Source organism: Pan troglodytes, chromosome 19, assembly GCF_028858775.2.
Source record: "Pan troglodytes isolate AG18354 chromosome 19, NHGRI_mPanTro3-v2.0_pri, whole genome shotgun sequence".
NCBI classification, from domain to species: Eukaryota; Metazoa; Chordata; class Mammalia; order Primates; family Hominidae; genus Pan; species Pan troglodytes.
Window position 1 is genome coordinate 63,299,839 of NC_072417.2, and position 68,038 is coordinate 63,367,876.

General features: G+C 53.6%; 3 protein-coding genes and 3 long non-coding RNA genes across 8 annotated transcripts; 2 read left to right on the plus strand and 4 right to left on the minus strand.

The window, feature by feature from the left end:
- Positions 1-532: 532 nt before the first annotated feature.
- On the minus strand, positions 533-5,450 carry LOC134808968 (uncharacterized). The gene is made up of 2 exons (XR_010153292.1): positions 3,256-5,450; positions 533-824 (listed from the first exon to the last, which is right to left on the minus strand). It is a non-coding gene; the product is annotated as an uncharacterized LOC134808968 (long non-coding RNA).
- A 1,774-nt stretch (positions 5,451-7,224) lies between these two features.
- LOC134808967 (uncharacterized) lies at positions 7,225-8,759 on the minus strand. Its single transcript, XR_010153291.1, has 3 exons — positions 8,267-8,759; positions 7,620-7,720; positions 7,225-7,540 (listed from the first exon to the last, which is right to left on the minus strand). It is a non-coding gene; the product is annotated as an uncharacterized LOC134808967 (long non-coding RNA).
- On the plus strand, positions 8,091-18,155 carry SGCA (sarcoglycan alpha). Of its 2 annotated transcripts, XM_016932498.4 has the most exons (10): positions 8,247-8,326; positions 9,588-9,707; positions 9,802-9,956; positions 10,167-10,239; positions 10,594-10,792; positions 11,312-11,474; positions 12,370-12,578; positions 12,867-12,893; positions 17,482-17,674; positions 17,937-18,155. In XM_016932498.4, the coding sequence occupies exons 1-9, from the start codon at positions 8,290-8,292 to the stop codon at positions 17,660-17,662; spliced, it is 1,164 nt and encodes a 387-aa protein (XP_016787987.3). In that variant the 5' UTR covers positions 8,247-8,289; the 3' UTR covers positions 17,663-17,674; positions 17,937-18,155. The 2 variants fall into 2 exon arrangements, with proteins under 2 accessions (XP_054527127.1, XP_016787987.3); XM_054671152.2 differs by lacking the exons at positions 9,588-9,707; positions 9,802-9,956 and having other exon boundaries at positions 8,091-8,326.
- H1-9 (H1.9 linker histone) lies at positions 13,655-14,424 on the minus strand (the record flags this gene model as incomplete). Its single annotated transcript, XM_063799816.1, is given in 2 exon segments — positions 13,655-13,925; positions 13,927-14,424. Coding segments are annotated over 2 exon segments (684 nt in total), but the record flags the coding sequence as incomplete, so codon positions are not given.
- An 8,165-nt stretch (positions 18,156-26,320) lies between the features above and the next one.
- Positions 26,321-43,891, minus strand: COL1A1 (collagen type I alpha 1 chain). Its single transcript, XM_001169409.8, has 51 exons — positions 43,640-43,891; positions 41,981-42,175; positions 41,798-41,832; positions 41,660-41,695; positions 41,468-41,569; positions 40,673-40,744; positions 40,401-40,445; positions 40,189-40,242; positions 39,972-40,025; positions 39,420-39,473; positions 39,250-39,303; positions 38,857-38,910; positions 38,724-38,768; positions 38,554-38,607; positions 38,395-38,439; positions 38,163-38,216; positions 37,807-37,905; positions 37,674-37,718; positions 37,472-37,570; positions 37,287-37,340; positions 36,961-37,068; positions 36,813-36,866; positions 36,592-36,690; positions 36,373-36,426; positions 36,186-36,284; positions 35,217-35,270; positions 35,020-35,073; positions 34,863-34,916; positions 34,698-34,751; positions 34,203-34,247; positions 34,011-34,109; positions 33,606-33,713; positions 33,040-33,147; positions 32,766-32,819; positions 32,550-32,603; positions 32,224-32,331; positions 32,083-32,136; positions 31,903-31,956; positions 31,601-31,762; positions 31,392-31,499; positions 31,127-31,234; positions 30,966-31,019; positions 30,754-30,861; positions 30,320-30,373; positions 30,100-30,207; positions 29,709-29,762; positions 29,240-29,347; positions 28,865-29,147; positions 28,542-28,732; positions 28,003-28,245; positions 26,321-27,873 (listed from the first exon to the last, which is right to left on the minus strand). Exons 1-51 carry the CDS (start codon positions 43,740-43,742, stop codon positions 27,727-27,729), a joined length of 4,395 nt encoding a protein of 1,464 aa, XP_001169409.1. The 5' UTR covers positions 43,743-43,891; the 3' UTR covers positions 26,321-27,726.
- Positions 43,892-49,404: 5,513 nt separating this feature from the next.
- LOC104002928 (uncharacterized) lies at positions 49,405-58,005 on the plus strand. 2 transcript variants are annotated; one of them, XR_001710969.4, is made up of 7 exons: positions 49,405-49,586; positions 51,560-51,630; positions 52,692-52,989; positions 56,058-56,137; positions 56,832-56,997; positions 57,142-57,204; positions 57,333-58,005. It is a non-coding gene; the product is annotated as an uncharacterized LOC104002928 (long non-coding RNA). The 2 variants fall into 2 exon arrangements; XR_008540486.2 differs by lacking the exon at positions 52,692-52,989 and having other exon boundaries at positions 49,413-49,586; positions 57,333-58,004.
- The last annotated feature ends 10,033 nt before the right edge of the window (positions 58,006-68,038 follow it).

The following is a 68,038-nucleotide window of genomic DNA, read 5'->3' on the forward strand; positions in this document are numbered from 1 at the left end:
GTTTCACCATGTTGGCCAGACTGGTCTCAAACTCCTGAGCTCAAGTGATCTGCCTGCCTCAGCTTTCCAAAGTGCTGGGATTACAGGCATGAGCCATTGCACCGGGCCTGTTTTGCTGTTATATAAACAGGGCTTCAATGAACATGCTTGGACTTTTCTCTGAACCCATTATTAGGGCATATACTTAGAAAGCTAGGATTGTCGGGCAGGCACACTTTGAAGTTGACTAGTACTGCCAAACTGCTCTCTACAGCGTCTGAACCAATTGATCCTCTCACCACCAGCGTTTGTACAAGACATCCTGTTTTACCACATCCTTGCCAACTTTTGCTCTTGTTAGACTTATGTTTGCCAATCTGATAGGCATGAAGTGGCATCTCATTTGAAGCTGCATTCCCTGCCTATGAGGCTGAGCATCTTATTCTCATTAATCATGTGGGTTTCCTCTAGGCAAATCACTTATGTTCATATCCTTTGCTATCCTATTGTAGTTTTCGGTGCAAGTTACAACAGAAAGCCCAACTAGAAGGGGTTTAAGCAAAAAGGAACGTTTATTAGCTCACGTAACAAGAAGTCCTGGGGGTGGTTAATTCAGAGGCCTGGCTGTGACATCAAGGACCAGGTTCTTTTTGTCTTTTTCCAACACCCTCTCATTGTGTTGATTTGCCTCTTAGACTGGCTCCCTCATGGTCCCAAGATGGCTGCCTTAACTCTCTTGTGCAGACAACAACGTCAGAGACCGAAGAAACTGGATGCTTTCTTATTAGTCTCTTTCCCAGGGGTCCCCACCAGGAGACCTTCCAGAATTGCATAAACGTCCACACCTAAACCAATCATTGACCAGAGGAACTAAATTATCATGCTATATTTAGACCAATCATCATTCACCTGATGGGGTTGAGGAAGGCCGAGCCTCCCACAAAGCCCAAACCCCTGAATCAGAATGGGGTTCTGAATGTCAAGGAAGAAGGAAGGGATGCTATTTGGAGTGGCACAAAAAATGCCTGTCCTTACTACTTGATGAGTACCTTGAAAGAAAAAAATAGGCCAGGTTTGGTGGCTCACACCTATAATCTTGGCATTTTGGGAGGCCAAGGTGGGAAGACTGCTTGAGCCCAGGAGTTTCAGACAAGGCTGAGCAACATGGTGAGACCCCATCTCTACCAAATATATATATATGATATATATATATGATATATATATATGATATATGTTATATATATGTGATATATATAGATATATATGTTATATATATGTTATGTATATATGTCATATATATATGTTTTATATATATATTAGCCGGGCATAGTGGCATGTGCCTGTAGTCACAGCTACTTGGGAGGCTGATGTGGAAAGATCACTTGAGCCTGGAGGGGCAGAGGTTGCAGTGAGCCGAGGTTGTGTCACTGCATTCCAGCCTGAGCGACAGAGCGAGACCCTGTTTCAAAAAAAAAAAAAAAAAAAAGAAGAAATAAAAATAAAATGAAAGTTCTGTCTTTTCCATATTGATTCCTAGGAGGTTTTTTTTTTTTTTTTTTTTTTTTAGATGGAGTTTCGCTCTTGTTGCCCAGGCTAGAGTGGGATGGCGCAATCTTGGCTCACTGCAACGTCTGCCTCCCAGGTTCAAGCAATTCTCCTGCCTCAGCCTCCCAAGTAGCTGGGATTACAGGTGCGCACCACCATGCCCAGCTAATTTTGTAGATTCCTAGGAGGTCTGTATATTCTGAATGCTAACCCTTTATCTGTTGTGTATGCTGTCACCATTGCCACCTAGGCTGCTCCTTGTCTCTTAACTTTGTTCGTAATATCATTTTCATAGCAGAGGGCTTTTGGGGGGTAATGTAATAAAAATTGGCTGATCTTTTTTGAGTGTGTCTCTTGTCTAAGAAATGCTTTCCTACCCTTAGGTCTCCTACATTTTCTCCTAATTATTTTAAAGTTTTGTTTTTCACTTTTAGGTCTTTAATCCATCTGGAATTCATATTTATGGATGGTGTGAAGATTTTTCATAAGAAAAGCCAATTGTCACAACACATTTTACTGAAGTCTATTCTCTCTCACTGAGTTGCAGTGCCGCCACTATCATAAATCACATTCCCACATATACTTGGATCTGTTTCTGGGCACTCTATTCTATTGATTCCTTTGTCTAGCCCGGCACCGATACCACATTGTTTTAATTACTATCGCTTTCAAAAAAGTCTTGGTATTTGTTAGGGCCAGGTCTCTTTCCTTATTCTTTTTCAGAACTGTCTACTTTTTTCTTGGGTCTTTGCTCTTCTCTATGAATTTTAGAATCAGTTTGCCTAGCTCTGTGAAAAATCCTGTTGGAATATTTATTGGACCGGCAATGAATCAACAGATTAACGTGGAGAGACTCGTCTTCATAACATGGAGGCATCTCATACTTAACCTAATACTTCTCTATGGCTCTCCATTTATTACTATTGTAGCCTATGCTTTACTTCCTAAATATCTTGCAATGTGTTTTGTAATTTTTTTCTGGGTTTTGTACAATTTTAATTTTATTGTGAATGATTTCTTTTTGAAAGATACTATAATTTCTAATAAACTACTGCTAGTGCGTAGAAACACTGCTGAATTTTATATGGTTTTTTGTATTTGGATGTTGACATTTGTCCAGCATGACTTCACTTAATCACTCTAATAATATGCCCGTAGAATCTCTTGATTTTCCATATAAATAATCATGCTGTCTACAGATGTCAGAGACTTTTGCCTCTTATCTTCCTAACCCTTTTTTTAAAAATTTTTTTTTGAGACGGAGTCTCGCTCTGTCACCCAGGCTGGAGTGCAATGGCATGATCTCAACTCACTGCAACCTCTGCCTCCCGGGTTCAAGAGATTCTCCTGCCTCAGCCTCCTGATTAGCTGGGATTACAGGTGCCCACCACGACGCCCGGCTAATTATTTTTAGTAGAGATGGGGTTTCACCATGTTGGCCAGGCTGGTCTGGAACTCCTGATCTCGTGATCTACCCACCTCAGCCTCCCAAAGTGCTGGGATTACAGGTGTGAGCCCCCGTGCCTGGTCTTATTTTCCTAATCCTTCTATCAGTGAATGGTGGCTTCTAAATCTGACCTCTTCCAGCTCTTGGGCTGTGCCTGTGGGCTGGCCCTGGGCAGCTATTACCTTGCACTGTCAGTTATAAATAAATAAAACACCCTTACTTTCTCCAGAGCTTTACAGTTTGCAAAGCGCTTTCGCTTCCATTATCTCATTGATCCTTCTTACCCCCACTTGATGGAATGGGAGTGTCTGGATGGAAACGGTCCAGGGCTCCGTGTCCAGAGATCCAGCTGTGCAGGCATAGTGCCGAGGCACCTCGGACAGTCCCTCCTCTTCTCTCTTTCTCCTGTAAGCTAACGTTTGGCCGGGAATGGTCCCTGGCATTCCAACTCATGTGTGATGGATTTGGGCGGTCAGAGGCTCACGGAACGCTTTGAGGGCTGAAATCCACCGATAAAAAGGCGGGGGATTCTGGGTACATTTAGGTCTCCAGGCTGGTATCCCAAAATGTCTGGGGGGATATGGAAATGTCCTTGGAAGTCGGAGGCTTGATACAGATGGTGGGATGGGTGGAGGTGGGATGGGGAAGAGATCATTATGTCCAGCCCCCTGCCTCCGTGCGGGTTCTCCTCCCCCTGTAGATTAGAGCGTTTTCTGGGTCGGGAAGGGGAGGACGAGATGGAGCTCGTGGCCTTGGGTTCCCTCCTGCGTCGCCCCCTGTAACTGCGTCCCCCAGCACGCGCTGCTGACGCGCATCCCCAGCCCGGGGCGGTGCGCTCCGCAGGCATCCCGCCCCCGACTCCCGCTCCGTCCCAACATCGCGCAGGCGCAAGACCGGGCTGGCGCCAGCGAACGCGCCCTCTCGTGGCGGACTGGCCAGGTCGCAGTCTTTGTTGTTGCGCTGGAGGCGGCGTACGGGACAGCGGAGAAAGATGTGGGTGGAGTCTGGGAGGCAGATGCGAGAATCAGATCACAATGACGAGAAGCCCTTTCCTTTGTCCCTCACGGCAACGTATAGATGCAGATAAAGAAAACACGGCCTCAGACCTCAAGAGACTTAGAGACAGGTGCACAGAAACTGAAGCTGAATGAGACACACTGGACAGCAGTCATTCGTTCATTCAGCAAACATTCACTGGGATGGGGAGATACAGGGACAAAGGACCAGAGGGCTTACATTTAGGCACTGGTGGGCAGAGACGGGGCAGAAAGCTGGAGAGACGGATGCGGATGTCAAAAAGGCCAGGACAGAGAAGCGACTAGCTCAGGGCAGGGCTGGGCCGCAGGAGTGAGGCGGAGGCCGGGGAAGTCCCGGCGGAGCCTACGGCACGGCAAGGGCACCAGCTGTGCGAGGCGGGGTGCGAGCCCCGACCCCTCCAGCTCTCCTGACCGACGCCCCAACTGGGGATGACAAAACGGAGAGCTAAAGATAGGCAATGTGAGCACCAGAAGGGACCCTAGTTGCAATGGACCGAAGCAGTCAGATAGGTGTAAACCATGTATCATCATTCTATTACTACCAAAGAAGCTCGGACTGGCCAGAGTTTGGAGGATGCTAGGGAAACAGCTCTTTATTCAGAAACTGTTTAATACAGGAAGAGTCCAGCGTTTCTCCCGTCTTCCTTTTACGAACTTTCCCACTCAGTAACCAAATCGCAAGGGGCAGTTTCTGTCTATAATTATTCCAGCTAATAAAGGAAGGGGTGATCAGAGTGATCAAATCTGAATATCACTATTCTGCACACACACAAAAAATAAAACGCTAATGGCGGAGGCAAGACACTACTAAGACCACAGAAACGCATGATGTGCCTTCAAATGGAAGAACACTGTCACCACCTATGAAGTGGTCTCAACGAAGGAAATTGAACATAAACCTTATAAGGCCTCTAGATCCAACTACAAATTACAGTAACAATGTACAGGAAATACAACGTACAGGAAGTATGGAGGTGGGAGGAACATGTTAAAGATCACCATAGAGATGCAATCAGCAAAATCCAGAGGGCAAAAAACTACAGAAGAAATTTTCTGGCTCCTTCAAGGAACGAGAAAGAGAAGGGAGGGAAGGAAGGAAGGAAGGAAGGAGAGGGAGGGAGGGAAGGAAGGAAGAAAGGAGGGAGGGAGGGAAGGAAGGAAGAAAGGAGGGAGGGAGGGAGAGAAGGAAGAAGAAGGAGGGAGGGAGAGAAGGAAGAAGAAGGAGGGAGGGAGGGAAGGAAAGAAGGAGGGAGGAAAGGAAGGAAAATATGAAGGAAGGAAGGAAGGGAGGAAGGAAAAAAGAGAGAGAAAGGATGTATGGGAACCTATAGATTTGAAGAAATTTAAAAGAGCCTTGGCCAGGCACAGTGGCTCACGCCCGTAATCTCAGCACTTTGTGAGGCCAAGGTGGGTGGATCACTTGAGGTCAGGAGTTTAAGACCAGCCTGGCCAACATGGTGAAACCCCGTCTCTACTAAAAATAAAAAAAAATTAACTGGGCATGGTGGCACGTGCCTGTAGGCTGAGGCAGGAGAATTGCTTGAATCTGGGAGGCGGAGGTGGCAGTGAGCCGAGATCATGGCACTGCACTCCAACCCGGGTGACAGAGCGAGACTCTGTCTCAAAAAAAAAAAAAAAAGCCCTATAAATCATCAGTCAATTGCAATGTGTGTATCTTCTTTGTATCTTGAGTCAAACAAATACACTGTAAAAATATGTATGTTTATGAGAAATTGGTAATTTGAACACTAGAAGTTTGATATTAAGGAATTTTATTGATGATGTTAATAGCTGAACGTGTTATGTGATTAAGTTAAAAAGAGTCATTATCATTTAAAGATACACACTGAAATATTGATGGATGAAATTAATCAGGAGGGGTATAGATGAAACTAGACTGGCCATGAGTTGATAATTGTTGAAGCCAGGTGACAGATACACGGGGGCTTATTATAGTATGCTGCAAATTTTTCAAACTAAGAAGTTTAAAGACCCTGTGACCTCCATTCCCACCCCTAGGCCCAATAGACAGAAGGTGCTGTGTGTTACAAGCAGCAGGTTGCAATCCAGACAGCTCTGAGTGGGAAGGTCCTCTGATGGCTGAGGGGCCTGAGAAGGGTTTCTGGGGACTTTCTGGCTTGTGGGACAGTCCCTGGCTCCCTTGAATTGGGCAGGGAGGATCCGATGGGTAAGTAGCTGCAGCTTTTCATTAAGGAAGGCTGGCCTCCGTGGGCCTGGTGACACTGGGGCCAGGCACTGCTACCTTAAGACAGCTGAGTGGGTGGCTCCAAAAATAGCCAGGGGGACAGCAGGGGGCGGGGAGTCACATGGAGAAGCTCAGGGGTGAGGCTGGGCAGGTGCCCAGGGGGTTGGCGCTTCTGCCTGCTCCCCCAGAACCCTCGGGCTCTTCCTCTGCCTCCAGAACCTTTCTTCCTCCCTCCCTCTGTCTCTGAGAAGACAGAGAGATGGCCAGGTGATGCTGGGACAAATACTGCCTTGCCCGAGGGGACGCTGACTCTGGAATTTGGTGGCTCTCCAGGGATGAGCGTGTCAGTCAGGTGGAGAGAGAGAGAGGAAGGGACAAGGACTGAGTAACCTGCCTACCAGTCACCCCATCTGCAGGCCAACACCTGTGCCCTTAGGCTGGACCCAAGTGATCCTTGCCTGGGGTATTTTGTTGTCCTTTTGAGGCCCTGGAGGAGAGGTCACACAGGCACCAAGGATTTGGGAACCCTGGCAGCCATAGGTCCCCGCCCCCTTCTCAGGGCACCTGGGGAGAGTGCCCCTGTGCCTGCCCTAAGTGAGAGACCTGGGGAGAGGACACCGCGCCCCATCGCCCCTGGACTGAGATCCTTTGGCAGAGGCAAGAAGGAAGGGGAAGCAGGGCCGGGCAAGTACATCAGCAGCACAGTCATCGACTGAGCCAGGCACTGGGCTAAGCCGTCCACATGCATTCTACTCATCAGCAATGTGGCCTTGGGGAAGGTATACACCCCTGTGCCTCAGTTTTATCATCTGTTAAATGGGCACAGTAATAATACCTGCCTCATGGAACTGCTGAGGAGATGGAATGAGGTAATATAGGTAGATATATGTAAGATTCTCAGCACAGTGGCTGGCAGCGCTAGCTGGTATTACCCACTGGCAGGTGACCTCCATGTAGGCAGAGGTTTGCTTATCTTTGCAATTTCAATGTCTGATACATAGCAGGTGTTTCATAAATATGCGCTGCATTCATTACTTTGTGGAGTCCTCACAATGATGCCAAGAGGCAAGCACTATTCTTGCCAGTTTATAGTTGTGGAAATGGGCTAGAGGGCAAATGGTGCACTCAAGGCCTCATCCCCAGCAAGTGGCCAAGGTGGCCCACCTCCAGGCCTCCAAGTCTATGCGCCGAACGAACCCTGACTCCATGGGCCAGAGAGGGTGCCTCCTCCGCTCACCTGTCTCTAGCTGGCTGGTCCTGTCCAGGGCTTGCTAGACCTCCACGCTGAAGTGCTTGGACTGGGGATAAAGGCTGGGTGGATGGCACCTACGTTTGCTGTTAAGGAAGCTGCCACCAGCCAGCTACACCTACTAGCTACCAGGCCCTGTGCCAGGCCCAAGGATACAAACATGACAAGATCCTAGTCTTCGAGGAGCTTGGAGCAGTCTGTGTGATTGTGTTGTGCCCAGGAAAGCACGCAGGGGCTAAGGGGACACCCAGCTTGGCCTAGCAGAAGAAGGGAGGTCAGAAAGGCTTCAGAGAGGAGAGGACATCTGTGCAGAGTCTGGAAAGGTGACTGGAAGGTTGCTGCTTGAATGAAGGTGGGAAGGGAACTGCAGGCAGAGGCAATAGCCTGGGCGACGGCATGGAGACTTGAGAGAGTCTGCCAAGCTAGGCAGGAATGGAGTGAGGCTGAGCAGGGGCCTGGGGTTGGAAGGGTAGGGGCAGAGGATGGGATTCTAGACCAGCTGACCAGGTTCAGAACAGGCCAGAAAGCCACCAACTGGGGATGAGCTGGGAACTCAGGGGCCATGAGAACCATTAGAGTTTTAAGGGAGGATGGAGGTGGCCTGGTTGGTGGTTTAAAAAACACTGTGGCCACTGGAGGGGACGGTTGGAGGGACAATGAGTGCGAGGAGGGTGTCTATCCCAGATTTGGTGCATGCTCCAGGCGGGGAGGGGAGGCTGACGCTGGGACCCAGCTGCCCCGAGCCACCTCCCTCCTTCCCTCCTTCCCTCCTCTCCTCCCTGCCCCCTGTCTCTGTCACTCACCGGGCGGGCCAGGCCGGGCAGACATGGCTGAGACACTCTTCTGGACTCCTCTCCTCGTGGGCAAGTTGGGGCCTTGTTCAGCGGGGAGGCCCAGGATGAGGGGGCAGGATTTAGGGGTGGTAAGATGGAGGTGTGGAGGGCCCACAGAAGAGGGATCTGGGTTGGGTGAAGCAGGGGCCAGAAGGGCTTTGGGGTGTTAATGCCATGGCCAGCTGGGGATCCAGGGAATGGGGCTGGGAGCTGGGCTCTGGGATGAAGGGGCTGGGAGCTCTGAGGGCTGGAGGTGTCCTAGGGCCCTGGTGGGTCTGACAGCACAGGCCCAAAGGGTCGTGGGCCCTTTAATGAGCTGGCTGGGCCGCAGCTTCTAAGCCCAGGCTAAATTTGGCCCTGGGAGGGAGGGTGGAGCTGGCGGCCAGGTCCTCTGCTTCTCTCTTGGACTTAGGATTCCTTTTGCTCAGCTCCTACTGGCCTCTAGGGCAGGCCTTCTTCTTCCCTGTATTTTAGGGGAGGAAGGTGGGGGTCTCCAGGCCCAGAATGGCTACCCTTCCTCCTCTGTAGGCTCCTGGCCCCCTCTTCCTCTCCTCTGGGCTCTTGGGCATTTAGCATGGGATTCTTTTCCCAGTGCCTTTCACACATACACACCCTCACACACACACACCCACCCACACACACCCTCACACACCCTCACGGCACCCTCACATACACACCTCACACACCCTCACACACCCTCACACACCATCACACACACCCTCACACACACCCCCCACACACACCGTCACACACACACCCCACACACCGTCACACACACCCCCCATGCACCCCCACATACCCCCACATACCCCCATACACACCCGCAAACACACACCCCACACACACACCTTCACACACACACACCCTCACACACACCCTCTCACACACACTCACTTGCACACACACACTCACACACATCCTCACAGACCCTCACACATACCCTCACACACACACACACCCCCACATCCCCTCACACACACACACCCTCACACACACACTTCCCAGTCAAACATCAGTCCCTGCCCACTGCACCATTAATAGGGGCCTAAAACGAGGAATGGAAAGGTTGTGGGAGAGGTTCTCCCTCGAATCCCGAAACCCAGATGATTAAAATGTCTAGCCCAGCAGGGCTTGCTCCCCCATCCCCACCCCAATCCCTTCCTGGGAGGCAGCAAAGGAAGCGCTTCTCTCGGTCCCTTAGGGGCTCCAAGGACTTGGTGGGGAAGGGAGCTTATCCCCTGCCCAGGACTGAGGCTGGCCTGTGTGTTTGGGACTTGTGGGGTCCCCACAGTTCTCCTGGCAGGGCTGGGGGATACCGAGGCCCAGCAGACCACGCTACACCCACTTGTGGGCCGTGTCTTTGTGCACACCTTGGACCATGAGACGTTTCTGAGCCTTCCTGAGCATGTCGGTGAGCGGCCTGACAGGCACCCAGGCGGGCGGGCTGGGGTGTACCCCGCAGGGCTCCTGCTGTGACTCGAATCCCCTCTCCTCGCTTCCACCAGCTGTCCCACCCGCTGTCCGCATCACCTACCAGGCCCACCTCCAGGGACACCCAGACCTGCCCCGGTGGCTCCGCTACACCCAGCGCAGCCCCCACCACCCTGGCTTCCTCTACGGCTCTGCCACCCCAGAAGATCGTGGGCGCCAGGTCATTGAGGTGCCGTCAGGGACCCTGAGAAAATCACAGGGGTGGGCCAGAGTGGCCTCCTAGGAGCAGCCCTATGAATTGGGATTGGGTGTTCATTCACAGTCATTTACATATAATTTACATACCTCTAATTTGGTATCTGAGTCCTCTCCTGCCAGGCCCCCGCTGTGCCACCTTTCTCCCCTAACCCACTTCTCAGATGTCTTTCCCATCCCCCAGGTCACAGCCTACAATCGGGACAGCTTTGATACCACTCCGCAGAGGCTGGTGCTGGAGATTGGGGACCCAGAAGGTACCTCTAGCTGTGCCCCATCCCTTCCCCACCAATGCCAGTCTTGGGGAATCTCTCCCGGAGGGGGAGGGGGCTGTGGACAGGAGAGGCTTGGAGAGGAGTGGAGCAGGGCATCTTGGAAAGTGGGGACAAGGCTCTCAGGGAATGGGTGCTGGGCTGGGATTCCAGGCTCTGGAGTTCTGTTACCCGCTGCGTTGCAGAGACTATTGGGCCTTGGCTTGTTGGGGTCTGTGATGGATGGGGCATTGAGCGGCCTGAAGGGGTGTGCAGGGATGTAGGGAGGAGCTTCGGGGAGGCTTTGCGGGGCAGAGCTGGGGCTGGGTGCAGCCTGAGGTGTCCACCTGGCCTTCCCAGGCCCCCTGCTGCCATACCAAGCCGAGTTCCTGGTGCGCAGCCACGATGTGGAGGAGGTGCTGCCCTCAACACCTGCCAGCCGCTTCCTCTCAGCCTTGGGGGGACTCTGGGAGCCCGGAGAGCTTCAGCTGCTCAACATCACTTCTGCCTTGGACCGTGGGGGCCGTGTCCCCCTTCCCATTGAGGGCCGAAAAGAAGGGTAGGTGTGCAACCCTAGAGGACTTCCTGAAAGAGGAGGATGCAGCTTGTGGCGGGCATAGAACAAGGGTCTCCCTAATTTCCAGGTGGGGCTTTACCACGCACATCTCCACCTCCCAGCTTCACACCCCTCACCACTCTCCTCTGGCTATACCCGCATCTCCTTGTCCTTCCAGAGCCTAGACCCTAGTTACCCTGAACTCTGTACTTCCTGGTGCCTCATGAGGACATACCAGATACATCCATTAAAAGACATTCCTTAGTAGGGAGGGTAAGACCCCCTAGAAGAATGGGGTGCTCTGTGTACTCTCACCATGATCTCAGATCTCTGGGAGGACTGTGACTCCTGCCAGACCCCAGCTGTGCCATGTTCCTCCCTTAATCCTCCCTCTTAGGGGTCTCCCTCATCCCATCCCCAGGTCATAGCCTACAATTAGGAAAGTTTCAACAACCCCTGGCAGAGTGGTGCCTCGTGCCCCCTGCCCCCACTCTGCTGACAGTGACTTCTATCTGGTTCCAGGGTGTACATTAAGGTGGGTTCTGCCTCACCTTTCTCTACTTGCCTGAAGATGGTGGCATCCCCCGATAGCCATGCCCGCTGTGCCCAGGGCCAGCCTCCACTTCTGTCTTGCTATGACACCTTGGCACCCCACTTCCGCGTTGACTGGTGCAATGTGACCCTGGTGAGGAGGGACCCTGGGTCCGGGGGTGGGGTGGGGCATGGCCCCCATCCCAGTCCCCCTTCCCTCCCATGCTGCTTCCTATCTCCGTCTCTCTGATTGCTCCAGTCCCCATTTCTTTCCCTGATGCTCTCAGTATTGCCCACAGGCTTAGTCTGAGGATACACACACACACACACACACACACACACACACACACACACCCTGAAGTTCTACCTTTCCCCCACAAGAGGGCGACAGAGTCCGCAATCCGCATGTGGGGTCTCCAACTCCCGCACCCCAGATCTGCCCAGGTCAACAGCTATATCACAGTCCAGTTCCCAAACCCTTTCCCTACCAAGGGCCTCTGCGTGACAGCTCTGTCTGCTTTTCTGTAAGGTGCCACCTAGCAAACCCACTTACAACAAGGATCTGATAGCTCTTCACACTATAAACCAAAGATGCTCACAACAGCTCTTTGGATACTGAGCTGAGGTTCACAGGATCCCACGGCTGGTGTACACTGTTCCTGTGAATTGACCAACAGAGCAGGGACTCATTCAGGGTCCACAGCCAGCGACTGGTAATTGACAACATTCTTGAGCACTTGCTATGTGCTTGGCACTGTCCCATCAACATATTTTATGCTCACCACCACTCCAGGAGACAGGTGCTACTATTATCCTTCTGACGTTACAGGTGATGAAACAGAGGCACATAATCATCCTAGCTAAGCACTTGTCTGAGTCTGGATTCAAACCAGGAGGTCAGACCCTAGAGCTGTGCGCTAACCAGTGCACTGTCCCGCCTCTGCTGGACTTTGTGTCTCCTGCCTCCTAGTCCTGGCCCCTGCCATGTTCCTGGGGACCTCTGTGTCCAGCCAGCCACTTCCTGCGTCAGCCCTGAGCTCTCTGTGCAGGTGGATAAGTCAGTGCCGGAGCCTGCGGATGAGGTGCCCACCCAAGGTGATGGGATCCTGGAGCATGACCCGTTCTTCTGCCCACCCACTGAGGCCCCAGACCGTGACTTCTTGGTGGATGCTCTGGTCACCCTCCTGGTGCCCCTGCTGGTGGCCCTGCTTCTCACCTTGCTGCTGGCCTATGTCATGTGCTGCCGGCGGGAGGGAAGGTGAGTGTGGGCATGAAGGGCGGGGGAGCACCTGCTGGAACTCACACCCATGGGACTCACAGTGGCACTTGTGCTGTATGGGACCCAGACACCGTGGGAATGGGGTTCTCAGGCACAAAAGGAGTGTGGGGCCCCTTTCTAGGCAACTTGGGGCTTGAGACCTGCCTGGCCTGGCACCAGGAGGGCATTGTGGATAACTGCACACAGACCTCCACACACATTGGAGCCCTGGGGCACCTTGGGGTGAAGCCCAGAGCTGGGCTAACCCTCTCCTTCACTTTTCCACAGGCTGAAGAGAGACCTGGCTACCTCCGAGTGAGTAAAGGAAAGCTGGGGGTGGGGTGGGAGCCCACCTAGACAGTTGTTGGACCCCCCCACCAAACTATGCCATGAACAGCAGAGACAAAATAAATAACTCCAGGGTGATGCTCACCCCTTCCCTTGACCTCTGTAATCCCAGCACTTTGGGAGGCTGAGGTGGGAGGATTGGTTGAGCCTGGAAGTTTGAGGCCAGCCTGGGCAACACAGTGAGACCCCATCTCAACAAAAAAAAATTTTTTTAACTAGCCAGGCGTGGTGGAGCATGCCTGTGGTCCCAGCTACTTGGGAGGCTGAGATAGGAGAATCGCTTGAGCCTGGGAGATTGAGGCTGCAGTGAGCCATAATCGTGCCACGGCACTCCAGCCTGGGCGACAGAGTGAAACTCTTTCCCCCAAAAAAGAAGAGCCTGTTGTGACACAGGGGAATGGGACCTGCTGCCACTCTGGGGGAAAGGGCTTGAGAAGCAACTTAAGAGACTCCCAGTATCAGTATGAGTCAGACACCTGCGGTCCAGGCCGGGCTCTGCCACACAATTACTCTGTCACCCTTCTTTCTGGCTTCAGATGCTCCACCTGCAAGATCACGAGGTTGGACTAGCTGGTGTCTATGAGTGCTTCCAATTCTGCCAGCCCTTTCCAAATCCTTCCTCTCTTATTTTGGCCTGGTTTCCCCTACTCATGGCCTTACCCCTCCTATGTGCCCCCAGCCCTCTTCTTCTCCCAATACCCTGAACCCTAGATTCCAGGAGGCAGATGTGAAATAAGTTAGGTTCCTTTTATTCCCACTGCACTGAGCCAATGGCGGTCTTGGCACCCCTGACTGCTTGCCTGGCCTGCCTCATTAATTGCAGTGGCACTTGGCCACCCTTCGAACCCCCTTGATAAGCCGCTTGTGCCCCTGTTTGGAGCCCAGTAGTGACCTGTGCTGTCCAAAGGGGCGCTGCCCAGAGCGCCACCTCTGCTGTCGTTGCCTCTTGACCTTGAGCTTGGACTTGGAGGCCTGCTTCTTGCCCAGGGTGAAGGAGCCTGAGGCCCCCCTGCTGGTCACCTGCTGAGCCCTTGTCCACCAGCCCCTTGAACACACGCTTGAAGTGATAGGCATTTCGGGCCATGTCGTAGCCCGTGGTGGAAACAGCCTTCTTCAGGGTGGCCAGGGACACATACTTGCAGGTCCCCTTGTCTGCCACAGCCCTCAGGATCACCTTGGACGTGCTGGGCTTCTGGCAGGGTTTGGCACAGGTGCGTTGCCCAGTCGCTGTCTTGCTAGGGACACGCTGCCCTGCTGGCCTCCACCCATGGCAGTATTTGAGTTCAACAGCACTGATGGAGACAGTGGCGAAGTGCCTTTCTGCTTCTCTCCCTGGGGTAGGTGAAGTGTCTTCGGTGCAAGGACCTCCAGGGCGGCTGGAAGTCTCCACTGGGCTGCCCCTCACAGGATGGCTGAGGTGTGTCCTGGTTCCTGGTCCTCTCTGAGGCTTCCTCTTGGGCTCCGGCCCTCGCCTTTCCCTGTGTGGCCAGAGAGAGGATCAAGGACGGTCACCCACGTCTGGCCTCCACAGACTTGTGCTCTTGGTGCAGGGGGTGGTGAGGTTATCTCTGTGGTGACCTCAGAGGCTGCCAGAATTCTGTGTGGGTCACAGTGGCCCCATTGTTTCCTCCAGGGAGGGGTGGACCGGAGATGCCAGATGGTGGAGGCATGTAACATGCCAGGTGTCCTGGGGAGGAGGGCTGCGCTTGTGGGCCAGACAGCGGGCCTGCATGGTGCGTGCACATATGCATGTGTGTGTGCACATGCCTGGGCGGATTTTATTTTTTAAAAAATTTTTAGAGAGAGGGTCTCACTTTGTCACCCAAGCTGGAGCACAGTGGCATAATCATAGCTCACTGCAACCTCAGACTCCCTGGGCTCAAGCGATCCTCCCATCTCAGCTTCCTGAGTAGCTGGGACTAAAGCTACTGCACCTGGCCTGGCCCCCAGTTTTAAACTCACCATTTTGATGCCACCATCTTGACCCACTGGGTTTTTGAGCCACTGGGTTGAAGAATACAAGCTTTGCAGGCATCAGGGTTATACCAACATTTATGAATTTTTATGGGGAATATATTTTCCAAAGTGAACAGAGATGTACGCTAAGTTGACTTATGCTAAGTTGACTTAATTCCTCAAGCAACTTTCTATACAAAGCAGTTAAAAGGCTCTGCTTTTATTTTCTGTTTTCAATTTTATAGAATTTTTCCCCATGGGGATCAGTGATTTTTCATGTACATTTCACTAGGAAGATTTTATTCCTCAGTTTTTTTGGACTGAACCAAATTTAATCACTAACATCTACTGGCACTGGGGATATTCTCTCGTGACCAGTATTTCCTCCACATCCAGCCTTCCCCGGGTCAACTCTGTAGCTCTGATGTTGTCAGAAAAATCTGCTGCCTCAGTCAATGTGAAATCAATAACCGTTTTACCACGTGCAACGTTAGCCTTGGCTGGTTTGGATTTCGCGTTGATGTATTTCTACAAAATCCAATTTTTCACTTGTTCAATGTCTGCCACTTTTCAGATTATCCACAAGTTATGATTCTGCTGCCTGCTTTTCACCTAGATCAGATTTCAGCGGTCACAGAGTCCTCCAGGCCCCACGACCCTCTCCTGGGGATTTCTGTGCCAGAGGCAGTGCTTTCGGGACTGTGTGTTGGTGGTGGAGTGGGTGTGGGTGAGACCTAGGCCACGTGTGTGTGTGTCTGTGCGTGTGCCTGAGTGTGTAGGAATGCCTGCCGTTTGTCTGTCTGCCCAAGTGCTGATGTGGAAGGACCGTGGGGAAGCCACTGCGGGGTCTGGCCTCTGCTCTCGCTCTAGAAAAACATCCCCAGCACATTTTTCCACCTGTGTGTTGCCAGAGTAATGAGGTCCAGATGTGGGGCTGGGAATAAGGAGGGGGCCCACTGACTGAGGCCTTCCTCTGCCAGGGCCTCACCTGCCCAGCTGTCTCTATCTCAGCATCCACACACTGGTTGCTTTCTTTCCCCTCAGTCTCCCCTTGCCTGGGAATAGAAAATTGGGTTTCGGACAACTCAGCTCACCGAATTCCAGACTCAAGAGCTCATCTTGACCCTCCCCTGGCCTTAGATGGTGACTCCACCTCTTCCTGCTGTCCTCCCCACAGGAGGAGCATGGCCCATTCAGCGTGAAGCTAGGTCTTTTCTGCAGTCTAAACTGTCAGGCTCTAACCGGAGTCTGTGTCCACTAATTGGGACCTGAACATGGGTGGGGATCACTTCTCCTCCCTCATCTCATCAGTAACCAAGTGGCAAGTGGGGTCGCTTCAGCCCTGCCTGGGGCCCCAGCTCCTCTAAGAAAACCAATTCTTGGCTGGGTGCAGTGGCTCATGCCTGTAATCCCAGCACTTTGGGAGGCAGCGGCAGGAGGGTCCCTTGAGGCCAGGAGTTCAAGACCAGCCTGAACAACATAGTAAGACGCCTGTCTCTACAAAAAAAAAAGTTTTAAATTAGCCGAGCATGGTGGCTTGCACTTATAGTCCCAGTTACTCAGGAGGCTGAGGCAGGAGTATCGCTTGAGCCCAGGAGGTAGAGGCTGCAGTGAGCTACGATTGTGCCACTGCACTGAAGTTGGCGACAAAGTGAGACCCCATCTCTTAAAAATAAATAAATAATATAAAAACATAATATAAAGCTCAGCAAACACCGGCTTCTGGAAGAATATTGCCCCTGTGGATGTCTATTCATGTCTCCATATCTTGTGAGCGCTTATCACGTGGTGGGCACTGTTGTAAACACTCAGCCGCATTTTCTCTTTCAATCTTCACAGCAGTCCTAGGAGGTAGGTTTTGTTTTTTTTTTTAAATAGAGATGGGGTTTCACCATGTTGGTCAGGCTGGCCTTGAACTCTTGGCCTCAAGTGATCCACCCGCTTCGGCCTCCCGAAGTGCTGGGATTACAGGTGTGAGCCACTGCGCCCGGCCTGGTGGTAGGTGTTATTATCTCCATTTGGCAGTTGAGCAAACTAAGGCATGGAGTGGTTAAGCAACTTGCCCAAGACACACAGCCTTGAACCCAGGCTGTCTACACCCACAGCCCATGTCTTGACCACTGGGCACTGAGCAGGCACCATAGAGCTTTCTTTTTTTTTTTTTCTTCTTTTTTTTACTTTGAGATGGAGTCTCTTGCGATCTCAGCTCACTGCAACCTCCGCCTCCCAGGTTCAAGTGAATCTCCTGCCTCAGCCTCCTGAGTAGCTGGGATTACAGGTGCCCACCACCACACCTGGCTAATTTTTATTTTTATTTTTTGTAGAAACAGGGTTTCACCGTGTTGGCCAGGCTGGCCTCGAACTCCTGACCTCAAGTGATCTGCCTGCCTTCGCCTCCCAAAGTGCTGGGATTACAGGCGTGAGCCACCATGCCCGGCCCCATAGAGCTTTCTGTTTGTTTTCTGCCCCTGCATCATGTGTTTGAGTCTCTCCCCACATAAGTGGTGGGGAGGACTGCAGGGTGGCTCAGAGGCAGTTCCAGGCTGTACTCCAGGGCAGCTGACTCCCAGAGCTGATGACTCCCCACCTGTGCCTCCAGCATCCAGATGGTCCACCACTGCACCATCCACGGGAACACAGAGGAGCTGCGGCAGATGGCGGCCAGCCGCGAGGTGCCCCGGCCACTCTCCACCCTGCCCATGTTCAATGTGCACACAGGTGAGCGGCTGCCTCCCCGCGTGGACAGCGCCCAGGTGCCCCTCATTCTGGACCAGCACTGACAGCCCAGCCAGGTAGGTCTGGTGGGTGATGCCAGCCTTATTTCTGGGAACAAGATGGCCTTTATCTCAAGGCTGGGGCAAATGGTGGGGTCTGGGAGAGGTCAGGGGAAGAGGCACATAGACTTGTCTGCCCCTCTGAGGCCGCTGCTGGGGGTCCTCACCAGTGCCAGGGCTATGACCCCAATGCCGAGCACTCGCAGTTGGAGTGTCAGGGTGGGGAAGTCAGGAGAACCAGCGTCCGGCCCTCTCAGCCCTCCACTCTCTCTTCCCACAGGGGTTCCAGGTCCAGCCCTGATTTCATCCTCCCTTCTCTGTCCACACCACGAGTGGCACATCCCACCTGCTGATTCCAGCTCCTGGCCCGCCTGGAACCCAGGCTGTAAACAAGCAGGGAGAGGGGGTGGGGTGGGGTGAGAGTGTGTGGGGTAAGGACATTCAGAATAAATATCTGCTGCTCTGCTCACCAATTGCTGCTGGCAGCCTCTCCCATCCTCACTGGCTCTGTTTCCCTTTGTGCTTTCTGGGAGGCCCCATAGGCAGCCAGTGCCTGCCAGCCTGCCCTTTGGACTCTTGGCATTTTGCTGTTTTCTCAAATTCTCTGGAAGAAAGAGGGAAGGACCTGCTATCTGTAGCCCTCCCACGAACCTGGTAGTGAGGTATGCCTGGATCACTATCCCCATTTCACAGACAAGGAAACAGAGACCAAGGGAGAGTCAGTGACTTACCCAAGGTTACAGAACAAGCAAGTGGCAAAGCTTGAATTTGACCCTGGCACTTCTGCCTCCACCCTGCCTTCTACAGGGTTGAGGGGTTCTGGAAGCAGGAAATCCAGACCCTTACCTGTAGATTTCTTTGGCACCTCAAGATTCCCTGGAGGGAGAGTCCCTCTGTCTGTTGTGTTTGGAGAGAAGCCAATCTAGATATGGAGAGCGAGGCCGGGCGTGGTGGCTTACGCCTGTAATCCCAGCACTTTGGGAGGCCAAAACAGGCAGATCACTTGAGGTCAGTAGTTCGAGACCAGTCTGGCCAACATAGTGAAACCCCATCTCTACTAAAAATACAAAAATTAGCCAGGCATGGTGGCACATACCTGTAATCCCTGCTACTCGGGAGGCTGAGGCAGGAGAATCACTTGAACCCAGGAGGTGGAGTTGCAGTGAGCCGAGATCACACCACTGCATTCCAGCCTGGGTGACAGAGCAAAACTCTGTCTCAAAAAAAAAAAAAAAAAAAAAAGATATGGAAAGAGGGAGGTTGGAATGCGGGTCCCGGAATGCTCTAGGCTCAAGGACTACCCCCTGCCTTGCTGAGCTCCTCCAGAGATGGGCAGGGGTGCAGAGGACACAGCACAGCCTGGGACCCTTGTTGGGCTGAGTGGTGCTAGCACAGCTTGACCCCACATGAGCTCGGAAGAGCTCAGCTGGCCATGAGAAGGCCTGAGCCTGTTTTTCCCAGGTGGACACAACCAAATGGGGCCAATTCTGCCCCGATCACTGCCATCTGGCCATATCCAGGCTCATATACTCCCACTCCCACGTGAGGACAGGCCAGGGACTCAGCCTGAGAGGGGCCCGGCTAAAAGAGGGACAGCTGGCAAGGCCCTCCCCTAGTGGCAACTCCGAGAGAACACAGACAAGGGCTGGCATCACCACTCCAGCCTCCTTCTCCTTTTCCTCTGCTGGGAGGCCCTGGCTCCCACATCCACACAACTAGCCCCTCACTGCAGGTTCTGTCTTTGCCCAAAGGGCACCTCCTCAGAGAGGCCTTCCCTGTCCCCGCTGTGGTCCCACTGCGGTCCCACTGCCTGCCCTGCGAGGCCTTCCTGCTCTCTGAGAGGATTTGCGCTGTCTCGGCTCACATATTCCGAGTCCTCTTCCGCACTAGAACATACAATTCTTTCAGCCTGCAGCAGGTGCAGTGCCTGCACACAGTGAGTGCTCAGGAAGGATGTTCTGAAGGAAGGCATGAAAGGACACCATGTGTCTGGGTTTGCTCAGCGTTCTTTCTTTTAGAGCCAGGGTCTCACTACATTGCCCACGCTGGTCCCGAACTCCTGGCCTCAAGTGGTCCTCTTGCCTCAGCCTCCTGAGTAGCTGGGATGACCGCTGTGAGCTACCGTTCCTGTGCTCAGTGTTCTTAAGGAGGTTGCTCCCCTTCTCAGGGCACAGGGGTTGAGCAAGGCCATGGCTAAAGCTTCTTCCATTATCTCCTGAGCCTCCCTGTACCCATTAGTTAGTCAATCAACTCATCAAACACTGGTTTCGTGAGCATCTGCTGAGGCAGGCTGAGGTGTAGTGTACGTGCTTAATAATTGCCTGTTGAATGACTAGCTCTTTAGGTGCCCACGCCATAACCAAACGGGTTCTTTGACTAGCGGGTGCCTCTGGCTTCTCCTTGGCTATTTCTTTCTTTCTCCTGAAGGAAACCAGGAGTTGCGCAGACCGGAGGCTCCAGCAGCCAGCCTGCTGTCTGGGGTGGCTCCTTGATCCCTGCTCCCTTGAGGAAGAGGCTGCCCACCCCTCATCTCTGGGCTCGCCCCCTGCAGCCAGGCAGCTCTTGGGCCTCCTGTGCTCTTCCTGTGCTGGCCAGGGCTGGGAGAGTGCAAGGCCAGCTCCTCACTTCCCGGCTTTGCCTTGGGGTCTTGGCAGCGCCTTTCTCTCTGCTCAGCTCCAAAGAGCACACGGGAGCCTGGCTGCCGGCCTGAGAGGAAGCGGCCCAGACAAGTAGCTGGGAGGATGGCGTGCCTGCAGAAGACGCTGAGCCCTGCCTGGGCACACACGTCCAGAGGCCCCCGGCAGCATGCCGGGAGGGCACAGACATACTTAGCGCCTCCCCACTGGGCAACAGCTCCTCCCTGGCGTGCAAGATTCCAGCCAGCAGTCAAGCTCCACCCCCCACAGCCCAGGACAAAGAAGGGCAGCCGCCCCCACCGCCACCTCCACCGGGAGACTTGGCCCAGCTGCACACTCTGCTCCACCCCTGCCTCCTCCAGTCCCATGATGGCATTGCCCCTGTTACCCAGTGGGTGGCCTCCACCTTCCTTCTAAACACAGCACCCACACGTGGCCTGACGCTCAGACATTCCCTCACCACCTCTCTATCAGCCAGACCTGGTGACTCAAGGCGCCACCTAGGGCCGGCCTCAGCCCCCTGCTGCACGCTGCCCCGGAGCAGGACTGGAATCATGATCCTGCCACACAACAGCTGGCTCAGCCAGCTGAGGGTTAGTTTACTTATAAGATGATCATCATAACCGCCTTGGGGCTGTTGTGAGAATTTGTGGGAACTGGACACTCTGGCAGCTCCCAAGGATGGACACATTATTGCATGCAAGCACACACAATCCCCCAAGGCCAGAGGTCCCTGGGGTCTCCCTGGCCCCTAAGATTCAGGCTAAATGAACTCCATTTCCACCTGCACCTTGTAAAAAGTTCAATCTCTCCCTGTGAATTGGGAGTGGAAGCCTAAATTTGTATGATCTTTGGTACGGAACTGCTGCCTAGAGCTGCACCATCGAGTACAGCAGCCTCAGGCCATGTGGCTAGTGAGCACTTAAGATGTGGCTAGTCCAAACTGAGATGTACCTCAGTGTAATGGTGAAACGATCGGATTTGGGGATACATTAGGTTAAATAAAAGACATTGCTAAAATTAGTTTTACCTGTAGATACTTATTTATTCTTTTGAGATGAGGTCTCATTATGTTGCCCAGGCTGGAGTGCAGTGGCATGATCATAGCTTACTGTTACCTCAAACTCAAGTGATCTTCCTGCCTCAGCCACCAAGTAGCTAGGATTACAGGCACTCACCACCATATCTGGCTAATTTTTACAATTTTTTTTGTAGAGATAGGGTCTCGCTGTGTTGCCCAGGCTGGTCTCAAACTCCTGGCCTCAAGGGATCCTCCTGCATCAGCCTCCCGAGTAGCTAGGACATGCACTACAGCACCAGCCTTTTTATCTTTTTTTTTTTTTTCAGATGGAGTCTTGCTCCATTGCCCAGGCTGGAGTGCAGTGGCGCTATCCTGGCTCACTGCAACCTCCACCTCCCTGGTTCAAGCAATTTCCCTGCCTCAGCCTCCCGAGTAGCTGGGACTACAGGCGCACACCACCAGGCCCAGCTAATTTTTTTTTTGTATTTTTAGTAGAGACAGGATTTCACCATGTTGGCCAGACTGGTCACAAACTCCTGACCTCAGGCAATACGCCCGCCTCGGCCTCCCAAAGTGCTGGGATTACAGGCGTGAGCCACCGCCCCCAGCCCTTTTTATCTTTTTTTAAATGGCTGCTAGATCATGAAAAATTACATCCGCGCCTTGGGTTGTATCTTTATTGGGCTGTGCTGGTTTCATGGCTCTTCCTGTATCTCCATCCCAGATTAACTCACACCCAGAACTCAGCCCCTTTCCCTGCTTTCTACAGAACACCTGCTCTCCTAGGCCTCCGTGAACTCAGCAGCGAAGCCCTGGCATGCGGGCAGAGTTTGCCCCACAGCAGTGAATTCATCCAGAACTTGCACATGTATGTGGCCTCCCTCTCTAAAATGTTTTAGTCCCCATCATGGTTCTCTGTCCCTTCTCATTCAGTACCCCCTTCCCAGTTCCTCCCACTGTCTTTTGCAGAGAAAATCCCACTTTCTCCAGCATTAGCATGTGCCAAACTCACCTCCCTCCTGGCCTTGCCTTGCACATCCTCTGCAAAGGGTTGAAATCTCTGCATGGGGAGGGCCTGCCACCCTCCTGGACAAGAGCCCTCCTGCTTCCAGGATCTTGCCTCCCTGACTATGGACATGCCCACGGCCTGACTTGATACCCTCTGGAGCACACATAGGGGAAGGGGACAGGGAGACTCAGCCTTCCCAGCACCAGGGCTCCCACTGGCTGGGGGACTTCAGGAGAGTGGTCTCCTCCCACACCGAGCCCCCACTAATTTTTCCCACACTCCTCTCTGCTCCCCCGCCCCATTCATCCATATCACACAGACAGACCCTCCTATGCCCTCTGTCATGCCCCTGTACACATATGTCCCAAATGCCACAGTCCATGCGTTCTCACAGTTCACACAGGGTTGCTTTCACTGCCAAACGTGTGGGGAAGCTGCCCTCATCATGCACAGATGCCCGCCCACCCCAACCCACACACGTACATGTGTATAGGCCCCTGTGAACACAGATACATTTATTTGTGCACAGGTAGGTGGGCACAGACAGTGAGACACATTCTCATCACCAGGCACCCCCAGGAGACAGAGACCCCTTGGTGGCACTCACCTTGCTCCCTCAGACGCCATCGCAGGCCTCCTCGTGTGGACGCTGGGCTTGACGGCAGCCTCGCATTCTCTCCCACGCGGCCCACGCTCACGCCTGCTCCACACACAGTCTCCTCACCCCAGCCGGCAAGCTTTCTTGCAACCCCTCTCCTCCTCCACCCACCCAGCTCTGTCATTGGAGAAAGTCTGGGAAGCTGAGAGTTAAGGTGCTGGGAAAAAAAAAAAAAAAAAAAGGAGGGAAAAATCTACCGTATTCCGGTGATAGAAAATCCTGCCAGGAGATGGGGCTTAGGTCCCAAAAGGGACCCAGGATTCTGAGATTGCAGCAGAAATTAAAAATCCAAATGAAGCCTCCTCCCTTTCTAAAATTTTCCATCTGGGCTTGACTGAAAAATCAGCCAAAAATCAGGAGCCTGGTCCTTCTCACAGAGAAGACAAAGGTGAGTCTGACAGAGCGGCAGGCTCTGTGACACCCTGCAGGAGATAGTGAGGGTCTCGGGGAGCGGGTCTGGGTGGCTGTATTTAGGGCGGCTGTGATGTCAGCGGAAAGGAGGGTTTGAGTTGGGAATGTGGCACAATGGCCCCTTTGTCCCCCTCCTCTCCTGTTCTGTACACACTGAAACCACACACCGGCCCCACACCACGTGATGCAGGCTGAGAGCTGCCCATGAGGCACTGCCACACAAGGCTGCCCCCGCTGCAGCCCTGACCCACAGTGCATGTGTCCACATACATGCCCACGCGTGTGCACACACACCCACATACCCACATGTAGATTTGTACAGAGGTGACAAGAGGCATATTCACTCCTTTGCCTACAGCTCTGCTGCCCCATATGGTAACCCTTATCCCACATATAGTTAGTAAAACTAATTGCAATTCAGTAAAAGTGGAAACTGCATTCCTCAGTCACACTAACTGCATCTCACATGCTCAACAGCTGCATGTGGTTAGCGGCTACCGCACTGGGCGGTGCAGCTCTAGGACATGTCTGTTGCTGCAGAAAGCCCTGCCCTGCGCCCTCCGTTGCTGTCTGCTCCCCCATGGGCCTTCCACTTGCTCTTCCTCTCACACTCGCTCACTCCTGTGCACCAAGCACACAGCGCCATGCTCTCACCTAATCGGTGGCCTCTCTAGCTCAGTCTCTCTCTCTTTAGTCTCCCCAGTACCTAAGCACAGACTCTGCCTAGCCCTGCATTGCAACACCTGGCCTCTAGTCTGGAGGGAATAACAGGATGGAAACATGACCACATCCACAATCCTAGGATGAAGGACCGAGGGGAGCTATGTGGATCTGGAGAGTTTTGGAAACTCAGAGGGGCTGAGCTCAGGCTGGGTTGGGCAAGGGAATGGGAAGAGAATGAGACATTTGAGCATGGCCCGGACAGTAGGGTGTTGAGCATGCAGAGAGAAAGGACATCTAGAAGGCCTGGAAGTGGGGAAATGCAGTGCATTTGTGAGAACTGTTGGCCACCCTTTTTGGTTGGTGTGACAGATGTGGGCAGGGGAGGGGACAGTGAGCCTGGGCAGGTGGGTAGTGCCCAGGTAGAGCCTTGGATGCCAGGCTCAGGATGTCCCTGGGTCCCCCACGAGGGCAGATGGGGATGTGGCCTGGACTGCCAGGGTCCTAAAGTCCCAGAGGTCCAAGTGGACACGGTTTCCTGGGCAGCATGGCAGGCATCACCAAGCAATCAACACATTGATCAAGAGATGGAGCCTGGTGCTGTGGCTCATGTCCGCAATCCCAGCACTTTGAGAGGCTGAGGCAGGTGGATCACTTGAGGCCAGGAGTTCGAGACCAGCCTGGCTAACATGGTAAAACCCTGACTCTACTAAAAATATAAAAATTAGCTGGGCGTGGTAGTGCATGGCTGTCATCCCAGTTACTTGGGAGGCTGAGGCACGAGAATCGCTTGAACCTGGGAGGCGGAGGTTGCAGTGAGCTGAGACTGCGCCACCGCACTCCAGCCTGGGTGACAGAGTGAGACTCTGTCTCAAAAAAAAGAGAGAAAGAGAGATGGATAGGCATCACACAACTTTGGGTAATTTGCATATGAATAAGCCTTCATTTATATGCCATCATTCTTATCCTCTGTACACTGATTCCCTTTCTACACTGTCCTAAGTGTGGTAGAAGTGCTAATGATGAATTATTGAAGGCCATAATGAACGGCCATGAATACTTAATGACACCACGATATTAGTATTGCTGATGGATGGTATCTACAGACTTGTCCATCTCTCTGGAGACCTTAGGGAGGAGTGCGGCCTTTTTGTTCTTTTTGGGTTTAGACCTGAGACGAGGTGAGAGAGGTGACCAGCTGTCGTCTCGCTGTCTCCCTGGCTCCGGGTGCCTGGTTCTCTCTGGACTTCTGACGCCCTGGATTCTCTGTCCCCCGCTGACCACACTCGCTGTCCCCCTTACCTGAGATGGGGGAGCCGAACAGTCACCTTCCCTCCGGGCCTCGCCTTCTCAGGGCCTCTGGGAAGGAGCAGGCAGAAGGTGAAGGGAAAGAGAAGGGACGGAGAAGAGGGGGGAAGAGGAAGCAAGAATTTAAGAAAAAAAAGAAAGAAAGAAAGAAAAACCTTAAAAAGGAGTAGGCGGGAGGCGGGGGCACGATGGTTCCCCAGACCACCCCAGCCCAGGGGGGTTGTGTTCTGGGGATTCAGGAGGTCGAGGCACCCAGTCCGTGGTGAGCAGGGCCAGGTCTCCTTCCTTCCCAAGAGCACGGCGCGAGTGCCTTCCCCACAGCTCTCCCAGGTGTCTGTCTCCCTCACTCCCCCAGGGCCAGGACAGCGAGCAGGGAGCACGCCTTCCTCCCGGTCCCTCCCAGACCCTCGCCAGGCTCAGCAGACCCCTCTCCTGTTGCGTTGCTCCTTCGGCAGGAGGTCAGCGTGGGTGAGAAGGGAGCAGAGGCCAGATGACCCTTCATGTCAGTTCAAGGAGAGGCCCCCAGGTCCTCCTCACGGGTTCCACTCCCCTCACCCTCCCAGTATCCATGAGCATCCCACCGCCACCAAGTGCAGGGCATCCAGGGGGTGGAGAGTGGATGGGCTTGAAGGGGAGTGGGTATGAGGTTTGGACAACCCCAGATGCGAAGAGTGTGTGTGTGTGTGTTGTGCACGTGGATTGCCTGTATGGTATTGCAGGGGAGAAGAGGATTTGGAAAAGGTGCAAGGAAATTGCAAGAATAGAAAATGAAAGAGGAAGTAGAAAGGTTTGCAGTATAAGAAGGGTGAGAGAAAGGGGAGTGGGGTTATGGAGGGATCTAGAAGAGAATAGTGGGGAGGGAAAGGGCAGGAATGGAAGGCAAGCCCACCACCCCAAAGCCCCTTCCCCATGTCTCCCCCTCCCCCAACTCCAAAAAAGGAAATTAGGAGGCCACTGCGGATTATGTTTGGGTCATTTCCACATGCTTTATTCCAGCAATCAAAATAATTAAAAACATCTCAAATTATTATACACATACAAAATAGGTACAGAGTCTTTTGCTTCCTCCCACCCCTAGGGGGAAAAACTGCTTTGTGCTTTGGGAAGTTGTCTCTGAAACCCGGGAACAGAGGACGCAGGACAGACTAGGAGAGAGCCGGGAGGATGGGCTGCAGCTGTGGAGGAGGGTTTCAGAGGAGAGAGGTCGGAGAGCAGAGGCCTGAGAAGCCAGAGGCAGGTGGAGAGAGGGTGGAAAGTGAGCAGCGGGCTGGGCTGGAGCCGCACACGCTCTCTCCCATGTTAAATAGCACCTTTAGAAAAATTCACAAGTCCCCATCCACAAAAAAAAAAAAAAAAAAAGAAAAATATCAAGGAATAAAAATAGACTTTGAACAAAAAGGAACATTTGCTGGCCTGGGGGAGCATCTCAATTTCTATAGCACCAGTGATTCCCTCCCCACCCCACCCATCACATAGATGTAGCACCTTTGGTATAAAATGGGGAGCCGCTTCCACCCTGCCCCCATCCCCGCCCCCAGGCAGTTGCCCCGGTGACACATCAAGACAAGAACGAGGTAGTCTTTCAGCAACACAGTTACACAAGGAACAGAACAGTCTCTCCCGCCCAGCCCTGCGGCACAAGGGATTGACACGCGTTCCTCAAATCCGATGTTTCTGCTTTGTCGTGGCCCTTCCTGACTCTCCTCCAAACCCAGTGAGGGGCTGGTGGCTCCCCCGGCATGACCCCCTCAAAAACGAAGGGGAGATGTTGCAAGAGCCATGGGAGCGCCAGATGGCAAGGCTTCTTTGGCAGTCTGAGAACCCCAGGTCCCCCAGGGCCTGGGGGTGCTGGGCGGGCAGGAGCGGGCTGAGGGTGGGGGCCACTTGGGTGTTTGAGCATTGCCTTTGATTGCTGGGCAGACAATACATTGTTTCCTGTGTCTTCTGGGGAGACAGATTTGGGAAGGAGTGGAGGGGAGGCCCCAAGGGGGGTGTGGAGAAAGGAGCAGAAAGGGCAGCATTGGGGTTTCATAAGCCCAACGGGCAGAAAGGGACTTACCCCCGCATGGGTCTTCAAGCAAGTGGACCAAGCTTCCTTTTTTAAAAAGTTATTTATTTATTCTTTTTTTTTTTTTTTTTTTTGGTAAGGTTGAATGCACTTTTGGTTTTTGGTCATGTTCGGTTGGTCAAAGATAAAAACTAAGTTTGAGAGATGAATGCAAAGGAAAAAAATATTTTCCAAAGTCCATGTGAAATTGTCTCCCATTTTTTGGCTTTTGGGGGGGTTCAGTTTGGGTTGCTTGTCTGTTTCCGGGTTGGGGGGAAAGTTGGTTGGGTGGGAGGGAGCCAGGTTGGGATGGAGGGAGTTTACAGGAAGCAGACAGGGCCAACGTCGAAGCCGAATTCCTGGTCTGGGGCACCAACGTCCAAGGGGGCCACATCGATGATGGGCAGGCGGGAGGTCTTGGTGGTTTTGTATTCAATCACTGTCTTGCCCCAGGCTCCGGTGTGACTCTGGGGTGGGGCGGAGACAACGGGAGGGGGCATTACCACGTGGGAGTGATGGAGAGAGGGCACTATGGCCTGGCCAAAAAGCCCAAGGCCGGAGAGGTGGGGCCCTGCCTGGGGATTCTGGGCACTCACCGTGCAGCCATCGACAGTGACGCTGTAGGTGAAGCGGCTGTTGCCCTCGGCGCGGATCTCGATCTCGTTGGAGCCCTGGAGGAGCAGGGCCTTCTTGAGGTTGCCAGTCTGCTGGTCCATGTAGGCCACGCTGTTCTTGCAGTGGTAGGTGATGTTCTGGGAGGCCTCGGTGGACATCAGGCGCAGGAAGGTCAGCTGGATGGCCACATCGGCAGGGTCGGAGCCCTGGCCGCCATACTCGAACTGCAGGGGAGGGGAGAGAGGGAAGAGTGAGCCGCTATGCGGGAACCTCTAGTCCTGCCTGGCCTCCCTGTCCAGGGTCCTCAGAGAGCTGCCCAATGCACCGTTATATCGAGAGGAGGCACCACCTGCCCATCGGCAGCCTGTGTCTGAACCACTATCAGGGACCTGAGACCCCTGCCTCCCGGCCCAGCTCTGTCCATCACCCTTAGCAGAGACCTACTCCAGGACTTCATGTCCCTTCTGAGCACTGGGCTAGCCCATCTCCTAACACTGGCTCTGAGGTCCAGCTCACGCACCTGGAATCCATCGGTCATGCTCTCGCCGAACCAGACATGCCTCTTGTCCTTGGGGTTCTTGCTGATGTACCAGTTCTTCTGGGCCACACTGGGCTGAGTGGGGTACACGCAGGTCTCACCAGTCTCCATGTTGCAGAAGACTTTGATGGCATCCAGGTTGCAGCCTTGGTTGGGGTCAATCCAGTACTCTCCTGTGGTAGGGCAGGGCAAGATGGAGTCAGGGAAAGGGAGCAGCCAGCACCATATGGTAGGGGCACATATGGGCATGGGGACCCTGGCATGGCAGGAGTAGGAGGGAGGGAGAGGCTAGGGCAGGCCCTCACCGCTCTTCCAGTCAGAGTGGCACATCTTGAGGTCGCGGCAGGTGCGGGCGGGGTTCTTGCGGCTGCCCTCGGGGCTCCGGATGTTCTCGATCTGCTGGCTCAGGCTCTTGAGGGTGGTGTCCACCTCGAGGTCACGGTCACGAACCACATTGGCATCATCAGCCCGGTAGTAGCGGCCACCATCGTGAGCCTTCTCTTGAGGTGGCTGGGGCAGGAAGCTGAAGTCGAAACCAGCGCTGGGAGGACCAGGGGGACCAGGAGGTCCAGGAGGGCCGGGGGGACCCTGCACAGAGAGGGAGGAGAGTGGGGATTACCGGCATCCAAGTGCTTTGGGGGCTGGAGGGCCATGAGCAGAGGGGATGAGGGGCTACATACAACAGGACCAGCATCACCAGTGCGACCGCGAGGACCAGGGGGCCCAATGGGGCCAGGGAGACCGTTGAGTCCATCTTTGCCAGGAGCACCAGCAGAGCCAGGGGGACCCTGGAGTGGGGGAAATGGTTTGAGAAAGGCTGCCAGAAGCCCGAACAACCCCAGCTCTGGAGGAGAGGCCCACCACCCTCCCTGCTGGCTCTGGCCCCACGGCTCATAGAGCCAGCCTCAGCCTCTTTCCATAGGACATGCCATAGCTCCTCCCAGCCACTGAGCCAGGGGAGGACGGATTGGGGAGCAGAGAGGCCAAAGCTAGATCAGATTGTTTGTTCAGGATTCTTCCTTTCTTTGCCCACTCCCTGTCCCTGAACCCTTCTCCAGAGAGGCAAAGGGTGCCTGGGTCCCTGGCAAGGGTCCCCGAGGTGAGCCTGGGCTTGGGGCTCAGGAAGAGGAGAGAGAAGGCATGACTTACTCGGGGACCAGCAGGACCAGAGGCTCCAGAGGGACCTTGTTCACCAGGAGAGCCCTGAAGCACAGATAAAAAGGCAATTCAGGCCCAGTGAGGGTCAAATGTAGCCTGAGGGCCTGGCTGGAGAGACAAGGGCAGTGTGGGCAACCCATGCCCCTTCATTATTCTGGAAATCTAGCCCGAGGGTGTCCATAGGCAGAGACCTCTCCCATAATCCCTCTCTGTGTACCCCTCACCCTCTCAGAAGCTACTTGGACATGCCCACAAATCTTCAGACCCCAGTCCCCACTAGGGAGGGGAAAGAATGACTATCCAGAGGGGGAAACTGAGGCAAAGCTCTCCCTCCTATCACACAGCACAGCATGGGGACTGGGGAGGGGCTGAGCATACTCACAGGAGGGCCAGGGGGACCCTGGAGGCCAGAGAAGCCACGGTGACCCTTTATGCCTCTGTCGCCCTGTTCGCCTGTCTCACCCTTGTCACCACGGGGGCCTTGGGGTCCCTAGAAGAGAGAAAGGGACAAACTGTCAGGCAGAAGTTCCATTGGCATCGAGTGGGGCACTGTCTGCATCTGTAGAGTTCTGAAGGCATGGGGGACACAGCAGGGTACTTACGGCGGGGCCACGGGCGCCAACAGGGCCGACAGGACCGGCGGGACCAGCAGGACCCTGGGGAGAGCAAGGAAAGCATGAGCTCTTGGCCAGGGAAGGCTGAGGCTGGGGCTGCAGGATGAGGCCTCCCCTCTGCTGGATCTCTCTCTCCTCAGCTGCTTCCCACTGTGGCCATCTCTCCCAACTCCCAGGGAAACCTCCCCACTGCAATCTTCACGGGAGCTGGGGCCAATTCATGGGAGAGGCGGTCCTGTCTGGGAGAGGGGACTTGGGGCTGAGCTTTAACTCAGTTTTTTGGATGAAGGCCCTGACATCTTGCAGGATCTCCTTTCCTCCCCCTGCCTGGGTGAAGTCCGACACCCATCCCCAGGCCTCCAAGGAGGCCTGGAGAGTCCCTGGCCTGACCAGGTACAGGGAACTGGAGCCCAGCTACTTACAGTCTCACCACGATCACCACTCTTGCCAGCAGGGCCAACGGGGCCAGGGGCACCAGGAGCACCAGGAGCACCAGGGGGTCCAGCGGGGCCGGTCTCACCACGGTCACCCTGGCGGGGAGAGCACGGGAATATGGGTCAGCCCCGGGTGAAGGGCCAGGATGGGGCAGGGAAGCAGCAGACAAGGCTGTGGTCATGGAGTGTTGCCATCTTACCTTGGCGCCAGGAGAACCGTCTCGTCCAGGGGAACCTTCGGCACCAGGAGCTCCCTGCAGAGAGAGAGAGAGAGAAGTGAGAGTCAGCCGGGGAAGAGGGCTTAGGCAAGGCCACAATGGCCACGCTGAGGGTACTGGCATGGGGGCTGGGGACTGCTCACCTCACGTCCAGATTCACCAGGGGGTCCAGCCAATCCAGGGGGGCCCATGGGACCAGGGGGACCACGTTCACCACTTGCTCCTGAGGGACCTTGTTTGCCAGGTTCACCCTAAGGGAGAAGAAAGAGTCAGGCCAGAGATAGGGTCTGGGAGGACCCTTGAGTCCGCTGGGGTCATCTCTACCAAATCTGTTCTCCTTGGCTCCGCCCCACTCCAAGTCCTGTGATGGTTTTTCTCAGGGCCCCCCAGGGTGAGGGGGGCACTTACAGAGGGGCCAGGAAGACCAGGGAAGCCTCTTTCTCCTCTCTGACCAGGCAGGCCGACCACACCACGCTGTCCAGCAATACCTTGAGGCCCGGGAGTACCAGGAGCACCCTTTGGGAGGCAAACAGGGGTGAGGTGCCAGACAGCAGCACAGGGACCCCTCCCCAGCTCTGGACACCTCCGGAGCTGCAGAGATCTGAGCTGGCACTTACAGCAGGACCATCAGCACCAGGGGATCCTTTCTCGCCAGCAGGGCCAGGGGGACCAGGGGGACCAACTTCACCAGGACGTCCAGCAGGGCCAGTCTCACCACGGGGACCTTTGCCACCTTCTTTGCCAGCAGGACCAGGAGGGCCAGGGGGTCCAGCATTTCCCTGGATGGGGATAGGAGGGGCTGTCAGACTCCAGGGGGCTCTGGTGCATCATTGGGTCCTCAGTCAGTCCCACCATCCTTCTGGCAGCCCCCACCCAGCACCCCCAACCTAGAGCAGTGGACTCTGCTGCAGAGACTTACAGAGGGGCCAGGGGGACCGACTCGGCCAGCAGCACCAGGGAAACCAGTAGCACCCTGGAAGGAGAGAACATAGGAACAGTCAGAGGGAGAACAGCCAACTCATCCGACCCAGCTGCCCTCACCTGCCACCGCTGCCTGGGGAGAGGGGAGAGGCTCAGCAGAGAGGCGGGTGATACTCACAGGGGGACCAGCGCTGCCGCGAGCACCTTTGGCTCCAGGAGCACCAACATTACCCTGTAGGAGAGCACAGAGGCATCAAGCCTGGACCCGTCCTGGGTCCCAGCCCACCAGCCTCGTGGGCACAGAGGGCAAGCCACTCACAATGGGGCCAGGGGGTCCAGCGGGTCCGGCAGGGCCAGGGGGACCAGCATCGCCTTTAGCACCAGCATCACCAGGTTCGCCTTTAGCACCAGGTTGGCCGTCAGCACCCTGGGGGAGGAAGCAGGGCGGTGAATGGAGGGAAGGAGGCAGGAGTTTCCACTGGCTGGGGGAGGAGCAGTAATGGAGGCAGGAAGATGCTTGGGTGGGAAACAATCCCGTCTCCACCCTTCTCCCCTGAGGATGGCTGACGCCTTTGTCCTCATTCCGTCCCTCGAGGTCCCAGGTCCCAGTCGGTGATGAAAAATGATGGGGGTCTTGGTACTCACAGGGGGGCCAGCGAAGCCAGCAGGGCCGGGGGGACCAGGCTCACCACGGTCTCCCTAGAAGAAAAGGAGTCAGATTGGAGAGATGTGCTGACAGGAGGGAAGGCGGGGATGCGGTGAGGGGAGAGGCAAGGGGTGAAGGCACAGACAGGGCCAGGGGTGCTGTGTGAAGGGAGGGAAGGGCCAAGTATGGGGTCTTAACAGGTCTTCTGTACTTACGGGGGCACCACGAGCTCCAGTGGGACCAGCAGGGCCGCTGGGACCACTTTCACCCTGAGAGCAAGGGACAAGAGGATCAGGGTCAGGGCCTCCCCTGAATACTCCTAGTAGATGACCCCAGGAGAGCCTCCCCTCCTTCTGGTCCCTCCAGGTTCCCAGGTTGACAGCTCAGTTTGGCAGGACCTGCTCTCCCAACGCAACCCCACGGAACCGTGCCCAGGCCTGCTGAGGAGGCTATGTGTTAGGGCAGAAGGTGGGGAGGCGGCCACCTCACCTTGTCACCAGGGGCACCAGCAGGGCCAGGAGGACCAATGGGGCCGGTCAGACCACGGACGCCATCTTTGCCAGGAGAGCCATCAGCACCTTTGGGACCAGCATCACCCTAAAGACATGGATAAGCTTGAGATTTCCAGTGTGGGGCAAGGAGGTGACCTATAGTGTTCTGCTTGTGTCTGGGTTTCCTGAGAGGCCCTCTGCAGCTCTGCCCTGCCTCCACCTGGGCCAAGGACTCAAAGATTCTTTCAGGAAAAAGGGTGCCTGCCTGGAGACTCAGGTGGAACTGAGGTTAAGAGGCCCCTGACTTGTGTAGCGGGATGAATAAGGGAGCCTCCACCAAGGAGATGCCCCCACCTCTCATCACCATGGTAACTCATGGGGAGAGATGGGCCTGGACCACAAGGAGAGGATTCATCAGCAAAAAGGCCAGAGGGGAAAGGGGAAGAGGGGAGGATTAGTGAGAAGAGGGACAGATCCCAGAGAGAAGGAGAGATGCTGAGAGATTCAAAGCAGGCAGAGATGGGAGCCATGTAGGGCTCAGGGGAGGGGGAAGGTTGAACTTACTCTGTCACCCTTAGGCCCTGGAAGACCAGCTGCACCACGTTCACCAGGCATTCCCTGAAGGCCAGGGGCGCCCTGGCTACCGGGAGCTCCAGGGGCACCAGCATCACCCTATGTGACAACCAAGAAGACTGGAGTGAGGCCTGGGGCCCCAAGAGTGGGTCACAGCCCTAAGCCCCGCTTGGTATCTCCCAGGCTTGTTTCCAAGGCCAACGACAAGCCTTGAGAAAAGATGAAAAGACTCACAGCCCAGACTCCAGGCTGTGTGTGGGCCCCTACCCTGGTCTTTTCCCCCCACCCCACACCCTATCTCCATGGCTTTGGTCATGGCCCGCCATCCCCTGCTGCAGGAGGGGTGAGACCTGGTCCCTGGGCTACTTGCCAGAGCCCCTTCCACGCTGCCCTCACCTTAGCACCATCGTTGCCGGGAGCACCGTTGGCCCCTCGGGGACCAGCAGGACCAGGGGGACCTTGCACACCACGCTCACCAGGGAAACCTCTCTCGCCCTAGAAGGGAAGGACAGGGCATGTGAAGGCTGCTCTGGAGATAGGGCCAAGTACAACGCACCTTGATGGATGCAGCGAGAGAGGCCTACTTACTCTTGCTCCAGAGGGGCCAGGGGCACCAAGGTCTCCAGGAACACCCTGAGCGGGAGGGAGAGAGGAACAGACAGTGAGCAAAACCTACCTGGGGCCACTCTGCTGGAAAGCACGGTCCTTCCTCCTGGGGTCTGGCCGTGATTAGAGAGGAACCCCTTCTCAGCACTGAATTGAGATTATCCCAAACAGCCCCTCTCTTCCTCCTAGGGATGTGTCAAAGGCTTCCCCCCTCCCCAAACTATGGACCAAGATTTATCAATAGAAGGGTTGAGGGAAAGTCACAGCATATTCCAGCAGCTCTTAAAAGAAGTCACCCAGACTAGCAGTCATGCAGCCCCCACTTCCCTCTGTGCTGCTGCCTTCATGGGAAGAAGTTCTTTCCGGCGTCTAACCTCAATCCCTCTAGTTGATGGCTGTCTGATTAGCTAGGAGCAGGGGCCTGTCCCTCTGGATTCCCTGCATCTCCCACCCCTCTGGCCGGCTGCTCCCTCTTACCTGTTCACCAGGTTTGCCTGCTTCACCTGGAGGACCAGCAGGACCAGGGAGACCCTGTAGGTGGGAAATGGGGGAAGAAGGGAGGGAAGGTTTAGAATCTGGAAGAGACCAAAGAGGTGTTTCCTACCCCTACCTCCCAGCATCCTGACAGCCATGAGGCCTCACCTGGAATCCGGGGGAGCCAGCAGGGCCTTGTTCACCTCTCTCGCCAGCGGGACCCTGCACAGAGAGAACACTACAGTCACGGGGAGGCCAAGGAGACGAGGGGCTGAGGGTGTCTCCCCTTTTCTGCTCCCCAGATCTCCCCATCAGGGACACTCACAGCAGGGCCAGGGGGTCCCTGAGCTCCAGCCTCTCCATCTTTGCCAGCAGGACCCTGCAGGGAGAGAGCAAAGGGGAACTCAGGGTTAGGAGGCCCCGAGCAGCTGAGGACTGTGGCCTCTAGCACCCCTCCTGCAGGAAGGAGAAAGTGCCGGGGCAGCAATGGGAAGGAGGTAGGGATGGAAAGGAGATACTTACGACAGCGCCAGGGGGTCCGGGAACACCTCGCTCTCCAGCCTTGCCGGGCTCTCCCTGTGGAGAAAGGGAGTTAGGGTTGAGGGGGCTGAAGTGAGAAGCCAGGGCCTCCTGGGGCCTCTCATTTACTCTGAGTGGGACTTTTTAAGGGACTTTCTTTTCAAAAGACTGTTTGGCCCCCGGGGAATGCCCCTGCAGGTGCTTCTTGCTGGGCCCTTTCTGAGCCCACTCCTCCCAAGATGCCCTTCCAGGCTCCTCCTCCTGCACCCTCTCCCCTGCCTTTTCCCTGTTAGATGCCCGCTGTGGCCTGCACTGCAAAGGGCTTTCATCTTCTCTGCTATCTCCTTTTGGACCTCAAAGAATCCACCAAGACTGGGGGTGCCTATCATATCAAAGGCCTGTCCTATCCCCACGTGTCGGGGTGGAGGGCCACCAACAACACTTATTTCCAGGACAGAGCAGTGGTCATGGAGCCTGGAGAAGTGTTTCATTTTTTCTTTCTTTCTTTCTTCTTCTTTTTTTTTTTTTTGAGACGGAATCTCGCACTGTTGCCCAGGCTGGAGTGCAATGGCGTGATCTCAGCTCACTGCAACCTCCACCTCCCGGGTTCATGCAATTCTCCTGCCTCAGCCTCCTGACTAGCTGGGATTACAGGTGCACACCACCACACCCAGCTAATCTTTTGTATTTTTAGTAGAGACGTGGTTTCACTATGTTGGCCCGACTGGTCTCAAACTCCTGACCTCATGGTCTGCCTGCCTTGGCCTCCCAAAGTGCTGGGATTACAGGCATGAGCCACTGTGCCCCGCCGAGAAGTCTTTCATTTTACAGATAGGGAGGCTGAGGTCCAGAAAGTGAGAGTGAGTGGCCACACGGCAGGTCAGCAGCACAGCTGAGCCCAGAGCCCAGGACTCCTTCAAGTCTCAGGTGTGTTTGTCCCTGGCTCTTCATGGATCCTCACTGAATACTCACAGCAGCACCTTTAGGTCCAGGGAATCCCATCACACCAGCCTGACCACGGGCACCAGGTGGGCCTGGGGGTCCGGGGCGACCATCTTGACCGGCAGGACCCTAAGGATGGGAGGCACGAAAGCAGCAGTGAGGACAGCAGGGAAGCAGACAGGACAATGGCAGGGGGTTCAGGGGGAGTGATACTTACAGGGGGGCCAGTTTTGCCATCAGGACCAGGGCTGCCAGGGCTTCCAGTCAGACCCTGGGGAGGCAGAAAGGTATGAGTGGGATTTGGGGAGAAGCATGATGGAGGTGGGGGAGGACTCCGGAGGGCAGACCCTTGGGCCTGATCCAGAACGCCTCATCCCAGACCCTACACGGGATGGTCAGGGCCTGGCCAAGCCAGGCTGAAAGCCTGGGGCCTCACCTTGGCACCAGGCAGACCAGCTTCACCGGGACGACCAGCTTCACCAGGAGATCCTTTGGGGCCAGCAGGGCCAGGAGAACCACGTTCACCAGCGGGACCCTGGTTGGGGGAAGTCACAGGAACAGTTAGGGTCTCAAGTTTGTAGCTCTTTGCCACGGGCCAAAAGAGGAAGATGCCCAGGGAGCGGCAGGGTCAGCCCCCCGGCCTCAAGGAGAGGTTACCTTGGGACCAGCAACACCATCTGCGCCAGGGAAACCACGGCTACCAGGTCCACCCTGCAGGAGGAGAGGAGGCCAGTGAACTCCGAGACACACGGGCACCAGCCAGGCAATGAGGGTGGAGCGGGAGGGGGCGGGCAGGGACACTTACACGCTCACCAGGGGGTCCGGGCAGGCCAGTGGGTCCGGGTTCACCTCGAGCTCCTCGCTTTCCTTCCTCTCCAGCAGGGCCAGGGGGTCCTTGAACACCAACAGGGCCCTGGAGAGGGCCGAGAGGAGGAGGCGGCCTGTGGTGAGGGGCCATCCTGTGCCAGCCTCAGAGCCGGCTGAGGCTGGGCCTCCAGTGTCAGGGGTTCCTGGGGGTGTGGCAGGGACTCCCCCAGAAGACTAGGGGCTCCTCTTCCTTTCTGGATTTCCCTCAGGGGGCTCCTAGGGCAGGGTGGGCGGGGCTGCAAGAAGGATGGCAGGGAGACTTACAGGCTCTCCCTTAGCACCAGTGTCTCCTTTGCTGCCAGGAGCACCAGGTTCACCCTGCAAGGGGAGAGAAGAGGATGAGCTGAGAGTTGGGGGCGCTCAGTTGGCCTGCGTCTTCCTGCTCCCCAGATGAGAGCCGCACTGGAGCCAGTGCATGGGGTGGGCAGAAGGGAGAGTTTGGTACTCACGCTGTTACCCTTGGGACCAGGAGGGCCGCCGGGGCCCTGGGGTCCAGAGGGGCCTCGGGCACCAGGGAAGCCAGGAGCACCAGCAATACCAGGAGCACCCTGTGGGAGGCAGACAGCCAGGGCGTGAGCCTAGGAGCAGAGGGAAAGGGGCAGGCAGGCTGCAGGCAGCAGGAGTGGGACTGAAGCCTGGCAGGATACTTACATTGGCACCTTTAGCACCAGGCTGTCCATCAGCACCAGGGTTTCCCTGTGGCACAGAGAAAGGAGTGTCAGCAACAGGCAAGGACTCTGAGGTTAGAAAGTGGCAAAGGGGACACTGAGTCGGGGACACTTACAGCAGGGCCAGCAGCACCAGCAGGGCCAGGGGGGCCAGGCTCACCACGCACACCCTGGGGACCTTCAGAGCCTCGGGGCCCTTGGGGACCAGCTTCACCCTGAATCAGAAGAAAGGACATATCAGAAGCCACCCTGGGAAACCCAACCTTGCCTCTCAGGATGGCAGGAGGAAGGGGAGACAGGGACAGGAGAGCAATGATCAGGACTCTAAGATCAGAGACGGAGACCCCAGGACAAAGGTGTTAGTGAACGGGCTGCTCTCTTGCCACTCTGGGTCCCTTTGGTTTGGGGAACAGGGAGACATGAACCCCTTGGCCCATGAGGGTCATGCTTAGAGGAGAGTGGGGGGTCTCACCTTAGCACCAACAGCACCAGGGAAGCCAGGAGGACCAGCGGGGCCGGTGGGACCCTGTGAATGAAATGGAGATGTTAGCGAGAAGGAAGAGATGGCAGCTGCAAGTCACACCCTGGGACAGAGGAAGTCCTGGGGTTCAGACCAACATAACCTGCCCCCATTGTCAGCCCCAAGAGCAGACACTGAGATCCCTCCCCACTCCCAGGCCCTGAGGCCTACAGGCCACACTCACAGGGGGCCCGGCAGCACCAGTAGCACCATCATTTCCACGAGCACCCTGCAGGAGAGAGGGGAAGCCCCGTTAAGTCCACTGAGCACTGGCCAGTCCCTAGAGTTCCTGGGGAGCCCCTTCCAGAGGTCAGGGATCCCCCAAGGGGCCAGGAGTACTTACAGCAGGGCCAGGGGCTCCAGGGCGACCTCTCTCACCAGGCAGACCACGGGGGCCCTGACAACCAAACCAAGAGAAGTCAGATGAGATGGGAGACAGCCTTGTTCCCCCAGGCCTCCATCTTGCCCCTGCCTCCTGCCCCATCCCTGCCCTCTGGAACTGGGCACACTCACCATCTGACCAGGAGCTCCATTTTCACCAGGGCTGCCAGGTTCACCCTGTAGATCAGAGAATAATGAGTGAGAAATTCATTCATGGTGGGACTCTGGGGATGTGGAGGACCATGATGTTCAGACAGCCTCTTACCTTAGGACCAGCAGGACCAGCATCTCCCTTGGCACCATCCAAACCACTGAAACCCTAAAGCAGGAAAGATGTAGAAGGTAAGAACCTGTGGAGGGGGTGGAACAGCCTTGACATCCACCTAGATCTGAGAAAGAGCCTTGGGAGGTCATCACCGCCATCCCTTTGTTTCTGAGCTAGACTAAACCCCAACTGGCTCTAGATCTCACCCAATCGTTTAATCGGGACTGCTTTCCCATGGAGGGAGGTGCTTTTGGATGTCCACTCTCTGTCCCTTGGGACTTCTGTAGCTGCCACCCACCATGATGCAACTCAGGATCTTTTGGGGAAGAGGCTGGGACTGGATGGGGGTATGCTAGGGACTTGGGGAGCTTAAATGACTCAAAGGTGACTCACTCTGTGTCCCTTCATTCCAGGGAGGCCAGCTGTTCCGGGCAATCCTCGAGCACCCTGGAGAGAGATGAAGAAGACAAGGAAGGGCCATTAGAACACATCACTGTGGACCCAGCTCCTAAATGAAGCCCAAGTGCAGTGAAGCCCAGGTTCAGCCACAGCCCCCTGCTCACCTGAGGCCCAGGAGGCCCACGCTCACCAGGACGACCAGGTTTTCCAGCTTCCCCCTGAGAGGGAGAGAAAAGACCATCATGCCCCTGCCTCCCCACCACCGCCTAGGGGCTGGAAAAGTGGAGAAGGTCTCAGTCTTCTTTGGATTGTTGCAGGTCAGGTTTGGGGGCCCAGAATCTTATCTTTGAATCTAGAGCTCAGTTTAAATCTACAGTGAAACCTTCGTTTGGTGAAATCTGAGTGCCTCTAAAGGAATTTCTGTCTACTTCTGTCACCAGCATTTTAATTTCACCATCTGCACACCAATTTCCCCAAAGGGATGGGGTTGGGGATTGCTCTAAGGTGGCTGGGGTGAGGAGAACAGTCACTTTGTTGGGGACATGGAATCATCTCACTAAGCGAAAAGATCATTGTTCCAGGGCAGTGCGTGCATCAGAGAGGACTTGCCCTCCTTCCTCTGAGTATCGTTCCCAAATGTGGTGGAGTGGAAATTGCAGGACCCAACCCATGGAGGCCATGGGGTCAGATGGTATCTTCTTGCTGGGGATACTTACATCATCTCCGTTCTTTCCAGGGGGACCAGGGGGACCTCGGGGACCCATGGGACCCTAGAAAAGATAGAAGAGGTGGTTAGACTATGGATAAGAAAAAAAGAAGGGGAAGGCTGGGATTGAAGGGAAGAGGTAAGGAAGACCCCAGGCCTGGGAGTTCTTCTATAGGAGAGTCTGTGTGTTTGTAGAAGGAGTATGAATCTGTATAGAGAGTGCTTACTGAAGCTCCAGGCTCGCCAGGCTCACCAGGGGGACCTTGGAAGCCTTGGGGACCCTTGAGAAGAAGGAAAAAGATGGGTTAGAAGACAAGTCCCTGTCAACCTTCTCCAATCTTACCAAGAGATCTCTGAGCATCTCTCCTGCCCTCATCCCAGTCTTCCCTCCAAAAGACCAAAGCCCAAGGAGGCATATGAAGACGTCCTGGATACTCACAGGTGCACCAGGGGGGCCAGGGAGACCACGAGGACCAGAGGGACCCTATAGAAGGAGAAGAAAGGGGGGTCATGGTGATCCCTCTGTAGGAAAGCATGTGGATGTAGTCATTCATGCCTGTTGGGACCACCCAGTCGTCCTGCATCCTTTCTGGACTCTGAGGTCCCAAAGGTGATCTTGACCTCCCAAGCTGTCTATACCAGCCGCCTATGCCCGCCTCCTCTGGATACCCATTCTCTCTTCTGTCATCCATGCTCCCCCTGCTGGCTCACCATGGGGCCAGGCACGGAAATTCCTCCGGTTGATTTCTCATCATAGCCATAAGACAGCTGGGGAGCAAAGTTCTAGAACAAACAAGAGAAGTCAGAGTGAGGACAGTGAATTGAAAGGCAGAAGACGGCACTGAGGATGGAAGAAACTGACATCATGCACTTCCTGGTGTGATGTGCTGAGAAGAATAACATTGCTTTTAAGACATTCCTGCCAAAAATGCATCCCTGCATCTAATCTAATCAGACAATCCCAAATTGAGGGACAGTCTGCAAAACAACTGGACTCATCAAAACTCCCAGTGCCACTAAAGACAAAGAAAGTCTGAGGAACGTTCTACATTTGTGGAAACTAGAGACATGATGATTAAACGCAATACATAATCCTGGACTGGATCCCAGATTGGGGTGGTGGGGGGGTGGAATCTATAAAGGACATTATCGGGACATCGGTGAACTTTGAATACGGGCTGCACATTAGAGAGTGAATTTAATCATTGTGTAGGTCAGTTAAGAGAATGCTCTTGTTTTTAGGAAAAACACACCTAAGTATTTAGGCGCAAAAGAGCCTGATGTTAGCAACTTGCTCAAACAGTTCAGAAAAAAAAAGATACATATACATAAACAGAGACTAATAAAGCACATGTCACAAACTGTGAAGGGTATGTGAGAGTTTCCTGTAGGATTCTTGCAACTTTTCTGTAAGTTTGAAATTATTTCAAAGTATAAAATTATGTCATCTGCCAAAAAACAAAAACAAAACAGGGGAGAGTGGACACACAAGGCCTCTCCACTTACTCCTCCGAGGCCAGGGGGTCCGGGGGGTCCGGGGGGTCCGGGGGGTCCGGGAAGTCCAGGCTGTCCAGGGATGCCATCTCGGCCAGGGGGGCCTGCGGGTCCCTGCAGGGGGAGAGGGCGGGGCCAGGGTGAGCGTGGGGCCGAGAGCCATGCCCACCTGCAGCCCCCCACAGCCCAGAGTGCAACGCTTACCCTTGGGCCTCGGGGGCCAGTGTCTCCCTTGGGTCCCTGTGGGATTGGGGGAGAAGAAACAAGAGGCCAGGTTAGAGAAGGGAGGACTGTGAGGAGTCACGGGCCGCGCAGGGGCAAAATTCGAGGGCAGGAGATTACCTCGACGCCGGTGGTTTCTTGGTCGGTGGGTGACTCTAGCGGACGAAGAGACGCGCGTTAGAGCCAAGGTTTGCTAATGCTGCTCCCGTCGGCAGAGGCCTCCAGCACGGAGGGCCAGCGAGCGCCGGCCACCCCCAGCCCCAGCCCCAGGCCCCAGGCCCCAGGCCCCGAGCGCAGCCGCACCTGAGCCGTCGGGGCAGACGGGACAGCACTCGCCCTCGGGGACTTCGGCGCCGGGGCAGTTCTTGGTCTCGTCACAGATCACGTCATCGCACAACACCTTGCCGTTGTCGCAGACGCAGATCCGGCAGGGCTCGGGTTTCCACACGTCTCGGTCATGGTACCTGAGGCCGTTCTGTACGCAGGTGATTGGTGGGACTGGGACAGGCGGAAGAGGGGCGTTGTCAGTAGTGACTGCAACCCCCAGCTTAACCACCTTTCCCCCGGGTCTAAGAGGCACACTTGGATTTTTCACTTCCCGCCCCTCCCCCCGTTCCTCTTTCCTCAAATCCTTAAAAGCTCGCCTGCTCCTCATCAGCGCGGGTGACAGCGCCGAGGCGCCTGGCCAGGGAGGCTGTAACTCTTTCCAGTTCTCAGGAATTTAAACAAAGCTTTAGTCCGCGGTGGCTTCCAACTCCAACCTCAGCCCATTGGCGCTGAAGCCAAGTGAAATAAAAACCACAGGGTGAGAGGGGGAGGGCGGGGGGAGAATAGGAGGGGCCCCATCGGGAGGGCAGGCTCGTGGGGAGTGGCTTGCGTGGAAGAGACAGCAGGAGGGCGAGGGAGGAGAGAAGGGAGGTCCAGCCCTCATCCCGCCCCCATTCCCTGGGCAGGTGGGGTGGCGGGGGCGGGGCTAGGAGAATGGGAGCGGCTGATTGGAAGGGAGGCCCCCCCAAGACTTGAAATGTACCTCAAAATTAGGAGACACCCTAACCTCCAGCACCTAGACATCTTAAAAGCCCGCTCTCGGGGCCATCCCCAGTCCCCCAAAGCCAGCCAATGCCTCCAGGTCACTTTTAGCCAAAGAATCAAAAAGTCCGCAAATAGTCCAGAAGTTAGCTAACCACTCCCACCGCGCTAGCGGCTCCCCAGACGGCCACTAGGTGTCGGGCAACGCTAAGCAATGGGGCCGGGGCGGGGCCGACCTCACCGGCCCGACTACCTCTTTAAGAGGCTTGGGCTGCCCCATCCCCGGCTTTACTTTCCAGATCTAGAGGTGGGGGTCCGCACCCAGCAATAACCCGGGTCTTCCCGCTCCGGCTCCTGCCCCAGTAAGCGTTGGACCGGGAGACGCAGTGCTCAGCATCGGTCAGCAGGGGGCGCAAGGACCCCCGCCCCGCCGAGTCCGCGCCAAAGTTTCTCATCCTCCACCCGCCCACGCTCCGCACCCCCTCCCCGGCGGCCCAGCACCCCCACGGCCCCAGCAACAGTCTAGCCCGCAGAGAGGGCAATCTTTCCTTATGAATCATCCCACGGCCTTCCTGATTGCTTCTACATCTTGGGCTTCAAATGCCCCGCTCGGCGCCCCCATCCCATCTTCGACGTGCTTTCCTCACTCTGCACCCAGATCCCCACTTTCCCGGTTGCGCGCTCGGGATTCTCTCTTGCACCAACTCACGCCGCGCTCCACCCTCACCTCCCGCTCCCGGGGCGCGTTCAACTCCAACCTCGCCCCAGGGTGAGCTCCCTCCTGTCTCAGGGCGCCGAGGAAGAGCCCTCATCATCTCCCTTCCATTCCCGAGTCTCCGGATCATCCACGTCTCGTTTTAAGCCGCGGCCCACGGGACCAAGCGCAAGTCGCGATATAGAGTATCCTTGCACTCCCAAAAGTTTGAGACTTACTGTCTTCGTCTTGGCCCTCGACTTGGCCTTCCTCTTGGCCGTGCGTCAGGAGGGCGGTGGCCGCTAAGAGGAGCAGGAGCCGGAGGTCCACAAAGCTGAACATGTCTAGACCCTAGACATGTAGACTCTTTGCGGCTGGGGAGGGGGTTAGCGTCCGCTCATGCGTGGCCTCACACTCCGCGTGCCTCCTGCTCCGACCCCGAGGAGAAACTCCCGTCTGCTCCGACGACTGGCCCGGGCCCCTTTTATACTGTCCTGATGGAGAGCAGGGAGGAACCCTGCCCCTCGGAGAGGGGGAGCCGGCCGCCCGTGCCCCAGCCAATCAGAGCTGCCTGGCCCGGCCCCCAATTTGGGAGTTGGAATGGAGAGGGGGAGGACGAGGGAAGGGAGTCCACCCCACATCTCCCCCCTTCGCAGCTCTGCCTCCCCAGCCCCCCAGCCCAGCCTGGGCCAGAGGTGCTGTGGTAGGGGTGCAGCTGGGTCCTCAGAATGGCGTGGGCTAACCAGTGGGTAGGGGTGCCCCTCTGCTCTCTTCCTGGGACCTCCAATCTAGAAGAAGTGGAACTGGGGAACTGGGGAGCTGGGTGGGGAGACTTCCAAAGGTGGAAGGGTTGGGGGTGTTGGGGAGGGGGTCCTCCTGGCTGTGCCCCAGTCACCCTCTGGTATCCTGGCAAGAGCTAAGGGAGGGGCATAAAGAGGCATCCTGAGGACCTCTCCAAAACAGGGGAAGCCGGGAATTAAAAAGATGTGCCTGTTTGGGGGTGTCTTCTGGTGTGGCTAGGGGATGGAGCTTAGGAATATTTGGGGAACAATTTACAGATTCCTTTCTAGACATTAAGAATCAGATATCTGAGGGAGGGGTGCAGGCAAGGGAGTTTTAATTTTGAGGATGTCAATTCTTCTGCTGTGCTCCAGGACAGAATCAAATGCCTTCCTCCAAACCCTAGGCATGATTGAGAGATGGAGTGGGGAGGCTGAGGTGCAGGGTGAGAAACATGACTAGGTGGCCTCTGCAGAAGAAAGCTTTGGTGGTTGGGTGATGGAGCAGCCAAGGTAGGGGTGGGGGATTCTAGGGACACAGAGGTGGGGATTGGGGCTTGCAATCCCCTAAAAATTCATCCCCCAAACTCTTCCACCCCAGAGTTGGGAAGTATTTTTAGTGGGAGGCCTGTGATCATTGGTGACTTAGAGAAGAGTTTTGTTTGCCATGGCTGTGGCCAGGGGCTGCTTAGAGACCCTCCTTCCCAGCACAGTCAAACCAGAGAGAACCTGGGTGGAGGGAGGGCACTTAGCTAAAGGGGTGTCTTTCTGGGAGCTGCATAAAGCCCCTTCTCCAGTTGTACCTGGACTCAGTGTTGGGGATGTATGGGATATTTTGGGTGTCTGGGTGAAACTTTCCTTTGGGGGTGTGGGATGGGCTGCAGAGGATGATTGACTTTATTTTAGGGGCTACTTCCCACTGCCTCATCTCTTTCCTGAAAATCCCGGTCATTGCTCTCTGCCTTAGGAACCAGAGAGAATCATCTGTACACTCTGAAAGGGTCTGGGGACCCGAAGGACAGCAGGCTATATCTAAGGAAGATGCCTCTAGAACTCCACGTCCTTTCTTCCTCCATGTCCCAATCCCCCAACAAGGCTCTGCCTCAACCCCAATCTACCTCGTCCTGAGAAACTCTGTAGGGCTGAGAGAAGGCCTGGGGGTCTCCTTGCAGTGCCCTGTTCATTTCTCTCCCTCCTGTGCAGCTCCCCACCCCCGGTGCTCCAGAGCTGCAAACGTGGAAGCGGGGAGTCCCGCCTCCCCCAAACCATCCAAGATTCCATTGCCTCCCCCCGCCCCTCTCCACGCCCTCCCCCAGCTGGTTTTGTGCAACGAAGGCAAAGGGGAAAAAAAAGGAACAGAAGGGGAGGGAGCCACGTCGGCTGGCCGGCTGGCCGTGGGCAGCCAGGATGAGCGGTGCGGGTGGGGCAGCAGAGGGAGACTGCAGGGGCTATAATTAAAGGGAAAATATAGAGTTTCCAGAGAGGCAGGGCTGGAGACAGCAATGGAGGGATGGACCTTCATCAATTATCCCGACCATGTGGCAGCAACTTGTGGCCCAGGGTCTGCCCCCGCCTAGTGCCAGCAACTGCAGGGCAGGACTAGGGGGCTGAGGTGCTGAGATGGCAGTTCTTGAACCCACCAAAGTCCTGCCCTCTACTGTGGGTCAGTTCCAAGAGACCCCCCCTCCCTAATAGGGGACAGGGGTCCTGTTTTTGGAGGGAACAGACATTTAGAGTGGTGGTCTAGGGCAGGGTGCCGCAGGGCTTGGTAGTATGAGGGTTAGTGACCTGTCCACTTCCTTGCTTCTTGGGTTTTCGTAGTGAGAAGGGCTCCTGCCTGCAGCTCCCCGCCCCTCCCCATATGTTTCCCATCCAGGCTTTCCCACGCCCATCTTAAAGAAGAGTTGAAACCTCCAAGGTGTGAATTGGGGGTTGCTACATCATGGGCCTGGGGTTCTGAAGGATATTTGGGGATCCCTGGCTTTGGGGTTTTGTGTGCCTGGCGTGTGACAGCCACCACCCCAATGTCCAGTTCCAGGCCTTCCTCCCAGGGGCCGAGGCAGACAGTTTCCAAGCATCCTTTACACGTGGCATGGAGCTGAGGCTCAAGGCCTCCCCTGCCACTCTTCGACTTAAAACGCTTGGCGGGTGCCCAGGCTGAAGATGTGTCTTTAATTTCTGCAGTATGACAGTGAGAGGAAGAATGTGCTTGGGGTCTCCTCCCAGCCTGGCTGGGCCTTCCTGGCCAGGATTGAGGGCTGCAGACTGGGGGGATGGGGGGTGGGAGGAGGAGGGAGCTTGTGCCTGTGAGAGGAGGAGACGCCACCTCATCTTTAGGAAACTCTGAAGCTCTGGCTTCTTGTGGAATGTAAGACTTTGTCCGGCACTTAAAGTGGGGGGGAGCAAAAGCCAAAATCTCCTCCCCACACCCCCAAGAAATGGTAAAGTCATCAGCAGTTAGGGAAAAAAAATTCCTTAAGAAGAAAAACAGAAAGAGGAAAGTGCTGAGCTTGAGTTCTCTCCTTCTCCAAATTTCCCCAAGTGCCCCCCTCCAACACCAAAGAAGGAGGGAAAAGGCCCCCACCCTCAGAGCTCCTCAGGCGCCCCATCTGGACTCCATGGTATGGGACAAAGGAGGAGAACACACCTGGAAGAGGTAGCCCAGGTGTTGTGCACCTGGTGGGGGGCATGCACCCCTGCCCTGCACATCGGGGTCACCCTTTCCAGCTGCTGCAGCCCCCAGTTGAGGTTCTGTTGCTCTTCCCCCAACTCCAATTCTCCAGAACGCTTCTCTGCTCCCACCTCTAGCCCTAGACTGATGATAAAGAGGGGGTTCCTAGGAGAGGGTCTGAGGAGAGAGAAGGGCGGGGTCTAAGAGTGGGGGTGCAGTGAAGACCCCAGGATGAAGCTCTCCATGAGTCTCTATCATGGAGCCCTGCACAGTTCCTGTTGAGGGAGCCTGGAGCAGAGTCTGGGGATAGACCCCGGGTGTGTGCAGGCCCTTCTTCTTCCCTCGCTTTAGCATTGCACAGTCGGAGCCCTTTGCTAGGTTCCTCAGCTTCCAGGTACAGCTCTGCTCTTCTATGCCTTAGCCCAAACCCAAGTCCTCCAGCCTCCTAGGATTTCCCTCTCTCCCTTCCTCCCTCCTTCCTTCCTTTCCAGGGTTAGGGGGAAGATGATGAAGTAGGTTTTGTCCATGCTGAGTGCTTGAAGCCTGTGAGACATCCAATTAGAAATACGGAGGAAACCCTTGGGCACCTGGGTCAGGAGTTCAGAGGAGAGACAAATGTGGGTCCCAGGATGATGGTAACTGAAGCTGGGGTTGTGGATGGTGTTGTCTCAGAGAAAGCATGGAGGGAGGGAGTGTGGAGGGGCTGGCACTGAGCCTCGGGGACCCTCAGGGTGTAAGGGCTGGGTGGAGGAGGAGGAGATAGGGCAAGAGTGGCCAGAGAAGGAGGGCTGGGTGAGAGGGATTGGGGGGTCATGAGTGCAGAGGAAAGAGATGGTACTAGAAGGAAGGAGAGTTATATGCTGCAGAGAGAACTAGTATGGTAAGGAGTAAAATGTTCCCTGGACTTAGCAGAATGGTGGTGACTGATCCCCGCAGCGTGAGCTGCTGTGGTGGAGAGATGGACAAGGAAGCCGGACTGGAGTGGGCTAAGGAGTGTGTGGGAGGCCAGGAAGCAAGGTCAGAGGGCAGCGACTGGGAGGAGGAGTCTGGCTGTGGCAGGAGTCTAGAGAGGCATCTGTCCCCTGCTCTTTCTCTTTCTTCCCAGCCCGGATCCTGCGTTCCTTTCAGGCCCCTGCATCCCTCCTCTGTCTTCCAAGTTTCTTCGCTGCTTTCTCCATCCCCCTCTGTCTCCAGAGCTCCTTTTCTGGATCTCATTTGCCTCTTTCGCTCTCCTTCCCCCTTTCCTTTTCTTTCCAGGTGACCCGAGCCCTCAAATGTCCACAGCCAGGCCCAGCCTCCCCTCATTCTCCCCTAGAACAAGCCCTCATTCCAGGCTCTTGAAGATGAACCTTGTTTTCTAGTCCTGGACGGATCCCACCCCATTCTCTGCCCGCTGCCTCCACCACCCCCACCCCAGTCCTAGGAGGAGAACTTGGGAGCTGGAGAGAGAAGGGCTGGGGGTATGGCCCCAGGTGACACGAGGTCTGTCATGGCCCCAGCTCCCAGGCCCTCTCCAGCCACCCCGCCAGGTCCCAGCCAGGCCCCAGCTGAGAATAATGCACTGGACGGGGGATGTTGTTGAGTTAGGGGACCCCAGTTCTCACTGCTGCTCTCTGGTAGTCAGAAGTGAGGGGTCAGCCCCATCTTTCCTGCTGGAGTGAGCTCCCAGCTGGGTAGCTGGCAGCTTTTCTGTCATATCCCTCCCTGCTCCTGATGTCTGGAGGCAGTGTAGTTCTTCTTAAAAGTTGGCTTGGCAGGGCGCGGTGGCTCACACCTGTAATCCCAACATTTTGGGAGGCTGAGGCAGTCGGATCACCTGAGGTCGAGAGTTTGAGACCCTAGCCTAGCCAACATGGTGAAACTCCATCTCTACTAAAAATACAAAAATTAGCCCGGCATGGTGGCATGGGCCTGTAGTACCAGCTACTTGGGAGGCTGAGGCAGGAGAATCACTTGAACCCAGGAGGCGGGGGTTGCAGTGAACCGAGATCACACCATTGCACTCCACCCTGGGCAAAAAAGCGAAACTCTCTCTCAAAAAAAAAAAAAAAAAAAGAAAGAAAGAAAGAAAAAAGAAAAAAAAGAGAAAGTTGGCCCCATGAATTGATTGAATATTTACACCTTTCTGGGTTGGTTCAATTCTGTGCCTATTTTATCCCATTTGCTTTTCTCCATTCCTTTCTTCCTTTCTTTTTTCTATTCATTTACCTTTTCTCTCCCCCACCCCCAACCTCTCTCCCTTCAAATTTTTCTCTTCATGCGTTTTTCTTCCTTTTCTTAGTTTTTTTTTCCTTTCCTTTTCTTTCCTCGGTCTCTGACCCGTTGTCCCACCTCTCCACCCACATACTTTTTTCCCCCTCCCTCTTTTCCTCTCTTATTCTCTTCCGGTATCTCCTCTTCCCCAGTCCCCGGTTCTCTGGTGCCCATCCTGGGGTATGGCGCTCTGCCGGGTCTCCTCATGCTGTAGGCGGGCGTGCAGCCTTCGTGAGCTGCTCCAGGGAAGAAAGGGCAGCAGCCATAGGGGGCGTGGCCAGGGGGGCGGGTGGTGCAGGGCTTGCATCACAGCCAGATGTCTGGTTGCCGTGTTGTGTTTGGGAGATAAACGCCAGGGTTCCTTTGAATCCTGAATTTAAATAAAAGAAGGGGGGTGCTGAGGAGAAGCCTCTGTTGGGCAGAGGTACCTTCCAGATCTTGATCTCCTTCCTTGATACCCACCCCCCACAACCCCCACCCCAGGTAAGTTTTGGCCACCGATGTCTTCTGTCTTCTGCTTCTGCCCCAGCCACGAGTTCTTCCTCCTGGCAAACTTGAGATTCTGGAGTTTCAGGGCGGGGTGTTGGGCAGGGGTCCTGGCAGGGGCCCCTTTGGACAGTCTGGCTTGGACACAGAAAGGATCCTGTATGGATAACATGACCTTGCCTTCTTCCCAAAAGCCACCCCCACCCCATTTTGCTAAGGAGCTACATTCATTTGCTGATAAATTCATGCAACAATAGTCACGTGCCAGGCACTTTGCTGGGTACTGGGCATTCAATGGTGAGCAGCACAGACCCTGTGTCTGCCTGATGGAGTTTGTGTCTGGTAAAGACACGGACAGCAATGAAATCACATGAATAAACGTGGAGGTGCAACCATTAAGGTTACTAAGAAGAAGAATGCAGAGCTTTGAATGGGCAGACATGGCAGAGGGTCTGCTCTAGTCCTGGAGCCCTAGGAAGGCTTCCCTGGGTATGCTGATGGGAAAAGGATAGGAGGCAGGGTGGATAGTGATGGGACCACATATGCAAAGGCAGGAGGGGGCATGGCGAGTGCTGGATGCCCAAGGAATTCAGGGAAGGCCAGTGTGGCTGGAGCACCACAGGCAAAGACTGGGCAGGCCAGAGAAGCCCCATCACAGGTGTAGTTTGCCTCCTTTCAGCTATGGGCCCCAGCAGAGGGCCTGACGCAGGGGAGGGTCACAATCAGGTCTGCATTTGTAAAAGAAAGCCATGGGCACTCCACGGAGTAGGTACCTGCGGGAGGAGGGCTGTGGTCAAAGGTGGAGGAGCAGCTGAGAGGCTGCTATACTTGCCCAGGTGAGGGGCTTGGATCTGGTAGGTGGGAATGGAGACAGAGAGAAGAGGATGGGCTTGAGAGCCCTTTGGGAAGCAAAATTTACAGGTGCTGGGGTTGGATTGGATGTGGGGTGGGGGTGGTGAGGAACAGGGATGATCCCGGGCTTCTGGCTGGGCAAGGACCCTGCTTGGGGGACAATATGCTGAGTTTGGTGCCTGTTGCCGGCCCTGTAGTTGATCCTTTTCACTGAGTGGTTACTTCAGGCCTTCTGGGGCCAGCCGTGTGCTGGGGAGAGCTCTGGGGACAATAGCTCCTATTCTGGAAGAGTGGGGAGCCAGGAAGAGGAATAAAACACACACAAAAATGCCCCTCCCTTGAGGCAGCACTGGCTGTGTGATTTTGAGTAAATGCTCCATCTCGGAACTTCATTTCCCCAGTCTGTGAACTGGGGTAGTAGTGAGACCATCTTGCTGGTCTATGTCTTGCTCAGTAAATGGAAGCCTCTGGACACAAAGGATGATGAGAGTGCCAATGAGAGATAAGGAAGGCTTCACTGAGGAGGCAGCTTTCCAGCCAGGCTTGGGAGGGTGGGTGACAGGGTTCAAATGCAGGGTTTAAGTGGGAGGAAAGGCACCGCCCAGCCTGGGAAGCTTGACATAGATTGAGTGAGAGACAGACAGACAGAAAGAGAGATAAGGCCATGGGCAGAGGAAGATAAGGCTGGAAAAGTAGGCTGGGGCCAACTTCTGGAGGCCTGGGATTCTGGGGGAAGGAGTTATACTCAGTGGTGGCCATAGAGAGTTGGTGACTGCCTTTGAGAGAATGGTTGTGATCCTTTTGCCGAGAACTCACCCAGAGGACTTAAACCTTGGTGACAGCAGAAGGACTCAAGTTAGAAGGCCAGGGCCCTTAAAGGGAGGGGAAGATTCGAGGAAAGTATAGGTGAGTTGGGAGGAATTCATGGATATGGAGATGAACAAACAAATGGGGCCGGGAGCAGGTAAAGAGGTAGACCAGATAACCCCTCCAGAGTTGCGGTTTGACCTCTGCTGGATCTCGGAGCTTTAGAGTCTCTAGGTGGAAATATCACAGAATAAGAGACGTTCTGCTAGAAGGAAATTTCGAGTTTATTCCTTTCTTCGCTCCTTGTACAGATTAGAAAACTGAGGCCCAGAGAAGGAAAGTAGCTGCCAGAGGTCACACAGCTAGGATTGAGGGATCAGAGGTAAGAACCCTGTGACACTTCAAGAGCCCAGGCAGTTAGGGCTGGGGAGCTCGCAGGGCCAGGGAGGTCACTGAGGATGGCGGCGACAGCATGACACGGGGATCCCACATAATCCCAGTTGGTCCTGGGAGGACAGCCCAGGAGAGCGGCTCCCCAACTCTCAGCTGAGCCATGTGGCCAGAGGGGGAAGGGAACCTGGTGGGCAGGGAGGAACTGCCACATGGAAAAGCCTTGATGGGAACCATCTGGCCTGGGCGGGCGGAATGTGGGCTGCAGGGAGGGGAGGAGCAGGAGACGGGAAGGAGGCCATGGTGGGCGGGTGGATGGCGGGTTTGGGCTGGGAGTGGCCTGACCCAGAGGCCCCTACCTTCCAGACTGCTGCAGCCCAGATGCCTTCGCAGCCATGGCCTGGCCCATCCAACCCGCTGACCTCATTCCCAGCTCCCCTCTCTCGCAAGCTCCCCCCTTGCCTGCCACGTAGACTGGAGGCTTAGCTGCATCTTCGCTGGAGGGAGGAAGAGCAGAACACAGAGGCCCTGAGCCCAGAGCTCTGCTGGGTCAGACTGGCCTGGGGAGAGCAGCTGTGTTCCTCCAGCGCCCCCCATGACCAGGCTGGGCCTCAGTTTGCCCTCCTCAAACCTCCTCAAACCTGAGGCCCAGAAGGTGGAGGGGACAGAGGTCATGGGAGAAGCATGACAATGAAGTGGGTTGGAGTGGGTGAGAATCAGGTGGGGGCTCTCAGGTCATTGTAGCCATCCCCCTGCCTCCTCAGGGCAGGAGGGTGCTAGGATCAGACCCAGAAAGGGACAGGGGCAGGACATTCCTCCTCTTTTCAAGCATTCACAAGAAGCAGAGTTCCATGGTGGTCTAGGAGGGGGTCCTTTGTAAGATCTAGTCTTCCTCCTTCTGCTGTGTGAGGACCACCGTATGTGGCTAGGACGAGGTGGGCGGTACACTGTCTTCCGTCTCTCAGCTGCTCTCAGGGACCTTCGCTTCAATCCTGTCTCCAGGCTCTGCCTCTGACCCCTGCCTCCCCCTCGCTTTGCCTCCCTGCCCCCCAGGGTCCTGGGTCTCCAGCTGCCCCAGTTGAACAGGGGGCTGTCCCTGCGGCTCTCAAGGCGTTCCGGGGCTGTGAGTCATCGGGAATGTCTGTTCTGACTGCGGCTTCCCTCTCCTGACGTGGACCCTCTTACTCCTCCTCCCCCACACTCAGGGAGAGGGTGCCCCTCCCAGGCAGGGGGCTCTGAAGTGGGGGAGGAAGCCACAGGCAGGCCTGGGATGAGGTCTTGCTCCCCGATTGCCATCGGAAGGAGGCTTCGAAGACTTGCACGCCCCTCACCCAGATTCTACCTTCCCAAGGTAGATAGAATTCCCTGACTTTCTCCCATTTCCCAGGTGGGGACACTGAGGAGAGGCGGGGAGGGGAGGGCCTGAACTTGGGTGGGCCCAGGTTCACCCACTCCCTTTTAGGGCTCAGCTTTGTCAGACTGGGAACCTGCCCAAGTGTCCTTCTGAAGGGCCCTCCCCGCATTCGAGGCTGGATCTGGCAGAAAAGCTGGAGAGGCTCTGCTGCCCGCTCCAGGGATGACACGTCTCTGCTGGGTGGGGAGTCCACGTCCGCAGAAAAGGGGGAGGCCACGTGTCTGGACCCTTCCCGCAGAGCCCCTGTGCCCTGCAAGGCTGCCTGCCACCCCCCTCCTTCTCTCCCTCCTCTCCCCAGCAGCCCTGGCCTGCCCCCTCCCTCTGATCTCAAGAAATAGCTGGGGGGTCGGGGGAGGGGACACTGAAGGGAAGACCAAGCTAGGAAAAGCTCCTCTCCACCCCCTCCCAGCATGTCTGGGCATTTCACTCCCCACCAATGAGCCTCAGTTTCCTCAACTGGAAAATAAGGGGGATGAACAGAAAAAGTCTCTACCCATGGGTGAGTCTATGATCCTGTCTCTGCACGGTCAGATAGACTCAGGCACTCATACCCACTCAAACCCACCTGTGCTCTCACACACGTTCATTCATTCACACATTCACCGATGCACACTTACACACACATCTACACGCACATGTGGCCCTCTGCCTATTTTGGGTACAGCAGATCCCCACAATTTCTGTTTCCCTCTTTCTGACAGCCCACCATTTCTTCTCTCATTCCAATCATACCTCCCCCAGCCCCCACCCCACCCCCTTTAGCCACCCTCTTTACATTTTTCTACTCCTGGTTCTCCTCCTCTTGAGGTCACTGGCAGGGCAGTGAGATTTGAACTTCAGAGTATCAGACCTCTGACCTTGCCAAAGACCACTCTGACTATCCCCTAAGGCTCTTTCTGAGTTTTGGGTGGGAGGGAGTCTGAGTGAGGAGAGAGAATAGAGCTGAGAAAGGCTAGTTCTTTCCTACCCAGCTGGGGACCTGCAAAAGGGTGCCCTTCACTTGTCTTTCCTGAACATTATGAACATTCGCTTTCCAACAAAATCTGTCCCACTGACATCCGGAGGCCTCCTCTGAAGTGTGATCATTTTAGCAGCTTGCCCTGGCTGTTGCCCCAGGTTGCACCCTTCTAGGAACTTCCGCCTGAGGGAGACTGGTCAGAGCTCAGGAGGGACTGTTCCAGGGGATGAGATATCTGCTGGCCAGGAAAGGCATGGGAACTGGGCAGCGGAGCACACCCTCCAGACCTGGCCCAACTTCAGAATAACAACAAATGATTGTGCCAGGCTCTGCCGTAAGCACTTTACACCTTTGTACTCCTCCAAAAGCCCTCTGAGATGGGTGCTCCAATTGTCTCCAATTTCAAAGGAGGAAAGAGAGGCACAGAGAAGTCAAGTCAGTTGCCTGAAGTCACAAAGCTAGCAAGTGGCTGAGCTGGAATTCAAACCCAGGCAGCCTGGCTTATCTGTTACTCCCAGCTGGTCCAAGGGACCCGGGATGGTCCAAGGGATGCCCTCCCCCTTCATCTAAAGAAGTGGCTATTTGCATAAACAGGCTTCCATCTGTGTGCATGCATGGAAAGGATCACAGGATGACGTGGCTGGAAACTGACCACAGGCACCACCAGTAGTTGGAAAGATCAGAACAGAGCTGCCTCCCTCCCTTTTGCTGGAGAACTATTGTGAGCTGACCACAACACTCACGACATCTCCTTTAATCCTCACAACAGCTCTGGGACGTCAGCCTTAATATCTCTATTTTATAGCTGTAGAGTCAGAAGGGCCGAGGCGTTGTGCAAGATCCCCTTTCTCAAGCTCAGAAAGAACCCAGGTGTCCTGACAGCCAGATCAGGCTTCTCTCATTGATCCACACGTCCCCTATTTCCAAATCTACATGGCTTCTAGACACACACAGCCACATACAACAGACCACACAGAACGTTGGAAAGAATTACAGCTCTTGGCCAGGCGTGGTGGCTCACGCCTGTAATCCCTGCACTTTGGGAGGTCGAGGTGGGTGTATCACCTGAGGTCAGGAGTTCAAGACCAGCCTGACCAACATGATGAAACCCCGTCTCTACTAAAAATACAAAAAAATTAGCTGGGCGTGATGGCAGATACCTGTAATCCCAGCTACCCAGGAGGCTGCGGCAGAAGAATCGCTTGAAACCAGGAGGCAGAGGTTGCAGTGAGCTGAGATCGTACCACTGCACTCCAATCTGGGCAACAAGAGCAAAACTCCATCTAAAAAAAAAAAAAAATTACAGCTCTCGGTAGTGTTTGAAGAAGCACTTTGCACCTCCTCATTGACAATGCCCCAGGAAGGGCTTATGCTCATTCTGTTGTGAGGGGAAGCCCCTTGCTGGGGCTCCCCCCCTGGCTGGGAAGTGGTAAAGCTGTGACTAGATCCCATGTCTGCCTGGCCTGGCCACAAAGCTAGTGCTCCTCCCACTCTCCAATATCACCTGCCACCCTCACTGTCACCAGCCCAGAAGCACCCCCTGCACACACCATATCCCCAGTGAGCACAAATGCATGTCACAGACAGGAAAATCACACTCATGTAGTACCTGCACGACACAGGCTAAGGGCTTTTTGGTGTTTCCCGTGTGCCAGGCCCTGTTGTAAGTTCCGTGTAGGCATGAGCTAGATGCAAGGCCACAACAATCCTAGGATGTAGGTTCCTTTCAATATTCTTATCCTCATTTTACAAATGAGGAAACTGAGGCTCAGAGAGGTTAAGTAATTTGCCCAAGGTCACACAGCTAGGAAGTTGCAGAGCTGAGATTTGAACGCAGGCTTTAACCACTGTGCTATGGCCCATTCTCTAATATTGATTGCATGCTACTCATTCAGTCAGTCATCAACTATTACTGACTGCTGTGTTGTGCCCAACTCTGCACAGGCCCCCGGGACGGCTCTTCCCTGCCCCCTCCTCCTGACCCAGCCTGGTGTGTACCACATGGTAGATGGGGGCTGTACCTGCTCTCACTCTCCTTCTTTTCCAGAGTTCCTCCTCCCCCACAAGCTGGCACGTGTGGATATTGGCTCTGTTTGCCTTTGACCCCTAGTGAAAGAAAATACTGAGGTAACGCCTGACTGGGGAGCATGGACACAGGGAGATGCAAATGGGGTGCCAGCTGGGGCCAGGGTAGGGGTGGAGGATAGGGTAGGGGGTGAGGGGAGGTCTGGGAGCAGGAATCTCTCTTCGCTTCTGCCTGCATTTTAATCATGTACCAATATCTATTCTTTTTCCTTTTTTTTTTTTTTTTTAGACGGAGTCTCGCTCTGTCGCCCAGGTTGGAGTGAAGTGGCTAGATCTCAGCTCACTGCAACCTCTGCCTCCCAGGTTTAAGCAATTCACCTGTCTCAGCCTCCAGAGTAGCTGGGACTACAGGCGCATGCCACCATGCCCTACTAATTTTTTGTATTTTTAGGAGAGACGGGCCTTCACCATGTTGGTCAAGCTGGTCTCGAACTCCTGACCTCAGGTGACCCACCGGCTTCACCCTCCCAAAGTGCTGGGATTACAGGCATGAGCCACCGCGCCCAGCCTCATATCTATCTTTATCACTCCATTTCAGATCTTCTTCCATATATGGCTCTGTGTGTCTCCTGTCCTTCCCTGTCTCCTCACTGCTTTTCAGCTGGTAGACCCCTGTGGGGACAACAGATCAGAGCTTGGTCACCAATATGGACATCTAGGTCTGAGCAGGGCCCACTCCCCGGGGGCGCATCAGCTCCATCCCAGCACCCTTTACACTGGCCTTCTCTTCACAAAGGACCACAGGTCATCCTCAAGCCTTCCCCAGGCTATCCTTGTCCCTGAATACTAATGTCTAAAGGTCAGCCCAGCTACCACCAGTGTGCATGTGATGTGTCCCATCTCCCCTTCGGATTGGAGGAAGAAGCTGTGTCCCTCCCATCAGACAGACGGTCTCCTTAAAGGTAGGCATTGCGTCCACTCGTTCAGACAGAGAGCTCTCTGAAGTCAGGGAGTGGGTCTCCCATACCAGATTGGGGTTCTTTGAGGGTATAACGTAGGTTTTCCCATCAGACTAGGAGCAGGCCTGTGTCACCTCCTTCCTCTAGATTCTCCTGGTCTCCAGCTCGGGCTCTGCTGGAAAGAAGAGGAAGTATGTAGCAAGGGTGAAGGTATGATGCCCTCCCCACCATCCATCTCTCCCTCCAAACCTGTTCAAACTGGAACTTTAACATTCACCCCCAATCCAGTAAGCTCAACTCCCTTGAGTCCCTCTTCAGTCCTGTCCTCTCTTTCCCAGATGGGTTCTTACTTCCCTGAGGCAACCAGAGATAAGAAAAGACCGGAATATGAATATCCAGCATTCCACAAAGAATCCTACAGGCAGGGATATTGCCCAATCACCAGTGCCTCGCATCCCAGTTCTATCCAAGATCCAAGCTTGATATCCTCCTGAAAGACTTCCTGAATCAGGTCACCAACATGGACATCTGAACTTCCGGAATCAGGTCACCGTCTTTCTTCTCATCTCTGGATGTATTTGGAGCTCATTTGTCTGACGGTTTTTGAATGCTATCTTTTAAAAATAAACTTTTACAATTTGGGTTTAATAATTCTAGATTTATAGAAAAGTTGAAAAGAAAGTACAGAAAGTTCCCATATATCCCTTATCCAGTTCCCTTAATGTTAACCTCCTACATCATCATGGAACATTTGCCAAAATGAAGATGTCAACACTGGTGCTTTGCTGTGAACTAAACTCCAGACTTTATTCGGATTTCATGAATTTTTCTCCTAAGGTCCCTTTTCCTTTCCGGCATTCCATCCAGGATATCACATTGCATTTGGTGTTTGTGTCTCCTTGGTCTCCTCTGGTTCTTGAGAGTTTCTCAGTCTCTCCTTGTTTTTCATGACTGAAGTTTCAAGGAGTACTGGTCAGGTATTCCATAGAATGTCCTACTGTTAGCTTTCAGCAGTAAAAGCCTTTCCACAAACAAAACCTTCTGCAGAGTCCTAATCTGTGAACAGACAAGAATGGAGTTGCCATGGTCACAGCAGTGATGAGAAATGATCCCCTGAATATGAATCTCCATGAAACCCCCCGAGAATTATAAGAAACCCCCAGGATACCATGGAACCAAGTTTGAAAACCATTAATTTAGGCCAAGCTCGGTTCAGTACTTGGTTTTGAGCTATAAAAACCTAGACAGGGAATTATAAACTAGATCTTAGATCTTACATACTTCTGGTGACAGGGCCACCACAGTTTTTTTGTTTTTTGTTTTGTTTTGTTTTTTGAGGCACAGTCTAACTCTGTTGCCCAGGCTGGAGTGCGGTGGCACAATCTCAGCTCACTGCAAACTCCGCCTCCCAGGCTCAAGCGATTCTCCTGTCTCAGCCTCCTGAGTAGCTGGGATTAGAGGTGTGTGCCACCATACCCAGCTAATTTTTGTATTTTTAGTAGAGATGGGGTTTCACCATGTTGGCCAGGCTGATCTCGAACTCCTGACCTCAGGTGATCCACCCAAGTCGGCCTCCCAAAGTGCTGGGATTACAGGCATGAGCCATGGCGCCTGGCTGCATTGGTCTACTCTTCAGGTGACATCATGTTAATTGGACCAGAAAAGTGCCAAGGAGCCTTGGTAAGTGCATGCATTCCAGGGGATGGGAAGAAAAAACCCCTACAAAGATTTAGTGTCTTACTAACATCAGTGAGATCTTTAGTGGTTTGGTAGTCAGAAGCATGACTAGACATCCCCTCCAAAGAAAAGGAGAAATTCTTGCCCAGCAGATAAGAAAGCTCATCTGGTAGGCCTCCTCAGACTCTGGAGAAAACATATTCTACCTTTGGGAATATGTTTTACAGGTGACATTAAAGGCTGTCAAATTTGAATGAGACACAGACCAAGAAAGAGCTGTTCAACAGTTCCGGGTGTGGTGCAAATGGTCCTGCCACTTGGCCCTTAAGACCCACAGACCCTATATGCTACAGGACCCTGGTAGAAACAGAACACCTAACCAAGGGACATCAGGGGACCAGAGCCGCCCATCATGAGCTGAGTCCTGACAGATCCTACATCATCCCATGAATATCCTCCAGACTGAGCTGTCCAGGTTTCTGCTCATTACATGTCCTGGGTCTCTCTTGATGCCCCTTATGTGTCTATCAAGGTCCCTCCCACTTAACATGTCACTCGGCCAAGGATGCACTCTTCCAGCTCTAGGTGGCCAGAGACCAGGGTAACAGGACAATTCCCCCCACCCAACTACATTTCATGGTTCAGACGACAGACTTAATGGCTACAGAATTTTCCTAAAGTGTGGTTCATGGACCACTGGGGGGGTCCCTAAAGGTATACAAGTGGTCCATAGGAAACGTCTAAGGAAAAAAAGGATGGAATTGCTCTACTCATAAATCTGAAATGCAAATTTGATTAATTGATTAAGGTTCTTGCAACAATCCCATCTTGTACATTTATTTATCTATCTATCTATCTATTTATTTCAGAGACAAGTTCTCACTCTGTCCCTCAGGCTGGAGTGCAGTGGTGTGATCATAGCTCACTGCAGTCTTGAACTGGGCTCAAATTACCCTCCTGCCTCAACCTCCTGAGTAGCTGGGACTACAGGCACACGCCACCATGTACAGCTAATCCTTAAATTTTTTTTAGAGATAAGCTCTCACATTGTTGCCCAGGCTGGTCTTGAACTCTTGGGCTCAAGTAATCCTCCTGCCTCAGCTTCCCAGAGCACTGAGATTCCAGGCGTGAGCCACTGCACCCAGCCCCATTTTGTTCTTAATAACTGTCACATTCTCCAACATTGTGCATCCTCTAATTTGAATTTGGCTGATCCAGCTTGGGCAGATCATCTCCAGAGACATATTTTCATGTCACTTATGGGTTTTTGGTTATTATTTTTGTGATGTGTAATATCCTCAACCCAAATAATAAGCCAGTGATTCAAAAGTGGTTAATTAAAGCCTAAGAAGAGTGAGAAAAATAGTAACCCAAATACTACAACTGAGAATAGTGTTATAAAAGTAAATACGTAGTGTCCAAGCATATGGCTGGGCTAAAAAAAAAAAAAAGGAAGAAAGAAGAAAAGTAAATACATAGTGAACAAGCATCTAGTTCAAAAATATGTAAATCTCTGAGAACTGGGACACGTCTGACAATTTCACACAAGTAGCTGAAAAAGTGTAAATAGTGAGTATGATGTTGAAGATCTGAAATTAACTTTACTGGACTGGTGATCTATTCCATTTTAATCCCCAGTGAGTTGTGTGTTATGAAACTTTGTCAAATAGTGGCATAAAGCCATCAAGATTTTCACATCATTTTCAAACACAGCACAGTGACCTTTCTGGTAAACCATCAGAGACTTTTCTTTTTTTTCCAGAACAAGAGCAAAATAAGCTTTCCAGGACAAAATTAATGGATTTTCCCCCAGTAAAGGCAGGAAGAAAAACAAAATGACAGAGGCAGCATTTAAAAGTGCACTCCTCTTAGTAAAACACAGCTACGAAGTAATACTATCTGAGAAGATTGTAACACAGCCGTGTTATTAATGATACACATTTCTCTCACAGAGAATGAAAAACCAACTTTTGGCAAATTTCCTTTATCAAATGACAGTGTTGGATATCACGTGGTGTCAATTGCAAATATTATGAGAAAATAGTTTGATTTTAATAAATCCGGCTATCTTATACTCCTCATTGAAAAATGTAAGTTTTTGCCCAGTGATAGTTTGTGTAATACCAAAATTTTAAAAAAGATAATGACATTTTATTCCTCTAAGGTGAGGTTTGAACTGTCAGTTATTACATATATTGTCATCTGAGCAAGCTGTTTAAGATCTTAGAACTGATCTTCAGTGGCCTAGTCAATGACTTAAGGAAATGGTTTCATTTCATCTTTTTCAAACATTCTTGTGGCCCCATGTGAAGCTGGCTAAAAATCAATGATGTGCTGCTGGGTCTGGTGACTCATGCCTGAAATTCCAGCATTTGGGAGGCCAAAGCGGGTAAATTGTTTGAGTCCAGGAGTTCAAGACCAGTCAGGGCAACATGGCAAAACCTTGTCTCACAAAAAGTACAAACAAAATTATCCAGACATGGTGGTGCATGCCTGTGGTTCCAGCTACTGGGGTGGGGTGGTGGGGAGCTGAGGTGGGAGGATCACTTGAGCCTGGGAGGCAGAGGCTGCAGTGAGCTGAGATCATGCCACTGCTCTCCAGCCTGGGCAACAGAGTGAGACTCTTTCTCAAAAAAAACAAAACAAAACCAAAAACCCCCCCATTTCTCCACTCAAGGCCACTTCTGAGATCCTGAGTGACTTGCTCAAATGGCAATACATTCAATATCTGTATTGTCCAGACATCACCAATTACAATATTTACTGTTGAGGAGCAAGTTAGCAGAATTTCTTAAAACCAAACAGCAGTATGACTGCTCCATTTTTATTTTGATTCTTTTTCAGCACTTGGTGATTTTGTTTCTGAGCAGGAGAAAGGAATCGGTGACATATTATTAAGACTATTTAAAAACCACATCCAAACATTACATCAGAACTTAAAGAATTCTTTCCGGAGTCAAATTCAACCAAAGAAAGGATTATGACTCTGCTTGCTCCCCACCACCGCCGCCCCCCTCTCCCTGGGTGAAATACTTAGTCTTCTGACTTTTGAAAGCTTTGTACCTGTTGACCTAATGTCCGAGAGAGGGGAGAGCAGTCTTTAGGAAGAAAGAGGTCTGTGATTTCTGAATTCTTGTTTGGTCTGAATCCAGAACCATCTGTCAGAGCCACCAAACATTTGCTGCCGTTTCTAATGACCTATAATTGTGGTTTAGGATTTTTCTAATTTGGTACGAATAAGGAATAAGAAAAGAAACTGACAGGATATGAAAACTCCTTATGGCTCCTACTGTCACACAGGGCGCAGACGTACTGGCGGAAATTTTCAGAAGGTATCATCACCCTCCCTGATATGTAACAATTATCCTTCATGTTACTTTTACACAGTTGCATTTCAAAAATGATTTTAGAAATACACTGTTGTTTTAAAACTTGTTTAAAGTGGGTGGTTGATGTATGAGCTCAATGCCCAGTAAGGGCTGCTGATGTTGAGTGTGAGAACACTCCCGTTGCTGCCGAGGCTGCATTCCATGGCAGATAAAGAAATCCCATAGGGAATCCAGGGAGGCCCCTAGGATCCTGTGAGCCCTGCTTGTCCAGCGCAGCCCTGCTGTGTTAGCTGAGCTGACCCTTGTCACAGCCTTCTGGTGGGTCACTAGCTCTTGCTCAAACAAAAGCAATGCTCTGCTCCATGTCCAACAGCTCTGTCCCAGCTGTTCTGCTCAAAGTCCAGTGAGGAAAATGCTAATATCCCCATTTTATAGACGAGAACCCAGAAGCTCAGAGAGCTTCTCCCCAAAGCCACCCAGCTTGGAGGGGAGAGGCTAGGAGAGGACCCAGAAACTTTTTATGCTCCTTGCCCCAAAGACTCTTTCCCCCAGACTTGGATGTCTGCAAAACGACCTAAAGGACAGTGTCCAGAATGCTCGGGTTTACTTAGGACTCAGGTCCAGACGCCTGCTTACATTGTCTCAATCTTTACAACGGTCTTCACAATGAGATACATGGGTCATTAGCTCTGCTTTACAGATGAGGAAACCGAGGTTCAGAGAGGTTAAGTCACTTGCCCTTGGTCGCATTGCAAATGAGTGGCGACTTCTGCTTCAAACTGAGGTCTGGCAGCTAAGTGTGGGCTTTTAACTCTCCGCTGCAAAATGGCCATCAAATGGGGTTCTCCCTTAATATCTCTCCACCTGTGGATTCTCCCCGAGCGCTGTCTCCTTCCTCCTGCCTTGCAGTCTCTGCAAACTCCTGCCACAGCCTCCCAGCTCCTCTCCCTGCCCCTCCCTCCTAGGGTCCAAGTCTTTCTCCGAAAGGCAGCAGCCAGAGTAGTCTTGCCACCAGGTGCCTCATCCTTCCTCCCCGCTCTGCCTCCTGCGCCGTGGTCCCCTCCCACTGGGGAGGACCCGAGCTCCCCAGTCACCCCCAGGCCCTGCCGCTCAGGACTAGCTAACGTGCGGGCCGGGCATCGCGGCTGATGCTCTCACTGCCTTCCGGCCTTCCAGCCACCTCCGTCCCCCAGCGCTCCCCTCCTGAGCCCCGAGGCCCCGGGCATCCTGCCCAGCGCAGACCCTGCCCTGCTCTGCTTGGAACAGGCCCCTCTCCACCTACCATCCCACCCCCCGCTCTCCCGTAGGCGTTTCTGGCTACACTTCTCTTCAAAAACTCCCTTGGGTCCCTGGCCGTCCCGCTCTGCTGCAGGGTCTCTCCCAGCGCCCCGCTCTGCCTGGCTGCCCACTCCCATCCCACCCTCCTGAGGATCCTCTCTGGGAGGACTGGGGTACAACTGTCAGGTTCATCCTGGCTCCTAGCACAGTGCCTGGCGCACAGAAGGAGCAGTGCAGTCGCGCAATGAGAGCTTGGCCTGCGGGCTCAGACTTCCAGTTCAAATCCCAGCCGCTCCTTTTCCCAGCGGTGTGACTGTGGACAAGTTACTTCCCTTTTCCGTGCCTGAGTTTCCTCATCTCTAAAATGGGGATCATAGATCTTGTTCATAAGATTGTGAGAACCCAAAGTAGCTAGAACAGTGCCTGGTGGAAGTAAGCATGTAGCATGTATTAGATCAATTATCATTCCTCGAGTAAAGTTGTTAGTTTACTTTCCTTTTCAGCCCACTTCCCTCTCCTGAGGGCCTCATGAGCCTCTGAAAGTCTGGCTCCACCCCTCCCCGCTCACTCAAGGGAGGTTTCAAAACCCAAGGGGTGGATTCTGTCTTCCACCACATCCCCCATACCAGAGAAGCTGTGCCATCTCCTAGCTCTAGCTCAGAAATTCTAAAACTCAAGAGAGTTCTGGAAAGAGCTGTGGACTTGGAGAGAAAAGCCCTATCTCCTGGTCCTGGTTCTGCCCGCCACATAGCTGTGTGACTTTGGACAGGTTGCTTTACGTCTCTGAGCCTTAATTTTTACTCTTGTGAAATGGGAATAATCCCAGCCTCACCTCCCCCATAGGGTTGTCCCAATGCTTGATTGCATAATCTGGAGACAGGGTATTTTGTCAACCAAGGCAGGGTGAAGAAATGCAGGGCCTAGTAACCACAGGGTTGGAAGGGAAGACCAGGGCCAAGCCTGCAGGCGTTTCTGGTCAGGGATGTGCCAAGGGTGTGGCCACTAGGCTCCGGGCTGGGTAGCAAACTGTTAGGTGGCGCCGATTGGGAATAAGCCTGGGCCCAAGCTTTGTCCAAAGTCACTCAAAGACTTCTGCTTGGTCACTGTCTCCCTGCCACCCGCTCTTGCCACTTCTTCAAAAGCACCTTCAAGTGCTTCTCAGGCCCGCAGAACGCCCACTGGATCCTGATGCCCAGAGGCCCTGCCAAGTCTGACTGTCAGCCACAGCTCTCCCCACCCCTTTCCCACTCTCAACTCCAGCCCAGCTGAATTAGGAATTTCCTAATATTAGTCATGATTTTTTCAGTTGCAAGTGCCAACAGCCTAATTCAAAGTGGCTTAAACAGAAAATTAAAGCTATTTGGCTTATCTAACCAAAAAGGTAGGTACAATTGGATCTATCGGCTAAAATAAGATCAAGAAGACTCAGTTTCTCTACCTCTTCTTTTGCTTTTCTGTGAAATAGCTTTTCTTCTTGGACAGCTTGGCTCTGTGCGGTGGTCTCACGCAGCTGCCTCAGGCTTATTTTCTAAAAGCTAAGCAACCCCAGGAGAAAAACAGAAACTCTTTCACAATAGTTTCAAGAGGGAAAAAAAAAATCCCAAGATTTGCCAGGCACGGTGGCTCATGCCTGTAATCCCAGCACTTTGGGAGGCTAAGGTGGGCAGATCACCTTACGTCAGGAGTTCGAAATCAGCCTGGCCAACATGGCGAAACCCTGTCTCTACTAAATATACAAAAATTAGCCGGGGGTGGTGGCAGGTGCCTGTAATCCCAGCTACTCGGGAGGCTAAGGCAGGAGAATTGCTTGAACCCGGGACATGGAAGTTGCAGTGAGCCGAGACTGCACCACTGCATTCCAGCCTGGGTGACACAGAGTCTGTCAAAAAAAAAACCAAAACTCAAGATTTGCCCGTATTGGATGGACTTAAGTCATGTGCCCGTCTCTAAACCAGTGACCATGGCTGGCGGATGAAATATGCTGGTTGACTTGGGCATGTGCCTACACCAGCAAGGCATTGACCAAGAGTGGGGGAAGGGCAGTTCCCCAAAATAAAATCTGGATGCTGTTTCTGGAAGAAGGAGAAACAAATGCTAAGGCAGGTAGAAACACTCAATGTCCAAAACATTCCCCCTTGGCTGCTAGCATATATACACACACGTACCTTTCCCATACACATAATTTTTATAAGCTTTTTGTTACCATTTTTTTCTTTTTATTTGGAAATAATTTCAAGTTTATAGAAAGGTTCCAAGAATAGTGCGAAGCAGTTTTGTTTCCTGAAGCATTTGATGGTAAATTGCCGACACGATATTCCATCACCCATGAATATTCTTATGTGTAAATCCTACAATAATGTTCACCTAAACAACCACAATGCAACCATAAAAATATAAACACTTTACTACAATTTATTTATGTTGTGCCATTTGTCCCAAATATCCTTTGTCACAAAAAGACCCAATCCAGTATCATACAGTGCATTTATCTTCAGTCTTTCCTTGCTGTTCATGACCTTGTAAATTTTGAGGATCACAGGTCATGATTTTGTAGAGTGTCTCTTGGTTTGGGTTTGTCTGATGTTTCCTAATGATTAGATTCAAGTTATGAACTTGAGGTAGGAATATCACAGAAGTGATGCCATGTTCTTCTCACTGCATCTTATCGGGTGGTGCATGATTTCAATTTGCCCCATTACTGATGATGTTAACTTCGATTGCTTGATTAAGGTGGCATCTACAAGGTCTATCCACTGTAAAGTTACTCTTTTCCCATTGTTTTCTGTGGGGAGGATCTCAAACTATATCAAGTCCCATTCCTTATCCAATCTGTACCCATTAGTTTAATTTAATTTTTTTTTAAGACAGAGTCTCACTCTGTTGCCCAGGCTGAAGTGCAGTGGCATGATCTTGGCTCACTACAATCTCCACCTCCGGGGTCCAAGCGATTCTCCTGCCTCAGCCTCCCAAGTAAAGTAGCTGAGATTACAGGCACATGCCACCACGCCCAGCTAATTTTTGTATTTTTAGTAGAGATGAGGTTTCACCATGTTGGCCAGGCTGGTCTCAAACTCCTGACTTCAAGTGATCTGCCCACCTTGGCCTCCTAAAGTGCTGGGATTACAGGCATGAGCCACCACACCCAGCCTGCACCCATTAATCTTAGAATCCATTGAGGGCTTTTGCCTGAAATATTTTTTTAAATTATATTTGTTGCTGTCTTAGTTTGAACTGCTGCAACAAAGTACCACAGACTGGGTGGGCTTATAAATAATAGACATTTACTTCTCATTGTTCTGGAGGTCATGGCGCCAGCACAGTCAGGTTCTGGTGAAGGCCTTTTTCCAGGTTGCAGATGGCTAACTTCTTGTTGCATCTTCACATAGCAGAAAGAGAGCTTGAGAGCTACCTGGGGTCTCTTTCATAAGGCACTAATCCCATTAATGAGAGCTCCACCCTCATGACCTAATGTATTAGTCCATTTTCTCACTGTTAATCAAGACATATGCAAGACTGGGTAATTTATAAAGAAGAAGAGTTTTAATGGACTCACAGTTTCACATGGCTGGGGAGGCCTCACAATCACAGAGGAAGGTGAAGGAGGTGCAAGTCACGTCTTACATGGCAGCAGGCAAGTCAGCATATGCGGGGGAACTTTACCTTTATAAAACCACCAGATCTCATGAGATATGTTCACTATCATGAGAATAGCATGGGGAAAAACCTGCCCCCATGATTCAGTTACTTCCTACCGGGTCCCTCCCACAACACGTGGGGATTATGAGAACTACACTTCAAGATGAGATTTGGGTGGGGATACAGCCAAACCATATCATTCTGCCCCTGCCCCCTCCCAAATATCATGTCCTCACATTTCAAAACACAATCATGCCTTTCCAACAGTCCCCCAAAGCCTTAACTCATTTCAGCATTAACCCAGAAGTCCAAGTCCAAAGTCTCATCTGAGACAAGGCAAGTCCCTTCTGCCTATGAGCCTGTAAAATCAAAAGCAAGTTAGTTGCTTCCTAGATACAATGGAGATACAGGCATTGGGTAAATGCACCCATTCCAAATGGGAGAAATTGGCCAAAACAAAGGGGATACAGGCCCCATCCAAGTCTGAAATATAATAGGGCAATCATTAAACCTTAAAGTTACAAAATTATCTCCTTTGACTCCATGTCTCACATCCAGCACTTGCTGATGCAAGGGATGGGCTCCCATGGCCTTGGGCCACTCCACCCCTGTAGCTTTGCAGGGTACAGCTACCCTTCCAGCTGCCTTCATGGGCTGGCATTGAGTGCCTGCAGCTTTTCCAGGTGCATGGCGCAAGCTGTCAGTGGATCTACCATTCTGGGGTCTGGAGGTTGGTGGCCCTCTTCTCACAGCTCCACTAGGCAGTGTCCCAGTGTTGACTATGGGTGTGGTCTCCAACCCCACATTTTCTTTCTGCACTGCCCTAGCAGAGGTTCTCCATGAGGGCTTTGCCCCTGCAGCAAACTTTTGCCTGGACATCCAGGCATTTCCATACATCCTCTGAAATCTAGGCAGAGATTCCAAAACATCAATCCTCGACTTCTGTGCACCTGCAGGAAAAACACCATGTGGAAGCTGCCAAAGCTTGGGGCTTGCACCCTCTGAAGCCACAGCTATACCTTGGTCCCTTTTAGGCACAGCTGGAGCAGCTGAGACACAGGGCACCAAGTCCCTAGGCCGCACACAGCAAGACATCCTGGGCCCAACAAAACCATTTTTTCCTC

Excerpts from the sequence above, each read along its gene's own strand:
- SGCA (XM_016932498.4), top strand. The coding sequence starts at position 8,290 with ATGGCTGAGACACTCTTCTGGACTCCTCTCCTCGTGG. Across the intron at positions 11,475-12,369 it reads ACTGGTGCAATGTGACCCTG|GTGGATAAGTCAGTGCCGGA; the intron begins GTGAGGAGGGAC and ends CTCTCTGTGCAG. Across the intron at positions 12,579-12,866 it reads TGCTGCCGGCGGGAGGGAAG|GCTGAAGAGAGACCTGGCTA; the intron begins GTGAGTGTGGGC and ends ACTTTTCCACAG.
- COL1A1 (XM_001169409.8), bottom strand. The coding sequence starts at position 43,742 with ATGTTCAGCTTTGTGGACCTCCGGCTCCTGCTCCTCTTAGCGGCCACC. Across the intron at positions 40,745-41,467 it reads GACCCCCTGGCCTCGGAGGA|AACTTTGCTCCCCAGCTGTC; the intron begins GTAAGTGGAGAG and ends TGTTTGTTCTAG. Across the intron at positions 31,957-32,082 it reads GCGGCAGCGCTGGTCCCCCT|GGTGCTACTGGTTTCCCTGG; the intron begins GTGAGTATCACC and ends CTCTCCTTCCAG.